The 72,089-nt window shown below is 40.1% G+C and overlaps 1 protein-coding gene and 2 pseudogenes across 1 annotated transcript in view; all 3 read right to left on the minus strand.

Moving 5' to 3' along the window:
* Nucleotides 1-39,191: 39,191 nt before the first annotated feature.
* On the minus strand, nucleotides 39,192-39,477 carry Coa6-ps2 (cytochrome c oxidase assembly factor 6, pseudogene 2; annotated as a pseudogene).
* On the minus strand, nucleotides 39,338-41,967 carry Gapdh-ps31 (Glyceraldehyde-3-phosphate dehydrogenase, pseudogene 31; annotated as a pseudogene).
* Nucleotides 41,968-63,834: 21,867 nt separating this feature from the next.
* Samd12 (sterile alpha motif domain containing 12) overlaps nucleotides 63,835-72,089 on the minus strand; it is a 295,171-nt gene continuing 286,916 nt past the window's right edge. Inside the window, exon 4 of the mRNA NM_001130562.1 lies at nucleotides 63,835-64,261. Within this exon, the coding sequence (NP_001124034.1) occupies nucleotides 64,239-64,261 (23 nt within the window). The 3' untranslated portion in view covers nucleotides 63,835-64,238. The remainder of the gene's footprint in view (nucleotides 64,262-72,089) is intronic.

Consider the following 72,089-nt stretch of genomic DNA (forward strand, 5'->3'; position numbering starts at 1 on the left):
CACAAACTGAGCTAGCCTGACTAGCTAGTTTTCTTCCAGGAATCCCGTGTCTCCACTTGCCAAGTGCTGAGATTGCAGTCAGGATGCCAGACCCATCCCATGTTGATGTGGGGATGTAGTTCTGAACTCCAGTCTTCATGTTTGTGCTATGTCTGCGCTACCGACTGAACCTTCTCCCCAACTCTTGCCTATTCATTCTTCTAGTAGTTTCATATTTTTTGTTTTACATTTATACTCATTGTCCATATTTAGTTAACTTTTATATATAACATGAGACATAGGCTGAAGTTAACTAATTTAAACTTGAAAAACAAACTTTCCAAACATTATGGATTTTTTTAAAAGCAAAAAAACCATTCTCACTTGATTCACTTTTGCACCCTTATGAAGATCAGTTGGTCACAGTCATGTGTGCTCATTTATGGTCTCATTTCTGAACCACTGATTCATTTCTGTTTGTCCATCTTGCACCGTTTTTTCACCTGGTCTTGTTCATTTATCCTAGTGAACTTCAGGTAAAGGGATTTTGCCACCCACAGTCAGGAGGGATTATGAAATAAAGTTTGAACACACTTTTTTTTATCGTTACAACTAGAGAATTTTACTTCTACATATGTTATAAATGTCTCAATGTGTCCTCCTTCATTGTTAAAGTTTCCATTCCTTTTCATAGACTTCAAATTCCATATGGTATTATTTCCCTTCGATTAAAATTCAAGTCTGTTGCTCCTGAATTCTTCCAGCTCTCTATAAATCTGAAAAAGTCTTTCTTCCTTCATTTTTGAAAGATATTTTTGTGTGATAAAGAATTCTAGGTTGATATATTTTTTTCTTTTTTTATGGTTTCTTAAGAAATGTTTCTCCACTGCTTTCTATTGAATTATTTCTGGGACGAGATCTGCCCTTATCTTTACCCTCACCCCTTTCTGTACATACACGCCACTTTCCTTTATCTATCTTAAATCCTGTTCTCATTATTCTCAATTTTAACATAATTTGGTAGAATATTCCTCAGTGTAGACATTTTATGTTACATGTATTTTAGGGTTAGTGAGCTTCTTGGATGTGCAAGTTTTGTACATTTCAACAAAATTGGAAGCATCAGTCATTTGTTAGTTTTTATTTTGTTTTGTTTTGTTTGTGTTTTGAGATACAATGTCACCTGTAGCCCTAGATGTCCCTGAGCTCCCTTTGTATGTCATTCTGGCCTTGAACTCCAGAGATCTGCCTGACTGTCTCCTGAGTGCTGAGATTAAAGACATGTGCCACTCTGCCTGGCTCAATATTTTAAAAACAATTTTTATTTCGTCTTTGAAAATGTTGTACATATATGCTATGTTTCTCGGTCACGTCTATCCCTAACTCCCGCTCTGGCTCCAATTGCTGCTGTAAACATATGTCCGAGTAGGAGGCTACCCACCAAAGCACAGCGAGCTTATCAGAAGCCTGCAGAGCAAAATGACTCCCTTTCCCACAGCGGTCATTAACTGACAATGTCCAGCCCCTTGTCTATAAGCAGATATTCGTAAGCCTCTCACCCGTCCATGCTGCCAAGTTGAATGGCTTGCTTTTATGTAGGTAACCACATTCCTGGGATTTCCTGGGTCCAAGTGCCATTTCAGATCTGGAAGGCAGCATTTCTCCTCATCATCCTTCTGGTCTCCCCTTCTTCTGCTCCCTCCATGTTCCCTGAGCTTTGGATGGTGGAAGAGGGCTGGAAGTGGTGCTTAGTATACAAGTCCCATTTAGTTCCGATGATATGACTGCCACATTATTGTCAACACTTTGGCCAGTTATGGGTCTCTTTATTAACTCTTGAACACTATAAAAAGACACTTCTCTGACCAAGACTGAGAGTATTACTTATTCTATGGGTATAAACATAGTTATAAGGCAATTGGACAGCATGTCCAGTTGGCAAAAACAAATAAACAAACATCCAAACAAACCATAGTGTTCATGACTTCCCCAATCATTATGTTTACATCACTAGATGAGAGTTCCCCCTCTTGGGTGGGACTTCAAATGCAATCAAAGTTGTTGGTCAGCTCCACAACCGCCAGGCCATTATTGTATCAGAGCACATGTATGTCCTCCTAGGTTAATACTCAGGGTCTCATGCTGGGGAGATCACTAATGACTTTTCTTCCACAACTACCTCTACGGTTCCTCCCATTGCATGGAAGATGGCCAGCAAGAAGGAAGTTTCTGAGTCATTCTGAGATTGATTTTTCTATGTCCTGTAACCACCATGAGTGGTGTTTTCAACAATGGAGTCTCTTTTTAAATTATTGGATATTTTTAATTTACATTTCAAATGTTATCCCCCTTTCCAGTTCCCTGTCCATAAACCACTATCCCATCCCCCCTTCCCCTTCTTCTATGAGGGTGTTCCCCCACCCATCCACCCACCCTTTCCTGCCTTCCCCCTGACATTGCCTTGCACTGAGGGGTCGAGCCTTGGCAGGACCAAGGGCTTCTCCTCCCATTGGTCATCCTATTCAGCAATGGAGTCTTACCACCTACTTATGGTAGGCAACCAAGAACAATATCCAGTAGTTATTTTTAAGCTAGTATCGTGACACACCAATTATCTGGCTTATGAAAATAAAAATTTGGCTTTCAAATCATGACATAAAGAAAAGGCAAATAGCTGAAAACTATTAACTGAAAGCAGATAGAAGCCAGTCATGTTTAGCCATCAGCAATGACTCCATACTTGGGGCTCGAGAAGGGGCAGAAACCAAGGAGAAACCAAGCAGGAAGTGAGGATACATTGATGGCTTGCCACCAAAGCCATCTGGAGAAACTGCTTACATCCCAAAGGCTATTTGGTCAACACATAGCCCAAAGTAATCCCTTCTCACAATTCCCCTGTCCTCCCATTCTTTCCCTAAGAGAGTCTACAATGCTTTGACACTAGTTATGTTTGAACACATTTGGTTTGCATGTTTTCAACATTTTAACAAATAAAACTGCCCCAAATCAACGCCAAGCAAAAGACATTCCTATTTTTATATCTTTGCTGCCATAGGCTGGCTTCACGTGGGAATCGGTTATGATTGTTTCCTAACAGGCTCAAGAACCATCCCTAGCCAAAGCTTCAGCGAAGCCTCATTTCTCATGTTGATTATTGTGGCTTCTTTTTTCCACAAGCACTCTTGTACACTTCTTGCAGAATTTCATTTTCTCCTTTCTTGTCTCGAAGTTTTCATTATAAAAGTCTCCTGTGATGTAATTTAGTATGAGTCCTGTTTTCTCTTAACAATCCTTTTGGTGTTTTTACCATCTTCACTGATGATACAAAGTAACTGCTCCTTCCCCTACCCCTAGTTTCTAGTTGATACTGCTATTGCTTTTTCTTCTTTTCTTTCCTCTTTTCTTTTCTTCTCTTTTCTTTTCTTTTCTTTTCTCTTTCTCTTCCTCTTCCTCTTCTTCTTCCTCTTCCTCTCTCCAGCTCTCCTTCTTTCTGTCCTTTCTCTATGGCATAACCAGAATCTAGATCAAACAGTTCTGGGTAACACACACAGGGCTACAGGCACTATAGGACATCAGCCTTCCCTTTGAAGTTTGCAAACATGGATATTTGGCTAAGCATTTGTCCCCCACTTACATTATTGTCTGGTCCTTTAAAAATTTTTTTTGGTCTATTTGTGCTCCATTTTGGTTAATTTCTATAGTTATATCTTTATATTTTCTTATTTTTCTTCTCAGTTATTTAACCTGCTTATATTCCTGTCAAGTATATTTTCATCTCCAATACTTTAATATCCTCTTATATTCTTTCTATTTCTTTTATTCCATACCTATATACACAGTATAGTAAAATACAATCTACCTATCTACCAGTTTATTATCATCTAAATATCATCTTCTACATAGCTAATATTCTTGTTGAATTTCTCCTTAAAATATGACATTTAGTTACAATGACTAGTTTAAAGCCCTGGGTTCAATTCATGACTTTTTCAACTGTCAGTGTCAATCTTCTCATCATCTTGTCAATGTTGTGTGGAGGGGTGAGACCACTGGCACACTAAACAAGGGACTTACAGTCAACTTCTGTTTCTTGTACCGTTTTTCCTCACACGTACCCTATGCCTTCTCTATGACTATGGCATCTAGCCATAAAAATATGAGAGTTGCATTGCATTGGGGTTCCATCTGCATTTTGTGGAGTCTTGAAGGGATTTGAAAGTATCTCAAACGATTAGGAAAATCACTCATTTCCCATATGAGCCTTTGCTTTCGGAAAGATTTCCATGGCTCCATATACATTTTAAAACAAGAACAAATAAACATTCTTAGATAGAAGATGAACTTCTATATAAAATGAGTGGACTCCAGGCCTAGAATAACTAACTGGTTTTGAATATCTGTCCTGTTATTGATTGATAGGATGCGAGCAGGGAATCTTTTTCACAGACATTTTGGTGTTCTCAAATGCCATGTAGGTTATAAAGTGATAGTGAGTATTAGCATGAATTATGGGTGCATAGTTGAATGGGAGGAAGCTCATGCCTGGCACTGTAAACGTGTCTAAGAACCCTGGCTGGTGAAGTTATAGGTCCTAGGGGAAAACCTAGTTTTATTATTTTTCCTTTTTATTGGATATTTCTTTATTCATATTTCAAATATTATTTCCTTTCTCCGTTTGCTATCCTATCCCCTCCTCTTCCCGTTCTTCTATAGGGGTGTTCCTTTCCCCATACACCCCCTTTCTTGCCCCCCTCAGCATTCCCTTACACTGGGGGTCCAACCTTGCCAGGACCAAGGGCTTCTCCTTCCCTTGGTGCCCAATAAGGCCATCCGCTGCTACATATGCAGCTGGAGCCATGGGTCAGTCCATGTATAGTCTTTGGGTTATTATTTTTCTAATTGGAGAAGTATCAAACTGCCTTCTAAATTTTATCTTTATATACATAGATTAGTGCAGCTCTTAGTCCTCATCAGAGAAGTGTTTTACAGAGGTTGCTCTTCAATACAGAGACTCACAACTGGTCAAAGTGCAGAGAACACATGACATGTTTAACCTTAAATAGGATCTCTGTATCATACAGCTCCAACAGTACAAACAAAAAGGAAGATAGGGCAAAAAGACTATAAGAGCCACAGGAGGGAGGCCTGGAATTAAAATGTCCTTTTGACACGGCACAACCAAAGCACTCATAAATTCACTGCTGGAATGGTACTTACAAGATTGGTCCCATCAACATTTTCATCCCTGGATGGGAAGGGCTTATGAGCTTGCACTCTTTCCTGGATGACTAATGATAGCTAATGGTGACTGGGAGAATGAATCTCCATAAGATTGGCCTGTAGGCAAGTCTGAAAGGCATTTCCTTGACTACTGATTGATGTGGAAGGGGTCCACATACTGTGGATAATTCCATACCTGGGTAGATGGTCATTGGGGCAGGTGTTTAAATATCTGGTGTCATTTTCTTCTGTGGTTGTGCTGGCTAATTTTATGTCAACTTGACACAAGCTAGAATCATTTGAAAGGAGGGAACCTCAATTGAGATGATGCCTCCCTAAGATTTTCTTAATTTCTTTTTCTCTAAGGCATTTTCTTAATTAGTGACTGATGGGAGAAGGCTCAGCCTATTTATTGTAGGAGGGGGTCACCCATCCTTGGGATCTTGGTTCTGGATTTTATAAGAAAGCAGGCTAAGCAAATCATGAGGAGCAAACCAGTAAGCAGCACCCCTCCATGATTTCTGCATCAGCTCCTGCTTTCAGAATCCTACTCTTTTTGTAGTTTCTGTCCTTGCTTCGTTTAGTAATGGACTACAGAATAGAAGTATAAACCAAATAAATCCCCCCTTTTCTCTGATTTGCTTTATTTTTCTTTTTTTCAGATCTGGGGACCGAAACCAAGGCCTTGCGCTCGCTAGGCAAGTGCTCTACCGCTGAGCTAAATCCCCAATCCCTCTGATTTGCTTTTTAATTATTGTGTTTTATCACAACCATAGAAATTCTAACTAAAATAGTGGTATAACTACTATTAAGATGCTCTTCCTCCATAAAATAAACTCCCACCCAGTGACCATCTCTTTGACCAGGTATGTCACCGTCCACAGTAGGTCAGACCCTTCCACATCAACTATTAATCAAGGAAATGCCTTTCAGACTTGCCTACAGGCTAATCTTATAGAGGCACTTAATCAGTTATGATTCCATTTTCCAAGATATGTCTAAGTTTGTGTCAAATTCACCAAAACTAACCAGCATACTTGGTAGGATTTTCAGAATGAGAATGGTTCTCATAGGACATTTATTTGAATAGTTAGTATCCAGTTGGTGGAACTATTTGGGAAGGACTGGGAAGTGTGGCCTTGTTGGAAAAAGTAGGTCACTGGGGATGGGTTTTGAGGTTTCAAAACCATACCATTCCCAATTAGCTCTCTCTGCCTCATACTTGTATATCAAGATGCAGGTTCTAAGTTACTGCTTCAACAACATGCCTGGTCTCCTGCTATCATGCTTCATATCCTCAAAGACGAACATCAAGGACTCTAACTGTCTAAAACTATAAGCCCCAAATGAACCCTTTATTCCATAAGTTGCCTCAGCCATGGTGTCTTATAATAGTAATGGAAAAATAATGAAAACATCTGGCCTCTTTGTACTTCCAAAGATATCTGCCTGAACCTCTTTCCAAAAGACCTCCTTAAGCTGCTAGAGCTGCTTTGCCTGTTCACACAGAGTAGATACACATGGGAACTCATTTGCCTCTAGAGCAATGGAACTGAGACAGTGATCATACCTGGGGAATGCTGAACTCTGGCCTCAAGGCTGAAGGTCTCTGATATAAGTCACCCTTGCTCAGTGTCTAAATCTCCCCTATTTCATTTTCTCTACTTTCTTACTGGGCTGTTCTTAATAAACGATTCACACCAGTTCCTTGTCTATTAGTCCTCCTGTACAGAACCTAGTGTAAGAAATGAACACAACACAGTGCCCAGAACAGTGTTGGTAGTTAATAAACTTGAGTGTTTATTATGGTCAATTTTTTTCCTTAGGGTTCTTAACATTTGGGGAGCACAGTTTTACATAAATTGCATATTTTTTGTTTTATTTTTGAGTAAATGTTTTGGAAACAATTAGTTGAATAGCATGTTTAGTATTATAGAATGGTGTATGCTCACTCTGAGTACATTATGTGATCCTCTTTGCATTTCGAGAGTATAAATCTAGATCATTTACAGCAGCCTTAGCAGAAAGAATAAAAATATAAAGAATAATTAGCAACTTGGAGTCATCATGGAAAAAACCAAATATAGATTAAGATTTTGAAGCCTCCAAACTAACACCAAATATTTGAGGTGCCAGAGGAGTCTGGGAAAATTGACTAGACACATACCTTTCTCCATAGCTCTGAACCTCAACTTGGAGAAGTCTGGTTGATACTTTCTCAAAGATTGACCCAAATGTAAAAGGTTACTACTTGGAGCCAACTGAGACATAAAGACCAATTTTGGTTTTATAGCTTAGAAGAAATATAACAGAGCAGAAAGCATTCAGAAAATATCAGGAAGATGACCAAATAATTGGCAAACAGAACCTCTGGGAGAGCTTAAATGAGTTTGTGTTGTTTACCTGGAGAAAGAAAGGTCAAAGCTCTACTTAATACTTGTCTTCAAGAATTTAAAGTTAGGACCAGAAATCCTCAGGAAACAAAATGAGACAGCTCTGCCCCCTAACTCCTTAACTAGCCTAAGTACAAGTTTTAAAATTTAGAATCGGAATAAGAAATTGAGACTTAGAAGAGCAAGAATTTCTTGATTTAGGAGTAATTAAGACTTGGAATAGTGCACGGTTGGTAGTGGATTTCTGTTCTGCTATAAAGCAGAGCATAGCTCCATTCATTATCAGAAACAGATTTTTTAATGGTAGCTGGAAATCTATGAAGGGTCACATAATGAATGTGACTGCACTTGACTTTGATCTTGCCAAGTGCATCTGCCATCCAGAGCAACCAGTGATTAAACAGACTTCTAGCCTTAGGCCAGCTGACGGGATTGATAAGGGAGTCTAACAGGTCACTACCCCCTTTACTTAACGGGTGATATTAGTTATTCCTCACTATATAACCAAACATGACAAAAGTCCATAGTGTAAAATATTCCCTCGTGTCATCTTTGGTACTTAGCCTAAAGCTTTACCTGCTGGTTTGGTATAACTTTATAAATATGCTGAAAAATCTGAATAAATAAGAAACATTTACCTTAAGGAAACCAGTCTTACATTTACCTATTTTTTCTCATAGGAAGCTGTTTTTGCCCCCACAGGAGGCTTTTCTTTATCATTGAGATGATAATCTATGCACTGGAGAGAATCAAAAATAGCACAAATGGATGTTCAGTGAAAAGGATTTTTTTGCTGTATTTGAAATTTAATGTATTTTTGTTTATGAATTTCATACATGCTTGTAATGTGTTGTGATCATACCCAGCCCATTCACTTTCTTCTTATTGACCATAACTCCTCTCTGCACTTTTTCCTCCCAAATTCATGTGATTATATATTTGATATATATATTACACACACATACACACACACGAAAAGTATATATTTAATACTGAGTCTACTTAGTGTTGTTTGCATGTGCTTGGGTTTAGGACTATTGACTAAAACATGGGAGCCTTCCAGGAACCTCGTCACTGAAGAAAACTGATTTTCCTCTCCTCAGTAGCTACCATTTGGCAATAGCTCTTTAGCTAGGGGTGGGACTTCATGAACCCCAACCCTACCCATACGGAGAATTTGGCTGCCATGATCTTGTGAAGAACTGTGTATTCAGCTTCAGCCACTGTGAGCTCATGTGTGTAGGCCCTGTCATGTATGGCAAATGCTGTGTTGCTGTAGGTGTCCGCTGCCTCTGGGTCTTACAGTCATTTAGCCTCCCAGATTTTGAGCCTATGAGAAGGGTCTGTGATGTAGATGTCTTATTTAATGCTGAGTATTTTCATAGTCTCTTATTTTCTGCGCACTGTCCAGAGTCTTTGTGTTAATTGCTATCTACTGCAAGAGCAAATGTCTCTGATGAGGGTTGAGACGTCTATTTATCTGTGGGTATAAAATAAGGACAGAAGGGTGAGATTATTGCCGTCTTGATTTAACATAGTTGTAGTATTAAGTTCTCCCCTGGGGTCTATGACCTAGTTAGCTATAGTTTTTGGCCTAGTTACTGCTATCAGGAATGGATTTTTATTTCAGAACGTGCCGTAAATCCAATCTGAAGTGGTTGGTCACTTCTGTAACATTCTTGTCATTTTTGCTTCAGCGGGCATATCTTCACAGGAAAAATGTTAATGTGTCTCACAAATGGGTAAATTTGTCGATTACTTTTCTGCTCTGTAGTGTGCATAGAGCTTTCCAGCACTAGGAAGATTAGCCTGTGATGATAAAGCTGCTAGGTCAGTATCAGCTTGATTTCTCTATGTCCCATGACTGAAGGATGGGTGACTTCAGCAATAGGGTATCACCATCAAGTTCTGGAGGGTTACTCAGTGAAATGATAATATTTTGTAATGTTTGGCAGACTCCAATGACCAACAACCAGAAAAGATATACACATTCCCGACACTGTATATTTGGTGGTGTATAGTTTCTGGGAGACACGTCTTCTGCTACAGGGTAATTCATTAAAAACTTCTTTGTACCTGTGTTTGCACATACTTTAGGAAGCTTCTAGGGTACTAGGATCAGTATAGCCCCTTCCAATGGCCTTCAGTGTCAGTTATCCTTTCTCATACGAAGTTCTCTGGCCTCTCATCCCTAACCCCATTTAACCCTTGCCTTTCCATTACTCCCTCCCCTCCCCCTTATACCATCCATGTTTCACCCTCCTTCCATTAAAATACCTCCACATTCCCTGACTTCTGAGTACTCTAATTTTAACACCCACATCCAAAGATTCAAAGCTAGAATACACACATAAGAGAGGACATTTGGCCTTTATCCTTCTGAATGATGGTTTCTTGCTCTATCATTTACCTAAGAACATTAAGTTTTCCTTTTTTCTTCATAGCAAAATGATATTTTATTTTGTAAATGTACCACAGTGTCATTATGAATTGATAAACATCTATGTAGTTTTCCATTTTCTGCCTACTGCGGATAGAGCAACAGTTAACATGGGTGAGCAAGTGTTTCTGTAGTAGGATATAGAGTCCTTTGTAAAGATGCCAAAAAGTGGTATAGCTGGGTCATAGGATAGATCCATTGCGACTTGTTTTTGAGGAAACTCCATACTGGTTTTCATACTGACTGTATGAGTTTCACTTCCACTAACAGTGAATGAGTATTTTCCTTTGCCCACATAAATGCAAGAATGTCAACCATCGTAGTAGTTCTTGCAGCTCTTTGCCATTTTGACTGGGCTAAGTTCTTATTTGCATAGTGGTGAGTAAAATATAGAAGGCTGAGGCCTACTGCACAGTCATATTCTAGGCCCTGGTTGTAATCAGTTACTGGTATCTTATTAGTCAAACTCAAAGTCAAGAGAAAGACAAATATATTCTGCTTTTATGAAAACTTCTGCTCAGACACACTGCAAAGAGTATAGCCATAGAAAGAAGTAAATTCTTGAAACCACTATTATTTCCAGGGAGCTTTGGAAAGATATACCAATTATACTGTTAACTCCCCATAATGGCTTAGCCTAGAATAATGGCCTAGAATCATCAGTGACTCCAGTGAGGAAGCTGGGTTTTTTTGTTGGCTGTAGATTTCAACTTGCCCCTTAATACTGCTTTACAAGAGGGTTGACCAGAGGCCAGACCATGAGCTGTGAGTTCCTCTAGGCAGGAGTAACATCTCTATTCTTTCCTTTCCTCCCTATCTTCCCAAAGAAAACATGCCTCAGGTGTGTGTGTGTGTGTGTGTGTGTGTGTGTGTGTGTGTGTGTATGTGGCATTTGTGTGTCTGCATTTGTATACTTATGTTTGGTGTGTACATGTACGTGTGGGTGGATGTACCTGTTGTGCTCATGTCATTGATATTAGGGTGGTTGATATCTGGTGTGTTCCTCTACAACTGTGTGGTTCGTTTTTGTTGTTGCTTGTTTTCTGTTTTGTGTTTTATTTTGTTTTTGTTGTTGTTTTGAGGTTTTTCCTTAACCCTGGGGTTTGTTATTTCAACTAGACTGGCTGGCCTGGAAGGTCCTAGCATCCTTTCTCCCTCCTAGCTGGAGTTATGGCCATACACCACTATACCCAGGTTTTTGCACAAGTCCTGAGATCAGAATTCAGCTCTTATTCTGGCACAGTAAGAACTTTTCCCACGGAGCCACTTCGCAACCCCTCACCTCCTATATTTTTAACGGGAATGAATGGTTTCATAACCTATCCAGTTGTCTAATTTAGAAGCTTGAACTTTACTCTCAGTGTGCTTCCTTCATTCTCTGATCCAATTTGTTTTAAATCTCTTTAATCTATATTCAAAATGTCCTTCTCTCCCATTTTCTCTATTGCCTTTTCCACTGAGATCTTCGTTGACTTTTATTGGGATTGTTGCTGGCATTCTACCTAGTCTCTATGCCTCTGTTGCTCATGTCTCCTGAGCATCTTCTACACTCAAGCCATTCTCTTTAGGAAAAAAAAAAAGAGTTACACCATGTCAAAATGTGCTTAAGCAAAAGTCAAAGGCTACCCATAATAGAGAGAGGCATTTCTAATCATTATCATCAAGCATCATTGTTAGCTCAGCGTTAGTCAGGCTCTGCTCTGTGCTCCCCAGGCACTTTGTTCACATTCTTATGATAATGCCAGTGTCCCGTAAACAGGTATGTGCTGATTGCTAGCAAGAACCCCAGGAGGAAGTGAGAGCTGTTTTCACAAAGCAGAAACCTTTTCAGGGTGCACTGGGCCTAGTGCTGGTCTTTCCTTTTCCATGGTCAAGGTTATAGAAACCCTCACGCTAGCACACGTTTATACAAACAAAGAATTGATGGCTATATCAGGCCACTGTCGAGAAAAGGCACCAGGAGAGAGTAAGTGTCTGTGGCCCAGAGCTGCAAACACTTGTGCACTATCAAATCGGGAGCCATGAGACTTATAGTAAAATATATGACAAAGACGTGAAACCTACACCTTGAGAAAAATGAATGAAGGAATGTCAACTTTCAACAATAGTACCTTTGCTCTAAACCACATAGGGAACGACCAATTCTGGACATTAAAGGTACAGATAAAACCAGTAGAACTAAAAGATCAAGAACTCACCTACTAAATGTTGACACTTCCTTGGGTAATACCATTATCAAGACTGATTATACTATAATTATATTTTACTTAGATATGTATATTAGTTATTAAACTTTAATACTGTATACACTTGTAATGAATACGCACATTCATTTATGTATTTGTTTCTGTTTAGTGTGTCTAACCTGTTATAATGTATGGGTTCAGCAGGCTCTTTAATGTTTTTCATTTTAAAAATTAAGTTCTGGGGGCTGGAGAGATGGCTCAGTGTTTAAGAGCACTGACTGCTCTTCCAGAGCTCCTGAGTTCAATTCCCATGGTGGCTCACAGCCATCTGTAATGGGATTTGATGTGCTCTTCCGGTGCGTCTGAAGACAGCAACACTGTATTCATACATAAAATAAATAAATTTTTTAAAAAATTAAGGTCTAGATAGATGATTCTGTTGCATTTTGCCAAACTTAGGAAGAACTCAACTAAATTAAAACAACAATTGAGTTATTAGAACACACACTTCTATATCATTGGATAATACTGTGGATGAATGAGGTATTTGCTTTGTGGGTGATCAAACAGACTGTAATATTGTATTTTAAAGTTTTGTTTTGCTTTGCTTTTATGGTACTATTTAGCTGTGAGATCTTTAAAGTTAGAAATAACATTATATCCATTGTAAAACCTACCACAATGGCTAGTATACTGTAGGTGCCCAATCAGTTCTCACTGATCTAAATTCTACCAGAATGATGCCCACTCTCGCATTTCAAGGTGGACAGAGAAAGGAATGTTAGTTGTTTCTGTCACAAGAGGCTCAGCCTATGGCTGTATGGAACTGGATGGAATGCAGCACAAGAAAGCAGACTTTGGCAGAGACTTGATTACCTAGAACCTTTCTAGTCTGTTCGTTTTTCAGGAAGATAAATGATTAAATAGTATATATCCAGGTCAATTGTGTCCATGCACACAGAGTTGAAAAAAAAGAAATGCAGCCTGGGCATTTTATTCTGGCTTTAGATTCCTTTTCTCTTCTTACTTTTTAGTTAGGCTACCTAGCTCAGTAAAATTCACTATCCCAATCATAGGAGTAAACCCAAGTATTTCTGTCCAATATCAGTAGGTTTTCTTTTTTTCTGTATTATATACCTTTCTTTCATAATAGGTAGCATTCATACATAATTTATTTTTAGCCTTATGAAATGAATAGTTTCAAAGTCACTATCTTATTTTAGTTGAAGGCAGAGGAAATTGTGAACTGGCATGAGACTTGCATAGAATTAACTGTGGAATTCATGGTGTCCATTATTGCAGCTCAAGCAAGGGTTGCTTGGCAGCTCAGTGACCATGAAAGGGACCCATTGATAGCAGCCGCTTTCATTGCAGAGTCACTTCACATGGCAATAATAATAACATATAATCACTCACGCCAACACAGAACAAAGCGTCTGAGGTCCAAGATAACATCAGATTATATCAGTGTGAAATTTGGTCTAATATCATTGCTGGGATCCAAACCTCTTTCAACCCACTTGCTTTAAGATGTTAATGCTGTTTTCTGTGGGTGGAAGGTCAGAGTTGACATTCCTTTCCTGTTTCAGAGGCTGGTTGGAGAAACACTGGTTATCAAGTCTCCATGTGGTAGAACACTGGCTGTTTGCAATGTATGCCATGTACAGTAACCTAAGGAAACATTTTTCTTTTCTATCTTCTTGTCATAAAACTGGGTCTCACATATTTCCAGCTGACCTCAAACTCACCACGTAACCAAGAATGATTCTGATCCCACCTCCCAGTCCTGGGGCATTTGCTCTGCTCTCAACTGAAGAACACTTTGTACTCAGTATTTTTAAATGAATGAAAGCGAACTCAAAACAAACACTACAATATGTGCCAATCCCTATATTCTGTATGATATCTAGATTTCGATATGCAATGCATACCTTAATTTAATAATTGCTATAGGAGTCGTATCATTTGTGAAGGTACCATGCTAGACATTCTCTGTAGTAAAAGAAGAAAAAAGTTACCGCACATGAGAAGGGAAGCTTGTATATTAACTATGGAAAACTACAGAAGGAAGAGATGCAAACATAATTTGCTGTAAGGTTGAATGGAGTGACAGAATTTCCTGATGGGAAGAAAGAGAAAAAAAAGTCACTGGTCATCTGTTCTTTGTTGTCCCTGTCTGACATGACTGAATGAATGAACGAGATGCTTTGCCAAATCAACTCTGAAGCATTGTGTGATTTTTGGTTCATTGAGACTGGGAGAGGAAGTCATCCCAGTTAGAGCAGAAAAACAAGCAAGACACAGGAGCAGGAAAATTCTGTGGTATGATAAGGGAAAAAATGAAATGCTTTGTTAAATTTGAAGAGGTTCACAGAAAAGGAATCATTAACTTGCATTAAACGAATGCTTTTCCAGCTTCCAGAGTCATATGAGAATGTATTTAATTCAGGGACAGATGTCAAAGTTAGGATGAATTGATTTGAACAGGACTTTGTGGGGGTCAGTAAATGTAGGGGAAATACAGGGCCCTGGGTCCCCAATATTAGCTTTATTAGTTATAAACAGAATGATCCAACACAAGTTACTTAATCTCTCCAAGGTTAAGATGCTTCATCTTAAGATGGAGAAACCATTTACAGACCACTGTAAATACAGAATTCTATGATCATGAAAACACTTATTCCTGGATAATGGGAACCTCAAAGGGGGTGGCAGGGAAGGTAAGGAAGGGACTGGAAACGGAATCAAAGGAATGTCAGCAACAGTGACACAAACAGCAAAGGTAAGTCAGGTTGTTCCTGGGAATATTTATATTACGTTTAACTTTGTTAATGAAATATTTCACAAGTTAAAAAAAGAACAAATGCAGCATGTTACATGTAGTATGTAAAATACAACCCCCTAAGACATTAGCATAATTAGAAAGAAGGTACTTGTATTGGCAGGAATGAAACAAATCAATTGTGACTCAGATGATGTCAGGGTATTGATCTGGAATGATTAATGAGGGCTGTGGTTTTATAGAAGAGAGAGGAGAAACAGATAAGGAAAGGATAATGAAGAATTCATTTAGAGACATGTTAAATTTGAGGTCCTAATGGGATGCTCAGGTGAAAACGGCCAATAAACAGTTGACTTTTCAAGAGCTATGAGCTTCAGATAAAGATAGTGGAGACTCTTTCAACAAGCCAGCTATTGAATTTCTGCAAATGGATCAGACTGTGAAAGGGAAATGGAAGTGGCTAGAAAGGAATTTCTGCAACTCTAGGAGGAAGGGAGCATAAAACAGAAGAGATGATAAGGAAGCAATGTTAGTGAACTGTGAAATCCATTATTGAGAGGTGTCATCAATTAAATGTATGGCATGAGAAAAAGTCCAAATATTAAATGGTCAGTGATATCAAGTGCAGTATCAAAGTTGAGGAAGATGAGGCCTGAGAAAAAGATTATTAGGAAATAAATGAAATTATTAATAATTTATAATAAATTAGGCTAAATGAAAACAATGTAACTGATAGGGCATTAGGCCTGATTTTGAGGGGCTAGATAGAGAATGGATTCTCAGAGATATATAGAGATTTATGATGAATGGAGGGATTTTTCTTTCTTTCTTTTTTTTAATGGGGAGAGGTAGATGGAGATAGATCTCATGTAGTATAGTTTTGAACTTGCAATGTAGCTAAAAATAATTGTGTAATCTTGATCCCCTCACCTTCACCTTCACCTCTCAAGTGCTAGGGCACTGCATGTGCTCTCATATGCTTGGCTTAAAAAAATGGATCTGCAATTATTATTTGGATACCTTGAATATCTTTTTATGTAGAGAAGAGAAAAGCAGAAGGAAATATAGTAGTTTCAATAGGTTTGGCCCCCATAGACTCATGTGTTTGAATGCTTGGCCCACGGGTAGTGACACTACTAGGAGGTGTGCCCTTGTTAGAATAGACATTGCCTTGTTGGAAGAAATGTGTCACTGTGGGTAGCTTTGAGGTCCCATACTCAAGTCACACCTAGTGCAGGAGAGATTCTTCTCCTAGTTGCCTGCAGAAGACTCTCTCTCCTGGTTGCCTTCAGATCAAGATGTAGAACTCTTGGGGTCATTCTCCAGCACCATGTTTCCTGCTATGATGATAATGGACTGAACTTCTGAAACTGTAAGCTAACCCCAATTAAACCTTTTCTTTTATAAGAGCTGCCTTGGTCAAGGTGTTTTTTCACAGCAATGGAAACTCAAACTAAGACAGAGAAATTATAGATAAAGGATGAAAAGTTATCACTGTGTCATTGTCACAGTCAGAGGGACACATGGGAACTCTGAAAAAGACCTTAGACACAGAGAAGTGAATGTGGTCAAAGCGCATGGCATGCCTGATAAAACGTATCCTTGAAATTCATTATGTATGGTGGATATTTACCAAATGAAACTTACCTATCAGAAATAAGAAAAGAGAAGAGAAGAAAAACATGTGCTGGTGAATCCTTTGGAATCTCTGATCAGCTCAAAATCTGAAGTCAGTTTTCGCAGGCTCAAAATGATCACTATGAAGGGGTTTCTTCACAGCACCACACCTTGGCATTGTGAGCAAATGTCTCTTCCTCATGGGAGGCGTTAGAGACCAAGTAGAAGGGGCAGGAGTGGGGAGAAAGGGGCAGGAGGGCAGAGGAGAAACTTTCATCTTGTGTCTGCTATGGTCAACTGACACATCCTCTGACATACACCCTCAGCTTGCACTTATAATTATTATTTGGGGTCAAGAGTCATAGATGAAATGGGAGACCGTCAAAGAGAAAACGGAATTTTGAAACACCTCCTTTCGCCTTCTCTTGATTTTGAGGGTCGAGCCAGCCAGTTTCCACTACAGCTGTAACTAAGTCGGAGCCACTGGGGAGGCACAGGCACCCACGCCACTGCCAAGGGTCATCACAGGCAATAAAAACACACACGTAGTTTTACACGGCTACCCTGCCTTCAGAGGAAAAGGGTCAGGCTCTGTTATCTTTTCTTAAGGACCTCAGGTCACAAGGCATGTTGTATTCTAGCATAGATCAGTTCATTGTCAGGCTCTTTCAATTGTAAGCTGGTCTTTTTCACTATTCACAGCTGACTGACACCTTGCAGAGATAAAGAATGACATTGTATAAAAGTGTGGCCATTGTGAGAGGCTGTCCAGGGTCAGGATTTACTCTAAGTCTCTTGCTGTAAGCAAGTTTTGTTGTTGTTGTTTTTTAATATTGCTTCAGCTTAATTCCAGGCCTTCCTTCCTTCCTTTCTTCCCCTGTCCCTCCCTCCTTTCCTTCCTGTTCTTTCTTTTTGTCTCTATGACTTTTTTTTATCTCCATCCATCCATCCATCCATCCATCCATCCATCCATCCATCCATCCATCCTCTGTCTGTTTATTTGTCTACACACACACACACACACACACACACACACACACACACACACACACACACTACACAGAGTCTTTGTTAAATAATCCTGGCTAGTGTCATATTAATAGCACTTCTGCCTCAGTTTCCCCAGCTATAGGATTAAAGGCTTGCTCCCCATCACACCTAACATGGTTTTGAACCGATGCCTCCCCATGTGATTCACTTGTTTTGACCCCATAATCCTGTTTTTCCCTCTGGAAGCCAGGGTTCCCAACAGACCATCACACACACTCAGCTCTAGGGCTTTGTTTCTTTAACATATAAAACAAAATGTATTTTTTGTGTTTGTACATGGAACTAGAGACCTCCCTCCATTCATACATACTGATACCTATACACATATGCATACATACACACACCACAAACATACTGTACACATACACACTCATGCACACATACATGCACACACAGATACACACACATACATGTACACACATGCACACACATGCATATATTCCTCCTTCCTTGTATACTCCCTCATTCTTCACACTTTTATTCTGAGGTGTTCTTCTTCTTTCCCCCTTATATCAGTTCTCTGCACACATCAACTAGGTGTCTAATAACCCTGAAACTATCTGTCTAGTGACAGCATGAGCTTAAGGTCTCATTCCTACAAGATTGCCTCCATTTCAGATGCTAATCCAGAGGCCCAAATTGTGCCCTGTGCTTGTGACTGACTTACTGGATATAAATTGGTGGCACCTATGAACATTTTTACAGAATAAATCATTTGTTACAATGGCATCAAAACTCATGTAGACACCTATTTATCTGTACTGATTTTTAAACTTTTCATTAGCATATATTCAATATGCATAATAGTGGGTTTTCATTATGACACTGACATTTCCATACATGTACATAATGTATTTTGATCATATTAACCTCTCTTATCCCCCTCCCTCATACTCCTACTAATACCTTTTCTCTTTCCAACTACTATCCATTTCTCCCTTCATGTCTATTTTTGGAGGAAGGGCCAAAACAATGAGTTTCATTAGGGTTGCTTACAAGAGCATACATGAGTGGTTTTTATAGTATCGTTTAAGGAAAGATGCCTCCCTCTTCTAGCAGCCATAAAATGGCTATACGTGTTTGAAGAGTGGTGGCTCCTCATGAACCTCTTTGGCCCCATATTGATAGGCTCGGTGTTATGTGAGCCTTGTAGAAGAATCACAGCCATTATGGGATCCAAGGTAGTGGCCATGTCTTATTTGGGATACAGCATTCCATGGCACTTCTCTTCTTCCTCTACATCTGGTCTTCTTTCCATTCCTCTTCTGTGCTGTTTCCAGAGTCTGAGGAGGGATGATAGAGGTGTCCCATTTATGGACAAGCAACCAATAGTCACATATTCTTAGTACTTTGACCTGTCTATGCTGTTACCACTGCCCACTGGAGAGGGTGGATTCTCTGACCAAAGCATACGGTAGTACTAATCTATAGGGATAAGCTATTTACAATGTAATTTGATGGATATCTTAGGTCAATTTAGTAAAGTAAGAGCTGTAGCTCCTCTTCTATGGCTGATGATCTCCTAAGCCATGCATTTTGAAGAAGTTTATCAAGCTGTATATGAAACCACTTGTGTGGAGAAAGCCTCAGTTCTAATTAAAAAGTGGTTGTTTACCCCTCCAATAAACTTTCCACTATCTACATTATGACTGGATGTCTGACAATATAACATCTACACCAATAAAGAGCTACATGGGGCACAGTACAGGAAAAGGCATGCAGAGCTGCCAGGCCCTGTAGTTTGCATCATCTTTCACAATATATTACAGGAGCTTCTACACGCAGGTGTAGTCACTGATCAGTGAGCCAGTCTCTAGGTCTTTTTTTCCATCCTAGGTAGTTGTATAGAGTTGAAACTTCTGAGATACCAAAGTGCTTCTAAATATGGTCTGGTGTTCATAGTGGCCAGCTTCCTCCAGAAGCCTATCACGGCTCGCTCATTAGAACAATGGCCACCTCTACCATCCCTTCCTAGAGATTGGGTGCCCTCTGCCAAGAGCTAGAGTCAAAGGCCAAATATCAGAACAAAATTCTCCTGACCATACTGTGTCTCAGGAAATTTCAGGAGACTTAGGAACCCTATGCCATGGACAGAGGCCAAAATCTATAATGTTAATTTCTCATTATAAATCACAGTATTCTCTGGTGTGTGTGTGTGTGTGTGTGTGTGTGTGTGTGTGTGTGTGTGTGTGTGTGCACTCGTGTGTGTGCTTTCTGTAAGACATGATTTGAATCACTGTGGTATAATGCACAGAAAGTAAATGCTACCTGTAACTGTAATTGTTTTCTTTTACAGCTTTAAGTGCAGTTATGTTAACATTTTTTTTATTAACTTGAGTATTTCTTATATACATTTCAACAAGTGTTATTCCCTTTCCCGGTATCCGGGAAAACATCCCCCTCCCCCCTCCCCTTCGTTATGGGTGTTCCCCTCCCAACCCTCCCCCATTACCGCCCTCCCCCCACCAGTCAAGTTCACTGGGGGTTCAGTCTTAGCAGGACCCAGGGCTTCCCCTTCCACTGGTGCTCTTACTAGGATATGCATTGCTACCTATGAGGTCAGAGTCCAGGGTCAGTCCATGTATAGTCTTTGGGTAGGGGCTTAGTCCCTGGAAGCTCTGGTTGCTTGGCATTGTTGTACATATGGAGTCTCGAGCCCCTTCAAGCTCTTCCAGTTCTTTCTCTGATTCCTTCAATGGGGGTCCTATTCTCAGTTCAGTGGTTTGCTGCTGGCATTCGCCTCTGTATTTGCTGTATTCTGGCTGTGTCTCTCAGGAGCGATCTACATCCGGCTCCTGTTGGTCTGCACTTCTTTGCTTCATCCATCTTGTCTAATTGGGTGGCTATATATGTATGGGCCACATGTGGGGCAGACTCTGAATGGGTGTTCCTTCAGTCTCTGTTTTAATCTTTGCCTCTCTCTTCACTGCCAAGGGTATTCTTGTTCCCCTTTTAAAGAAGGAGTGAAGCATTCACATTTTGATCATCTGTCTTGAGTTTCATTTGCTCTAGGCATCTAGGGTAATTCAAGCATTTGGGCTAATAGCCACTTATCAAGGAGTGCATACCATGTTTGTCTTTCTGTGATTGGGTTAGCTCACTCAGGATGATGTTTTCCAGTTCCAACCATTTGCCTACGAATTTCATAAACTCGTTGTTTTTGATAGCTGAGTAATATTCCATTGTGTAGATGTACCACATTTTCTGTATCCATTCCTCTGTTGAAGGGCATCTGGGTTCTTTCCAGCTTCTGGCTGTTATAAATAAGGCTGCGATGAACATAGTGGAGCACGTGTCTTTTTTATATGTTGGGGCATCTTTTGGGTATATGCCCAAGAGAGGTATAGCTGGATCCTCAGGCAGTTCAATGTCCAATTTTCTGAGGATTCTCCAGACTGATTTCCAGAATGGTTGTACCAGTTTGCAATCCCACCAACAATGGAGGAGTGTTCCTCTTCCTCCACATCCTCGCCAGCATCTGTTGTCCCCTGAGTTTTTGATCTTAGCCATTCTCACTGGTGTGAGGTGAAATCTCAGGGTTGTTTTGATTTGCATTTCCCTTATGACTAAAGATGTTGAACATTTCTTTAGGTGTTTCTCAGCCATTCGGCATTCCTCAGCTGTGAATTCTTTGTTTAGCTCTGAACCCCATTTTTTAATAGGGTTATTTGTTTCCCTGCGGTCTAACTTCTTGAGTTCTTTGTATATTTTGGATATAAGGCCTCTATCTGTTGTAGGATTGGTAAAGATCTTTTCCCAATCTGTTGGTTGCCGTTTTGTCCTAACAACACTGTCCTTTGCCTTACAGAAGCTTTGCAGTTTTATGAGATCCCATTTGTCGATTCTTGATCTTAGAGCATAAGCCATTGGTGTTTTGTTCAGGAAATTTTTTCCAGTGCCCATGTGTTCCAGATGCTTCCCTAGTTTTTCTTCTATTAGTTTGAGTGTGTCTGGTTTGATGTGGAGGTCCTTGATCCACTTGGACTTAAGCTTTGTACAGGGTGATAAGCATGGATCGATCTGCATTCTTCTACATGTTGCCCTCCAGTTGAACCAGCACCATTTGCTGAAAATGCTATCTTTTTTCCATTGGATGGTTTTGGCTCCTTTGTCAAAAATCAAGTGACCATAGGTGTGTGGGTTCATTTCTGGGTCTTCAATTCTATTCCATTGGTCTATCTGTCTGTCTCTGTACCAATACCATGCAGTTTTTATCACTATTGCTCTGTAATACTGCTTGAGTTCAGGGATAGTGATTCCCCCTGAAGTCCTTTTATTGTTGAGGATAGCTTTAGCTATCCTGGGTTTTTTGTTATTCCAGATGAATTTGCAAATTGTTCTGTCTAACTCTTTGAAGAATTGGATTGGTATTTTGATGGGGATTGCATTGAATCTGTAGATTGCTTTTGGTAAAATGGCCATTTTTACTATATTAATCCTACCAATCCATGAGCATGGGAGATCTTTCCATCTTCTGAGGTCTTCTTCAATTTCTTTCCTCAGTGTCTTCAAGTTCTTATTGTACAGATCTTTTACTTGCTTGGTTAAAGTCACACCGAGGTACTTTATATTATTTGGGTCTATTTTGAAGGGTGTCGTTTCCCTAATTTCTTTCTCGGCTTGTTTCTCTTTTGTATAGAGGAAGGCAACTGATTTATTTGAGTTAATTTTATACCCAGCCACTTTGCTGAAGTTGTTTATCAGCTTTAGTAGTTCTCTGGTGGAACTTTTGGGATCACTTAAATATACTATCATGTCATCTGCAAATAGTGATATTTTGACCTCTTCTTTTCCGATCTGTATCCCCTTGATCTCCTTTTGTTGTCTGATTGCTCTGGCTAGAACTTCAAGAACTATATTGAATAAGTAGGGAGAGAGTGGGCAGCCTTGTCTAGTCCCTGATTTTAGTGGGATTGCTTCGAGTTTCTCTCCATTTAGTTTAATGTTAGCAAATGGTTTGCTGTATATGGCTTTTACTATGTTTAGGTATGGGCCTTGAATTCCTATTCTTTCCAGGACTTTTATCATGAAGGGGTGTTGAATTTTGTCAAATGCTTTCTCAGCATCTAATGAAATGATCATGTGGTTTTGTTCTTTCAGTTTGTTTATATGATGGATCACGTTGATGGTTTTCCATATATTAAACCATCCCTGCATGCCTGGGATGAAGCCTACTTGATCATGGTGGATGATTGTTTTGATGTGCTCTTGAATTCGGTTTGCCAGAATTTTATTGAGTATTTTTGCGTCGATATTCATAAGGGAAATTGGTCTGAAGTTCGCTTTCTTTGTTGTGTCTTTGTGTGGTTTAGGTATAAGAGTAATTGTGGCTTTGTAGAAGGAATTCGGTAGTGCTCCATCTGTTTCAATTTTGTGGAATATTTTGGATAATATTGGTATGAGGTCTTCTATGAAGGTTTGATAGAATTCTGCACTAAACCCGTCTGGACCTGGGCTCTTTTTGGTTGGAAGACCTTTAATGACTGCTTCTATTTCCTTAGGAGTTATGGGGTTGTTTAACTGGTTTATCTGTTCCTGATTTAACTTCGATACCTGGTATCTGTCTAGGAAATTGTCCATTTCCTGAAGATTTTCAAATTTTGTTGAATATAGGTTTTTATAGTAAGATCTGATGATTTTTTGAATTTCCTCTGAATCTGTAGTTATGTCTCCCTTTTCATTTCTAATTTTGTTAATTTGGACGCACTCTCTGTGTCCTCTCGTTAGTCTGGCTAAGGGTTTATCTATCTTGTTGATTTTCTCAAAGAACCAACTTTTGGTTCTGTTGATTCTTTCTATGGTCCTTTTTGTTTCTACTTGGTTGATTTCAGCTCTGAGTTTGATTATTTCCTGCCTTCTACTCCTCCTGGGTGTATTTGCTTCTTTTTGTTCTAGAGCTTTTAGGTGTGCTGTCAAGCTGCTGACATATGCTCTTTCCTGTTTCTTTCTGCAGGCACTCAGCGCTATGAGTTTTCCTCTTAGCACAGCTTTCATTGTGTCCCATAAGTTTGGGTATGTTGTATCTTCATTTTCATTAAATTCTAAAAAGTTTTTAATTTCTTTCTTTATTTCTTCCTTGACCAGGTTATCATTGAGTAGAGCATTGTTCAATTTCCACGTATATGTGGGCATTCTTCCCTTATTGTTATTGAAGACCAGTTTTAGGCCGTGGTGGTCCGATAGCACGCATGGGATTATTTCTATCTTTCTGTACCTGTTGAGGCCCGTTTTTTGACCAATTATATGGTCAATTTTGGAGAAAGTACCATGAGGAGCTGAGAAGAAGGTATATCCTTTTGCTTTAGGATAGAATGTTCTATAAATATCCGTTAAGTCCATTTGGCTCATGACTTCTCTTAGTCTGTCGACATCACTGTTTAATTTCTGTTTCCATGATCTGTCCATTGATGAGAGTGGGGTGTTGAAATCTCCCACTATTATTGTGTGAGGTGCAATGTGTCTTTTGAGCTTTAGTAAGGTTTCTTTTACGTATGTAGGTGCCCTTGTATTTGGGGCATAGATATTTAGGATTGAGAGTTCATCTTGGTGGATTTTTCCTTTGATGAATATGAAGTGTCCTTCCTTATCTTTTTTGATGACTTTTAGTTGGAAATTGATTTTATTTGATATTAGAATGGCTACTCCAGCTTGCTTCTTCTGACCATTTGCTTGGAAAGTTGTTTTCCAGCCTTTCACTCTGAGGTAGTGTCTGTCTTTGTCTCTGAGGTGTGTTTCCTGTAGGCAGCAGAATGCAGGGTCCTCATTGTGTATCCAGTTTGTTAATCTATGTCTTTTTATTGGGGAGTTGAGGCCATTGATATTGAGAGATATTAAGGAATAGTGATTATTGCTTCCCTTTATATTCATATTTGGATGTGAGGTTATGTTTGTGTGCTTTCATTCTCTTTGTTTTGTTGCCAAGACGATTAGTTTCTTGCTTCTTCTAGGGTATAGCTTGCCTCCTTATGTTGGGCTTTACCATTTATTATCCTTTGTAGTGCTGGATTTGTAGAAAGATATTGTGTAAATTTGGTTTTGTCATGGAATATCTTGGTTTCTCCATCAATGTTAATTGAGAGTTTTGCTGGATACAGTAACCTGGGCTGGCATTTGTGTTCTCTTAGGGTCTGTATGACATCAGTCCAGGATCTTCTGGCCTTCATAGTTTCTGGCGAGAAGTCTTGTGTGATTCTGATAGGTCTCCCTTTATATGTTACTTGACCTTTTTCCCTTACTGCTTTTAATATTCTTTCTTTATTTTGTGCGTTTGGTGTTTTGACAATTATGTGATGGGAGGTGTTTCTTTTCTGGTCCAATCTATTTGGAGTTCTGTAGGCTTGTTGTATGTCTATGGGTATCTCTTTTTTTAGGTTAGGGAAGTTTTCTTCTATGATTTTGTTGAAGATATTTACTGGTCCTTTGAGCTGGGAGTCTTCACTCTCTTCTATACCTATTATCCTTAGGTTTGATCTTCTCATTGAGTCCTGGATTTCCTGTATGTTTTGGACCAGTAGCTTTTTCCGCTTTACATTATCTTTGACAGTTGAGTCAATGATTTCTATGGAATCTTCTGCTCCTGAGATTCTCTCTTCCATCTCTTGAATTCTGTTGGTGAGGCTTGTATCTACAGCTCCTTGTCTCTTCTTTTGGTTTTCTATATCCAGGGTTGTTTCCATGTCTTCTTTCTTGATTGCTTCTATTTCCATTTTTAATTCCTTCAACTGTTTGATTGTGTTTTCCTGGAATTCTTTCAGGGATTTTTGCGATTCCTCTCTGTAGGCTTTTACTTGTTTATTAATGTTTTCCTGTGCTTCCCTAAGTGTGTTCATGTCTTTCTTGAAGTCCTCCAGCATCATGATCAAAAATGATTTTGTAACTAGATCTTGCTTTTCTGGTGTGTTTGGATATTCCATGTTTGTTTTGGTGGGAGAATTGGGCTCCGATGATGGCATGTAGTCTTGGTTTCTGTTGCTTGGGTTCCTTTGCTTGCCTCTCGCCATCAGATTATCTCTAGTGTTACTTTGTTCTGCTATTTCTGACAGTGGCTAGACTGTCCTATAAGTCTGTGTGACAGGAGTGCTGTAGACCTGTTTTCCTCTCTTTCAGTCAGTTATGGGGACAGAGTGTTCTGCTTTCTGGCGTGTAGTCTTTCCTCTCTACAGGTCTTCAGCTGTTCCTGTGGGCCTGTGTCTTGAGTTCACCAGGCAGCTTTCTTGCAGCAGAAAATTTGGTCTTACCTGTGGTCCCGAGGCTCAGGTTTGCTCGTGGGGTGCTCCCCACGGGCTCTCTGCAGCGGCAGCAACCAGGAAGACCTGTGCCGCCCCTTCCGGGAGCTTCAGTGCACCAGGGTTCCAGATGGTCTTTGGCTTTTTCCTCTGGTGTCCGAGATGTGTGTGCAGGGAGCAGTCACTTCTGGTTTCCCAGGCTTGTCTGCCTCTCTGAAGGTTTAGCTCTCCCTCCCACGGGATTTGGGTGCAGAGCCACATTTACTTTTTTAAAAAGGGGTGGCAATATGTATACTTTCTGCAACATTTTGATTTTAACTGTGAAAAGAGTAACCAGGTAATCAGGAAATACCAACCTTTTTATTTTGGTAAGAATCAAATCTAGGGCTTTCATTCCTGTCAGGCAAGAATTCTCTTAGTAAGCTGCATCCTAGGCCAGAATCTCTTTCTAATATGTTACCCGGGAGACCAAAGAGCTGCCTGACTATTCCTACGTGGGCATAATTATCTTCAATTTCTGAAGAACACCATCGTTTCCCGTCCATGTTCAATCTTTTTATATAAAATGATTTTAAGCACACATGGTCTCTGTGGCACAATGGATAGCGCATTGAACTTCTGAAACCACTTACCTCACACAGATGGAAGGTGTTGTATACATCTGCAAAGTAGATTGGAGCATTCACAGAAATTTCAGGGCTGTGGAGGACTGTACCTTACCATGGGCTCATCTTAAGTGAATACTTGGGTTTTTATATTGACGAATAGGCCATTTCTTCAAGACCCATGTGCCATCCAGAAGACAATCATTTTGTTTCAGACTTCGAGATGTGGAAGTGATTTATTACCTGTGTGAACAAGTTATACATCTCCTGGCCTCAGTCTCCATGTCTGGACAATGACTCTACTGGATTCACAGACCTCTTGTGGTGACTTGGTACCACTGAAGCTAAATGAGTTCTTCATGCCCCCCAAACCCCCCAGCGTAAGACACATTTGCTATCATCCAATTTGCACTTATTGCAGATATAGTACTTTGATGTTTTATTCAAAGATTAGTATATTTTATAAAATACAGAAAAAGCTCAACAGCAACTTTATGATGTCATACTCAAACATTTACATACTTATTACTTTAAATTTCTAAGATGAATACCTACCAACCAATGACACAAATCAACACAATTACTTGGTACTTTTAGAGGTTTATATAATGCATGCTAATGTAAAAGCAAACCTAATTCTTACATTTATGATGAATTAATTTTGATGTGGGTGCCAGAATTGGGGGTAAATGGTCATTTAAAATATATTTGAAACAACTAAATGTACAAAATCGAACTGGACTCTCCACTTACCTTTTATATAAAATTTAACTCAAATTGGGTCATTGACCTAGATATAAGAGCTGAAAACTGAATGTCATAGATGGTCACCTAACAGTAAATCTTCATTTTTTTTATGCAATTAGGTTTTTCTTTGTTTTTGTTTTGTTTTGAAAAACATAGCAAAATGCACATTATAAAATGGGAGAATAGACAAATTGGACTATACATATTGGGATTACACCAAAAATAAAAAAACCTCCATGTCACAAACAAACATGTCACAAGAGACAAAAGAAACCAGACAGAATGGGAGAAAATACTTCCATCCATCTCATAAGTGACTTGCATTCAAAATATATAAATGCTTTTACAAAATTAAAGACAACTGATCACATGAAAATATGGTCAAACGATATCAAGAGACCATCTATCTTCCCAATGGATATATAAGTAACCAGTAAATACATGAAAGAAATTCATTATCATTAATCACTTGGAGGCACTGAGTAAAACAATATAGAAATAGCATCTCTCACCATGGTGACTATGACCAAAGAGTTGCAAAATAAGTGTTAGGATGCAGAAAGATGCAAGTCTCACGTACTGCTGGTCTAATGTGACATGGTTCAGACATGCTGGAAAACAATCTGAGGTTATCAAGAGCGAGAAGTGTAGCTCCTCTAAGTCTCAACAATTCTACTCCTCAGGATGTTCTGTGACACATGAACAATATCTATGCATCCCAGATAAGGAATGCACGATAGACTAAAGTATGATTACCTACAAAGTTCAACTTGGTGAACCAGTTAACTATATTGAGGTTATTTTCAGAAATATGGGTGAGGGGTTACTTGGAGGAGGAGGAGGAAGGGAAAGGGGAGGAAGTGGAGAAGAAGAAACTCAAAGTTAGCTGCATTACCAAATGTCCACTGCTGAACGGTCGACAGCTCAGAAAAGCTGGAAACCTGGAGCACACTGCCCAGCCTGCAGGTAGGGCAGCAGGTTGGGGAATGTCCTTTCCAGGTACCTCAGCTGACCTAAGACCCTTTCAGAAAGCCTGGCTGGTGTTTGTTTCTTCTCTGCAGTTTGCCTGGTCCGTTTCCTTCAAGCTGCTTGTCTTTGCTTTTCCCAGGAGTCTGAGCCTCTTCCAGGAAGCTCTGCTTGTCTGAGAGTAAGTCTCTGAGAGCAGTCTTTATCTCTTACATACTCTTGCAGAGGGAGAAGCCTTCAGGGTCTTTCTGCAAACTATGAGTGGTTCCTAATCTTAATGAGCTTTTCTGCAGAGTAGTGTTTAACCTCTCCTTAGACTGCTCTGTTGTTTCACCTCCTATCTTGAAATATCCAGCTGTTTCACCTCCAGCTTCCCACCTTAGGTCTTAAGAAACTTTCCTCCAAGATAGAAGTTTTAATCCTGAAGAAAACTAGTCCATAATACAAAGGTCCACAGAAAAAGCTGCACATTAGTGTTTATGGCACAGTAATTTAGAATGAACAAAAGTGGAAACAACCAAACTGGGGTTGTTTCTATCATCGGAGAAATGGATAAGCAAAATGTGGTATATCCATGAAATGGAATGTTATTTGGTAGCAAAAGGAATGATGTTCAATATAAATTACAACACGGATACATAAGTTCTGCAGAAAAGATCTATATCATATAACTAAATTCATATGAAATGTTCCCCAAAGATAATTCTATCAGACAGAAGTAGATCAAAGATTTTTAGTTACTCTAGGAAAGCAGGTCAAGAAGCCGGGAAGTAACTATCAGGTACAATGCTTCTTTTCTCATGAATTATTCTAAAATAAGATCTCAGTGGTGGCTGTGAACTTTGAACATACACACACACACACACACACACACACACACACACACACACACACACACACATTCACATAAAGTCTTTTATTGAGAATAGATTCATATAATACATTCTGATTGTAGGCTCACCCTGTTATACTTCTACCAGTTCCTCTCCAATCTCAGCCCATCTGGATCCCACCCTTTCTGTCTCTCCTTGAAAAGCAAACAGGGCCCTAAGAAATGACAATACAAAAAATATAATCCCAAACAAATATGAATATGATGCTACCATTTGCATACGCAGGAATTCCATAAAAACCCCAAGCCAGAAGCCATAATATATATGCAGGGGACTTGTAACGTAAAAAAAAAGGAAGAAAGACCTTGACTTAAAAATTATGAGACAAAAACTCTCTAACGATACCATTGAGTTTATTTTCTGTTGGCCAATGGAGCTGGTCACAGAGCTTATCCTTAAGAGTAGTTTGTTTCTCCTGTAAGTCTTTCTTGTAGGAATCTAACTTTTCATCTACAAATGGCTATGAGTTGCAGATAGCTTCTGTGTTAGAGATGGAAGTGTGTTTACCTCTCCTTTTAGCTCTAGGACTTTATCTGGTGCAGACCCATACAGGCTTTGTGTATGACATCATAATCTCTTTAAGTTTATATGTGCTCTGATGTGTCTAGGAGGCCTTGATTTCTTCATGTCTTTCATTCCCTCTGGCTCTCACAATGTAGGGATTCTTTTTCTGGAGACATTCTGTTTAAGGTCTTGCACTCAGTTTGTGGATAGCCACCAAATAGCCAATAGTGTCTCTGATGATGACTGAGCAGGGCACAGACCTTTGAGTCTAACAGAATGTCATTGGGAGTCATTTTATTGCTATATTCCTACGTAGAACAATTGTATTGGTTTGGTACAAGAGCCTAGTATCAAGTTCTTGCTTACCCAACCAGCTTTGGGTATGGATTCTGTTTCATGGAATGGGCCTTAAATCAAATCAGATGTAGGTTGCTTACTCTCATAATCATTGTGTGAGTACTACATTATATCTTGCAGGCTAATCATGCTTGCAGACTGAAATATTTGTGGCTGGGTTGGCTTTTACCTTTCTTCCTTTGCTAGCAAATGTAGTCCCTACTGACTTTATGAACGCTAGTCTACAGGGATAAGGTCTTCATGCTTGACTTCTTCATGTTCAATGAGTTGTGTAGATGTTGTCTTTAGTAATAGGGTCTTGCACTCAGTTTGTGGATAGCCATCAGTAGCCTTGTCAATGGCCTTAATTGTATATGGGATTCTTTGCAACCCATTCCTGGTACTGGAAACTTCATTTTCTGACAAGAGACGACCATCTGGGGCTCTTTCTTTTCTTTGACTATTTCATTTAGATTGCTTTCATATATGTATATACCATAGGAAACTTCTACTCTATTAGGTTTCCATATGACCTCTTAAATGGGCCACTGATTTACCTGTCCTCCCTGTATTCCTTCTCTTGAGCCCTTCTTCCCTACTTTTTCTGGTTGATGGTCTGATTTCAGTCTCCCCCATCCATCTATAACCATGTATTCTATCGCTGCTTCCTACGGAGATCCATTCCTTCCCCCAAGTCCCTCATGCTTTACCTCTGCAGTTATACAGACTGTAGCTTGGTTATCATTGTTTAACAGCTAATTTTCATATAAAAGCAAATACGTGCTGCATTTCTTTTCATGAATGAGTTTCCTCAACCAGGATGATTTTTTTTCATAGTTTCATTCATTTAGCCATAAATTTTATGATTTCACTTTTAAACTGCTTAATAATAAACTGTTTTGTAAATTATGCTAATGACCTTTTATTCAGAAAATGCTAATGAATTCAAGACAATTCCCCACTCGCTCTTCCATCTAGTGCAATGTATCTGGTTTTATGTTAAGGCCTTTGATCCCTTTGGAGTTGAGCTTTGTGTAGGGTGAGAAGTATGGATCTACTTGGATTGTTCTATACGCAACTGTTCAGTTTGACTAGCACTATTTGTTGAAAGTGTCTATTTTTCTAGTGTGTATTTCTGGCTTTTTTAAAAATCAAAAGTCCGGTGTCTATAGGTGTGCGGACTTACTTCTGGGTCTTCAATTTGATTACATTGACCAATGTGTCTGATTTTGTCTCAATATCATGCTGTTTTTAACCCTATAACTGTAAAACAATTTGAGATAGAAGATGATGACATTATCAGGGTTTTTTGTAAAATTATTATTATCAGGGTTTTTTAGTAATCCTAGGATTTTTGCTTCCATATGAAGCTAAAAATTGCCCTTTATGATCTGTGAAGAATTGTGTTGGAAGTTCGATGAGGATTACATAAAATCTGTAAATTACCTGTGGTAAGATTGCCACATTTACTATATTAACCCTATGAATCCATATGCATGAGAGAACCTGCTATCTTCTGATATCTTCTTCAATTTCTTACTTCAATGTCTCAAAGTTTTTTTTTTAAACACAAGTCTTTCACATGCTTGGTTAGGGTTACCCCAAGATATTTTATATTATTTGAGTCTCTTATGAAGGGTTTTCCTATTCTTTTCTCAGTCTGTCATTTCTTTATAGGAAGGCTACTGATTTTTGTGAGTTAATTTGTAATGAACTACTTTGTTGAAAGTGTTTGTCAGCTATTAGAGTATCATGGTGGAAATTGCATGTTTACTATTATATCATCTGCAAATAAAGATACTCTGACTTTTTTGTTTCCAATTTGTATTTTCTTTCAGTTGACTCTTACTGTAGGTAAGACTTCAAATATTATATTGATTAGGTATGGAGAGAGTGGTCAACCTTATTTTGCTCCTAATTTTAGTGAAAATGTTTTCAGTTTCTTTCCATTTAAATTGATATTCATTGTAAATTTCAGTAAATTGCCTTCATATGATGAGGTATGTCTCTTGTATCACTAATCTCTCTGGACTTTTTATCATGAAGGCCTGGCCTGTTGAATTTCTTTCAAAGGCCTTTTCTCCATATAATGAGAGATGATCACGTGAATTTTGTCTTTGAGTCTGTTTATATGGTTATCCACTTATTGATTCATGTGTGTTGAACCGTCCTACACCTCAGTTGATCATGGTAGGTGACCTCTTTGATGTGTTCTTTTATTTGTTTTGCAAGTATCTTATTGAGTAATTTTGCTACTGTGTTTATAAAAGAAATTGGTCTGTAATTCTTTCTTGTTGAGTCATTTTTGATTTGGTTATCAAAGTAACTGTGCCCTCATAAAATGAATTGGGCAATGTTCTTTCTGTTTCTATTTTGGGAAATGATTAATGGAATATTGGGGTTAACTTTTCTTTGAATATTTGGTAGGCTACTGCACTAAAACCATCTGGCCCAAAGTTTTATGCTTTGGTTAGGAGAATTTTAATGACTGTTTCTATTCTAAGGGTTATATGTCTATTTAAATTGCTTATCTGATCTTTATTTAACTTCGTTTGTGTTATCTACTGTATATATCTTTTTAAATTTTAACTTTTTATTGATACTTCATGAATTTCACACCATGCACCCCAGTCTTTCTTACCTCTCTGTCCCTTTATACTTGCCTTCTGCCCTTGCAACCTTCCCCAAAAAGAAAAGAAAAAAAATGGTTGTAGACACTGTAGTGTGTCACAATATGTCTTATGGTATACCCTTTGTCCATACTTCTTTATTTGCAAATGTTCATTGAAAGGAGTCATTGGTCTGGTTTGAGGTCTCTAGCTTCTGGTACGCTATCAGTACTAGGTTCTCTCTGGGACTCTTCTTCATTATCCTGTTGTTGCCCTGTGTCATGGAGTCCCTGCAGCTTTGGATGTACAGGATCAGCTACTTCATGCTCTTCAGTAGCTCATAGATGGGGCAGATGTTGGGGTGGGCCAACTCAAAGCCCTGGACCTGAGCTTGGATGGAAGCTGTGTTGGTTACACTGTTAGCTTTCCAGCACCCGCACTACCAGGCCAAGTTCTCCAGCACTGTCCTGGTTAGCTCACCCAATGCTAAAGCTAAGAAGAGGCAGAGCCAGCTCCCGCATTCTCATCCCCTCAGGCTGACTCACTCACATCCATGCCAATGGGTCAGCTCTATTCTGCTTCCTAAGCAAGGTGCAGGACCTACTGTCCCGAGTGTTGTAGCCAGTGAGGGGCATGGTCAGCTCTCCTGTACTCATGCCTTTGGGGCCGGTTCACCTGCAACCCCTGGAACTAGGGTCAGCTTGAGGTTTTCTAGGCATAGTACTGGGCCTATTCTCTTGAGTACTGTAGGTGGTAAGGGGTGGACAAGTTTGGCATAACCCTCAGACAATCAACATGTCTCCAGGTGGGGCAGCCCAGACCCGGGATGGCCACCTGGTCTTTGGTGGTAACAGACCCTGACTGCTGCACATTCATGGATACAAACATGGCACAGTCCAGGACCTCACCATGGCTGGCTATTTACATCAAGCAGTTCCTTACTACTCTTGAGTCTCGGGTTCTGGCTCTCTTCATTGTGCATACAAACTTCTGCCATTCTTTGTCTTATCTCTACCATTTACTTGCTCATCTTAGTGACTCCTAGGTGTGTGGGGTCATCTCTGGAGTTTCTGTGCACTGCTCATGCTGGGTGACACCAGGCAGGGGTTATCTCAGGCCTGCTTCCTGACCAGGTCATGCCCAGGACTTCACTTTTCATATTTAATTTTGTTGATTTGGATCTTCTCTCTGCCTTTTAGATAATTTGGCTAATGGTTTGTCAATCTTATGGATTTTCTGAAAGAACCAACTCTTTATTTCATTGACTCTATGCATTATTTTGTTGTTGTTTTGTTGGTTTTCTATTTTATTGATTTCACCCCTGAGTTTGATTATTTTTTGCTAATAACCACTAGGATGTTATTTTGTCTTTTCATTCTAAAACTTTCAGGTGTGTTGTTTAGTTTCTAGTAAGAAATAGTTCCAATTTTTTTTAGGTAGGCACTTAGTGCTATGAACTTGCTTCTCAGAATTGCCTTCCATGAATCCTGTAAGTTTGGGTATGTTATGGTTTCTATTTAATCTGGTTTCATTTAATTTTAGAAAGTTTTTACTTTGTTTCTAATTTCTAACTTGATGCATTTTTTTTGTCTGTTTGAAGTGAGTTGTTCAATTTCCATGAGTTTGTGAGCTTCTGTTGTTTCTGTTGTTGTTTATTCCAGGCTTTAATCCACATTAATCAGATTGTGTGTGTGTCGGGGGTATGTCAGTTTTCTTGTATGTTTTGAGACTTTTTTGTGTGTACAAGTATGTGATCAGTTTTGGAGAAAGTTCCATGAGATTCTGAGAAGAATGGATATTTCTTTGTGTTTAGAAGAAATGCTCTTTAATGTTTCTTTTTTCGGAGCTGGGGACCGAACCCAGGGCCTTGCACTTGCTAGGCAAGCGCTCTACCACTGAGCTAAATCCCCAACCCTAAGAAATGCTCTTTAAATATCTGTTAGGCCCACTTGGTTTATGATATCAGTTAGCTTCGGCATTTTTCATTTTGTTTTTGTCTAGATGATGTATTGGTGGGAGTGGGGTATTGAAGTCTCCCACTATCAGTATGTGTGGGTCAATAAGTGACTTAAACTGTAATAGTGTTTCTTTTATGAACTTGGGTGACTCTGTGTTTGGTGCATAGATGTTAAGAATTACAATGTCCTCTTGGTGGATTTTTCCTTTGATGAGTGTGTAATGTCCTTCTCTACCTCTTCTGATTAGTTTTGTTTTGAAGTCCATTTAGTCAATATTAAAATGTCTACACCAACTCTCTTCTTAGGTTTTTTTTCTAGGGATATCGTTTCCATTCTCCTACAATGAGGTTATGTACGCCCTTTATGTTAATGTGTATCTTGGATGCAACAGAAGAATGGAATCTGTTTTCACTGACATTGTGAGTTATTAATGAGTAGTGTTTGTTGAGTCCTATTATATTGTGGTTTTTGTTTTGGGAGTTTTTTTCTCCATTTGATCTGGTGGCCTGAAATTATTTATTCTTTGTGTTTTCTTGGTTGTGATTAGCCTCTTCAGATTAAAATTTTCCTTCTAGTGCCTTCTGTGGGGCTGAATTTACATAATGATGCTGCTTAAATTACTTTTATCATTGTAATGGCTATTCCTGGTTGTCAATTTGACTATATCTGGAATGAACTATAATCCAAAATTAGAGAGGTCACCTGTGATCCAGATCTTGAGGTTGGAAGAGATAAGTTCCTGACCTGAATCTTGGCATAGACATTTTGAGTCGTAGTGTCCATGAAAAGCTTAGGCCCAGGAAAGACAGACAGAATACTCCTTTAATCCCAGGAAACTGAGGCAAAGAAATCTCTGAGTTCAAGGTCAGCCTGGGACAAAGCAAATCCCAGGCTTGGTGGTACACATTTTTAATCTGGGCCACATCTTTTGCTGGAGGTCTACATAAGGACACTGGAAGAAGGAAGACACACTTTCCTTTGCCTGCTTACATTTACTTGCCAGCACATCTGTTGGAACCTACTTCTATAGAAGACCAACTGAAACAATTAGCCTTGTGGGACTGAGCAACTACTAGATTCTTAGACTTCCCCTCCACAGCTGACCATTTTTAGGTTAGTTGTACTACAGACTGTTACTCATCACAATAAATTCCCTCAATATAAAGAGACATTGCATAATACAATCATGAATTATCTTTATCCAACTATTGTGATTGAAAATTTTGCTGTCCATAGTATTCTGTGCTTGTATTAGTGCTTGTAGAACATCTCTCCAGGCCCTTCTGGCTTCATTAAGGTGTCTAGTATTATTTTAATTGGTATGTCCTAATATATTATTTGGTCTCTTTTTCTTTCTGCTTTTAATATACTTTCTTTGTTACTAATAGTTATTGCTTTGATTATGTAATGTGGTGAAAATTGTTTTTCTGGTTCAGTCTACTTAGTGTTCTGTATGCTTCCTGTACCTTGAAAGGCACCTCCTTCTTTAGGTTGGGGAAATTTTCTTCTACGACTTTGTTGAAAATGTTTTCTTTGCCTTTGATCTAGATTTCTTCTCCTTCCTCTATTACTATTTTTCATAGGTTAATCTTTTCACACTGTCCCAGATTTCCTGGATGTGTTGTGCCTGGATCTTTTTAGATTTGACATTTTCTTTGACAGAGGAATCCATTACTTCTATCATGTCTTCAATGCCTTAGTTTCTCTTTTTCTTTTCTTATATTCTGTTGGTGAGGCTTACTTCTGAGTTTACTGTAAAAATTCTTAATTTTTTCATTTTCCATTTTCCCTCAGTTAGGTTCCTTGTTGATTCTAATTCTACTTTCATGTCTTGAACTCTTTTTCATTTCATTTCATTCTATTGTTTGTGTTTTCATAGATTTCTTTAAGGGATTTAGTCATTTTTCTATTTAAAGAGCTCTAAGGTATTAATAATGGCTAGTTTGAAGTTCTTGCCTCATGCTTTGGTCATGTTGCACTTCTCAGGGCCTGCCTGCTGTCATAGGGTTGCTGGGTTTCTGTGGAAAAAAACTGCTTTGGCTCTTATGATTGTGATTTTACATCGGGGGGTGTGTCTAGGCATCTAGATTTGGGATTATTGTAATTCTAAGTGCTGAAATCTGAGATTTTCTTCGTTGGGTGAGTGTTCTGTTTCTTGGTTTCTGTTGTCCTCTCTGGTTCGTAGGAGAGTGTGATAGCTGTGGCTTGCCTAACAGGGAATGCTTTTGAGATCCTGCCAGGTTAGGTCCATTCTGGTTCGAATGTGTTCTGTGGTATTTGGCAACTAACACTTAGGGATGGAGATGAGTTAGAAGTGAGTGGGGTGCTGACTGGGTGCACAGGAAGGAGGTAAACAGGGTATGCCACCAGGATCTACTTAGGCCCCTAGGAATGAGGGCAGAGATGGAAAAGAAGCCATAGCCCGTAGTCTGCTACAGAGCTTATGATGAGACTAAGTGGTTGAATTTGGTAGAGAGAAAAGAAGGTGACTATCTAAAGATCACCTTCTCTGGCCTATCTGCTTTCTTGGCTGTCATAACTCTCAGATGGCATCCTGACAGGCACAAGGACAGGGTAGTGAGGGAGGCTGTAGGAGATCTGCATGATCTTCTGGGGATGAATGTAGAGAGAAAGGGAAGGCCTCAGCAGGCAGATTGCTATAGGGACAGGAATGATACTTGGGGTCTGATTTGGAGGGGAGGAGAGAAAGTGTCTAAAGATTACTTACCTGCCTGTACATTTATTAGAAGTATTCAAATTATATATCTGAAATGGGCACACCAAATGATGTAGTCAATATATCTCAATAAATTACTTAACATGGCCAGAGTCTGTAAGAAAAGCAGACCCCCAAAAACAGGCATGTGTCTTTAGGATAAGGTCCTAAAGTGTAAAATATGTAATTTGATCGCTCCCTTGGTTTAGCTGAACACTGTGTTTTGTAGCAGTTAGTGTCAGCACCTCTGTTTGAGTAAATCGTAAATCATTGGAAATTTGGACTGGAACGTAATTATCTGCTCAACTTTCATTTCTATAGCTGTGATGAGATACAGTGACATCCAGCAGCTCAGGTGATATGGGGCTTATTTGTGCTCACAATTCCATGGTATGGTCCGTCACTGAAGAGGAGTCCCTTTGGCAGACCCTCGAGGTGGCTGATCCCATTGTGTCCTTAGTCAAGAGCAGAGAAAGGTACTTAGGGCTTAGCTAATTCTCTGGACTGGAAAATAGTGCCACCCACTGTCAAGTTTGTTCTTCTGACTTCAATTAACGAAATCTAATACCCGGCAGACATGCCCAACAACTACCCTAATGTGGACCACCTTGAGACTCCCTTCCTAAGTGATTCGAAGTTGTGTCAAGTTGACAATTAGTACTAACCATTATTACTTGAAGTTGAACCTCACCCTAAAGCAGTTCTGTTTTAATTGAAAGTATTATAGGATTTCTTTCAAACGGTCACTTTATTGAGACACAGCTAGTATACAAAAGACCTGTATATTGAACATGTATCATTAGTTAGATTCGAACAGTCATTCATCTATTAAATCAGTAACACAGTCAAGATAATAAGCATTTTATCACCTCTAAAAATTTCCTCCTTTTTCTGATGCCCTTCTAGAAGTAGGGCAACAACACCTCACTTGTGTTCTATTCTATTGAGCATTTTGGTGATCACCGTAGTTTTATTACCTGTTAGCACTGTGTGGTAAAACTGCCCCAGAGCTTCTTAATCTTAAGTAGCTGAAAGTTTATGCTCACTGAATCATGTCTCTTAATTTTCCTTCTCTTCAGACCTCGACAACAACTTTTCCACCTTCTACACCTGGGAGCTTGGCTTTTGTTTTAGATGCTGCACATAAGTGGGACTGTGTGGCATTACCCTTATTTCACATAGTGTAATGTGTCAGATCTTAGAAATTGGGCTTTCTGTGAGTTGCATCAGATGGGAATATTTTTCAAACAACCCTCCCTTCTCTACTGGGCAAGTGCTGTTATTGACTTAGAGTCAAAAGTGAAACCTCCTGAGTGAACAACAGGATTCCTTGTTATGCCCAAAATGTCTTTTCAGTTTTTTGCCTTCCATCCAAATATTGATCGAAGCAAGGTTCTATTTCTACGTAGCTTACAATGTGTTAGGGATTGTCAGACGATGATGTTAGAGTTTCAAGGCCACCTACTAAGATATTGTTGACTGTCTTTATGGGGGTGGAAGTGCAAAGGTCAAGCTGGTAGATTAAAGAAGCAAAGAACTTCCTTTAAGGGGTGCAGAGGCTCAGCTACAAGCCGAGTCTCTGGACTTCTGTCTCAGCAGTTCACTAAGCATCGTCATTGTGCATTAGGAAGCTCTGCAGTTTAGACATGGGATCTTCGCTTTCTTTTCCCTTTTCTTCTTTTTCTTCTTTTTCAGTTTTTATTTTTTAATGGGCCTACTATATTTGCCTACTATTCAGCTTTTATTCCAAAGGGGGAAAGGAAGATGAACAATGTATTTTTTTAGAATAAACTTCTTATATAATAATTTTATGCTTTTTCTTAAAATGGATCCCTCACTAAATTAAAGCAGTCCTTCATAGTTTGAGTGATGAGATCTTATGCTTTTTCCACCATTTTAGTAACTGTTCTTTACAGAGAACATGAGCCGATGTGCACTGTGATAAAAGCTGCTTTTGCCTGGGAATCATTTCTGGAAGTCCAAAGGAATAATTACCATTTGTGTGAAAGTCCAGAAAGAAGGCTCAGAATTTTCAGTTGACGGTGAAGACTGGGATCCTTCTGCTTCAAATATTTCCTTAAATTTTAAGTAGCCTCTTCTTTCGTCAAAATATTTTATCTACTGCTGGGGGCAACTGGCCTCGAATGAGCTCCTCAGCTTCTGGCACCGGGCTGTGTCCTCCTGTTGTCGTCCAGTACAGGTATCGCGCATCCCATCACACCTGCCTTTCCTTCATGGACCGGGTTGCCATTCCTGCAGGGGTCACTTGGGGAGACACGTGACGTGACGTGCGACCCGGGGATCAACCCACGTGGGAGCGCGGTGCAGACTGTGCTTGTGGCACTGTTGCCCTGAAGGTCCATCAATAGCACAGGGAAACTCACTGCGAAAGTGCCCGCCACAGATTGACCATCCTGGCCACCGTCTGCAAATAGGCGAATCCTTGCTTTCTTTTATGGTATGGGCTGTTTCCTTTTCACCTATCAAAGCCATTTGTTAATTCTGAAGACCCCTCCCCTCCATCTGGAATAAGCCTAAGCCTTTTTTTCCGCCCCCCAACCCTCAACGTAATATTTTATTAGTTATTTCAGGATTCTAAAAACACACTTGATCACATTCAATTCCCATTATTCCTAGGTCTACCATCCTACTGTCAACAGCCCCCACCAAAAAAGAAAAAAATCTATCAAGTCCAATTTGTGCTGCCCATATACTTATTAGAGCATGTTCAAACTTCAGAAGCTGGCCTCTTGAAGAAAACTGAATGCTTTCTCTACCCTGCCAGAAGCCATCAATTGTGAAGGGCTACACTTTAGTATCTTTAGCACAATTTTAAAGGACTCTTTTCAAGACCCTCATGTCTGGACTGTTTCTTTTTCTTAGGTGGAGGGAGATGGCACAGAAGCCTTCAAAGTCCCTTATTCTCAGTTATGAGTCTGCAGTCATCAATATCACTACAAAAGAAGCTTTTCTCCTCATAGCAGCCTGCAGCTGCTCAGATCACAGACACCTCTGCTTTGGAGAGGCACCCGACTGATCATGGACATATATTTGGTTGCTAGGGGTAGCACGGCTTATGGACATCAACATGACCTCCAGTGGCATGATCCGGAAAGTATTTCCCGGAGACTCAATCCAGAAAATGAACCATTCTTCATCTCTAGTATCTGGTAGTTGTTAAGAGTCGAGGTGAGAGTGAAGTTGGACATAGTATCGGGGGCTCCAAGTTGCTAATACCACCTTGCCCTGCGGACCAGCAAGCCCTGATGGTATTCCAGTATGCCCATCATGTTTGCAGCTCATGACCATTGCTCTGAGGTACCATTTTCTCCTCCATCCAGCAAGATGAACAGCTGCTGCGGCTGCAGATTCTACACCTGTGCCAGGTTTGGAGCTCTAGTGGTGGTACTGATTAGCAGGTGGCTCCAGGGGAAGGCAGGTTCAGTGGTGGCTGGAATCAATGACCTGCTCCTTCGCTGTGGCTCCCATACCTGTTGCCACCAAATCTCTAGTTCTGATTATCTCCACTGAGTGACCTGCTCCTGTCTGCCATCATTTTAAAAAATGGGCTGGTTTCACATGTGTTTTTGATTAACATACATTTTACATGTTACCTCCATTCTTTTTTGGGGGTGGAGGGGTGCATCAAACTAGATTGATGGTATTCTAGAGAGTAGGGAGGGTTCCCTTGGCCCCTCCTATTATTATGGGGGTCTGGGTTGGAAATTGTGAGGGAGATGCTCAATGTTGGGGGCTGACTTGAGACAGGGACTCCTCAGCAAATGAGGGCCTTTCTCTTGCTCTCAGTGTCCTTGCTGGGCTGGGGTGGGTAGTCCAGGGTTTCTTACTCCTGGAAGTCGTGTAGGACATGAGGAACACCACCCTGTTGCTGTAGCCGTATTCATTGTCATACCAAGAAATGAGCTTTACAAAGTTGTCACTGAGAGCAATGCCAGCCCCAGCATCAGGGGTGGAAGAGTGGGAATTGCTGTAGAAGTCGCAGGAGACAACCTGGTCCTCAGTGTAGCCCAGGATGCCCTTTAGTGGGGCCCTTGGATGCCTGCTTCACCACCTTCTTAATGTCATCATACTTGGCAGGTTTCTCCAGGTGGCATGTCAGATCCACAACAGATGCATTGGGGGTAGAAACACGGAAGGCCATGCCAGTGAGCTTCCCGTTCAGGTTTGTGATGACCTTGCCCACAGCCTTGGCAGCACCAGTGGATGCAGGGATGATGTTCTGGGCAACCTCAAGGCCATCATGCCACAGCTTTCCAGAGGGGCTATCCCCTCTGAATGGCAGTGATGGTATGGACTGTGGTCATGAGTCCTTCTACAATGCCAAAGTTGTCCTAGATGACCTTGGCCAGGAGGGCTAAGCACTTGGTGGTACAGGATGCATTGAGGACAATCTTGAGTCATGAGTCTTGAGTTGTCATGTATCTCGTGGTTCACACCCATTACAAACATGGGGGCATTGGCCAAAGGGGCAGAGATGATGACCCATTTGGCCTCAGCCTTCAAGTGGGCCCTGACCTGCTCCATGGTGGTAAGGATGCCAGAAGGCTCCATGACATATTCAACACCAGCATTACCCCATTTGATATTAGTGGGATCTTGCTCCTGGAAGATGGTTATGGGCTTCCCGTAGATGGCAAGAGTCCCATTCTCAGTCTTGACTGTGCCATTGAATTTGCCACTGAAGAACTGCTTCCTACTTCATTTTTTAAAATTTAAATTATTTTATTCACTCACATTCCAGTCATTGCTCCCACCCAGTCCCCCCCCCCAACAGGTCCTCATTTGATTGCCCCTTCCCCTTGCCTCCGAGAGAGAGCTTTCTCCCCACCAGACCTCCCCTTCCTTGGGGCCTCAAGGCTTTTGAGGATTAAGCACATCTTCTCCCACTGGGGCCAGACTAGGTAGACCTCTGTTATATATGTTCTAGGGGCCTCAGACCAACCGGTGTTTGCTCCTGGTTGGTGGCTAAGTCCCAGGGAGCTTCCTACTTCAATTTATTTTATTTTTTCCTTTTTTTTAATTAGATATTTTATGTATTTGCATTTCAAATGGTATTTCCTTTCCCGGTTCCCCCCCCTCCCATCCCCCTCCCTCTGCTTCTATGAGGATGCTCCCCCTCCTACCCACCCACTCCCACCTCAACATTCTGGCATTCCCCTACACTGGGATATCGAGCCTTCACAGGACCAAGGGCTTCTCCTTCTATTGATGCCAGACAATGCCAACCTCTGTTATGTACATATGCGGGTGGAGCCATGGGTCTCTCCATGTGTACTCTTTGGTTGGTGGTTTAGTCTCCTACTTCATTTGAGATAGCTTTCTTATTTAGGACCACTTGCCCAGGGAATGGTGCCTCTCACAATGGGTTGGCTCCTCTTCCATCAATTAACAACCTGGCTAATCTCCCAGAGGCCTATCCAATCTCATTGCTGAGGCTTTCCACTCTTTAGGCTGTTTTAAGTTGACAGTTAAAGGTAACTAGGACTGAATTTTACCACCTTAGTGCTTTCTCTTAAGGTCTCAGTCATCTCCTGGTGACTTTAATATCATGTCCCTACATTTTGCTGAGTCATATAGCTTGACTTTTTTGCTCAATTATGGGCAAACTGTGTTACGGGTTTGGCGTTTTTGTTGATGAGTGGTCCAAGTTTTTGTTGTACCATTGTTTCCCATTTCTGCTGAATCATGATCTTTTTTTTAACTTTCAAAAGTTCCATATACTTCAGTGTGTGCTTGTGGGCTTTAGCAGCTGCCAAGGCATGTGTATGCAGAGCACAGGACAATTTGAAGAAATTGGAAGAAGTGGGGAGGTAGAAAAAGATATAATTCTATTTTAATTAAATTTTCAAAAATTTTTGAAAAATAGTCACTATTGCTTGGGGGAAATAAAGTGTCTCTGAAGACCTGATATAAGATGCAGCTTTCGCCTCATGGATAAGCATCCTCTAGGCTTTTCTGTTTTAGGAATTTACGACTTGTGACAGTCACTTATCTCTGTGCCTTTAGCTTTGCATAAATAACATGGCCTTACCTGCACAAGTAAACAAGAACTCAAAAATCAGCATCCACAGAATGACAGATGCCAGGACATTCTCCTGTTTGGCTGCCTCATGAACTCAAGTGAAAATAATAAAATAAAATGAAATACAATACATTAAAAAGTTTTTTAGGAAAATCATTTTCTAAATGCTTCTTATAACAATTAAATATTTAACAAAGTGCTTATTTTAGATTTGTTAGTTAAAAAAACCATCCCCCGGACTGTTTTAGATCACTGTTAGATAAATTCTCTGTGTTTCAAATGTACTTTCTATGTTTTCATTTGAATACAAATGTTTCATTAAAAAAAGATATTATGGGTTTACAAAATCTTGCTTAAATAAGAAAGATTTAATGTTTTAAAAGATAATTAATTTTAGTTTCTATTGAGTCTGTTGGGCTTAGCATTGCTGTTTGCTGCTGGCAGATTTGGCACTCGGCCATAGACACAGCCAGGTCAGCTTCGGAAAATGGAAGTCAGTTGCTGAGTCCTTGAACAAGGCCCATCTTCAATGCTATAACAAATATGCTTATGGGCTGATTGGGCAATGACATAGATGAACGGGGGGAGAGGCTGACTGGTATTCATAAAATGGTTATCCTGTCTGCATGGGCATGGATGTCTTCTCCACAGAGGACAATGGAATGTATATTGTTTTCATGTCTTTTAGCAGTTGGGAGTGATCTAGCTACATATCTCTTCCATAGATGTCTTTCTCATCAATTTTGCAATGATGTTTCTTTCAAATTCTGTGATTACAGCGCATGAATACAGCCTACAGTATATAAGGTCACATCTGGATATTTTTCTATGAGAAATGAATAAACTTGTACACTGCCTAACATTTTGCCCACTGTGAAGATTTCAACTGTGAAGTTGCCCAGAAGAATCTCTAATGTAGTCATCTACTTCCAGGTGATCTGGCATGTAATGCAGTACCATGAGTAAACCACGCCCTAAGCTCCTCTTCCTTACAGATTGTAGACCATATTCCTTAGGTCACACATGTTTGGGGACAGAAGGCACTGCTACAAAAGTAGAACCATGGACACTTGGAAAACTTCTTCCCATAATTGTTTTTTGCTTTCAAAACTTGTTTGCGCCTAGTCACATATCCACCATTTCCATTTGTTGATGGGTTGCTGTTAGGCAAGCCCAACATGATGGTTTGGTAGGGCAGAGAACACTCATAATAAGGAGCTCAAGTTGCATAGTAACTTGGACTCATTTTTTTTAAAGATTTATTTATTTATTATATATAAGTACACTGTAACTTCTTCAGACACATCAGAAGAGGGCATCCGGTCTCATTACAGATGGTTGTGAGCCACAATATGGTTGCTGGGATTTGAACTTAGGACCCCTGGGAGAGCAGTCAGTGCTCTTAACCTCTGAGTCATCTCTCCAGCCCCAAGACCCATTGTTAAAAGTTCAATTTTTATTTTATATTAGTCCCCTAGGGGCCCATGAGCTGCCTCTCAAAGGAAGACTCCAAGGATGACGGCAAGCACTCCCTCCAGAATCCCAAGTGCCTCTGTTGTGACTAACTGATTGAGGCCTGCAAAAGGTTCTGTACTGGCAGGTTTTTGTGTGTCAACTTGACATAAGTTAGAGTCATTAGAGAGAAAGAACCGTCAGTTGACAAAATGCCTCCATGAGATCTACCTATAAGTCATTTTCTCAATTAATGATCAGTTGGAGAGGGCTCAGCCCATGATGGGTTATGCCATACTAGAATGGTGTCTCGAGTTCTATAAGGAGGCTGAGGAAGCCATGGGAAATAAACCAATAAGCAGCCTCTCTCCATGGCCTCTGCATTAGTTCCTGCCTCCAGGATCCTGCCCTGTTTGGGCTCCTGACCCAACTCCTCAATAAAAATCAGCAAGTTGGAAGTGTAAACAATACATCTTTTTCTTCTCAACTTGCTTTTTGCTTTTTTCTTCATGGTGTTTTGTTGCAGCAATAAAATCCCTAACTAAGACAGGTACCACACAGCATTTCTTTCTTGACACCTTAACTATAACTGGGTCTGGTGAATCACATGGCTTAAGTTCTAATAGCAGCCTGGACCTGTTCAAGAGCCTTCTCCTGATCCAAGACCCATTTGAAACTAATCCTTTGGAGAAACATGATTCAAGTGCAATTGGCTTAATAAGCCAAACATTTGTAGTAACACCTATTTAGAAATTTGATGTAGTGCATACACACAGATACCCATGATCGTGCCACAGTCTGCCTTTCTTCTCTATTCCTCACTTTCTCCTAGCTGTCTTGCATTAAGCAGGGTTAGGAGACTCACCCGTTCTAAGCAGCATGGCTGTTGATGTTTCATGCCCATTCCTCCTGATCATGGGTTCCACATTTTCCAGATATCAGTACTTCCTATATTGATGCTATAAAGAGGGAAATCTACTAACCAGAGCTGGGGTTAACATACACGCAAGCATCCATGCTTGCTGCGTTAACCCACTACAGTGTCAAATTTCATTTTTTTGTTTGTTTTTGTTTTTTGTTTTTGTTTTGTAACAATAGCATCATCTAACCCATTATGACGACTGCTACATTTATAATCACGTCTTGGTTATCCTGAGCCTCTTGATATTCTGAGCCCCCATTTTCTCATCTGCAAAGTAGAAATAATAGTGCTTAGTGCAAAGCACACCTGATTGTTTTATCTCCTTTTCTTGCTTGCCCACATTATGTCAAGAAATTCTTGTGTTGTCAATCTATGGGCGTGCTTTTCCAGCAGAAACCAGCCAATTAGAGGGCTGACTAGTGTAGAGTTATTATTTCTTCAGTTCAGGCCCAGAATTGGTTCAGAGCAGAAGAAAGAAAAATGATATACCCTCTTTACCACTTAGGAAAGAAGATAGTATTTATGGGTATCGATATGCGGAACCAAAAGCTTCATTTAGCTTTGTACTTTTCCTATTACCATCCAATGAGCTCTCTCCTCTCTTTTTCTCTGCCTAAGATCCTGCAAACAAGAGTCCTGACCCAATGCCTGTACCTTGCGGTTATTCCAAGGATTAAATAAAGCAACGCATTCAAGTGCTTGCCACATTACACAGGCTCCAAACACGACGGCTATTATGGCTGATGTGGGTTGCTAGAGGCCTGTATTCATGAGCACAATATCTTGCTCACTCGTGGGTCTCAATCCTTTAGGTAACCTTAAGATTTGATGAGCTCATAAACTGAGACCATATTATTTTGGGCCCCACAGAACTTTCTCCACGTGGCTGCATGTAGCTGCTTTGCCCTTCAATGCCTGGGAGGGACCTCATTTGAAACAGCTATTTGGAACCTTTTATTGTATATGCTTCAGGGATGTTGTCTACAGCTTTATTCAGGACCCCACCTACAAAGACACATTAAGACATTCTTCTCAGGCTTGTGAGGGAAGGAAAGGTTGACTTTCCCTACAGTGATCATTTTCCATTGTTTTATATGGGCACCGGAGATGACTGAACTCACAGGGGTTGGAGTCAGAGCTCAAAGCACACTTTCTGCTATTTTATTTTAAAACTTCATGTGACTTTTAAAGATCGTACTTTTCATCATACACCCATGTTTATTTAGATGGACTTTCTAAATCCTGCATCAAGCCGGGTGTTGAGTATTTCCAATGCTGATGTGAAATCTGTGGCTCCCTTTTGATAATAATAAGGTATAGAGGCTACAATTGAATTTTAGTCACTGTCTAATTGCTCTTTCCTTTCTTAGATCCTCACTTTATATTTGGCTTTCTATTTTATGGCATATTTTCTTATGAATGTCTCAAATACTTTGTATAAATAAATAGATTATAAATAAATAAAAAGCATTCCTATAAACATAAAAAAACAATTGACAAGCTTGAAATCATATTCCTTGAGGCACAGGATATGTGCTTAGTTTCCTACTAATAGCTCTCTTATCCCCAGTGTTAGTGAAATTAATTCAACAGAAAAGAAGTGCTTAAAATTTTAACAACACCAAAACACATAAAGTCATAGCTTATGCTCTCTGTTAAAACTCAACCCAAAGTTCTAACTTTAAGAGAAAAACACCAAAATCACTGTCAGAAGACAGACCTGAATCAGCATTTGAGAAAACAGGTATGTCTCTGTCTCTGTCTCTGTCTCTCTCTCTAACAGAAGATAACAAGAAAACATACTTTGTCAACAGAAGTTCTCATTGTAGCTTCAACTTTACACAGAAAACATGCAATAGCAGTAGTTTTACTAGGACCCTTTGTGAATGAACTGGTCTTTTGGCTATCTTTAGAGTTACAGAACAGTTTACAATTGCATAAAAAAGATAAAAATTCCACAAAATGTAACTCCCTTGGCTGTTTTAACCAAGCAAGTACAACCATGGCTCTCCCCAAATCCTGGATCTTGTCTTGTTGATTTCTTGTTTTAGTCACAGGCTCTACAACTTGTACCTATCTTCCTATGACAAGAATCTTGCTTTCTGCAAGAAATGTTGTCTACACTTCTACTTTATCGAGTAAATTCTACATTGTTGCTTAAGGCAAGAATTCTCAAAACAGAAAGCACCCTGAAGGTCTTTTTACCCCCCGAAGGACATACACTAAGTTTTGAATGTTGGGTACTTATTGTTGTTTGACTGAGAAATGTCTCTCGCAGGCTCATGTGATAGAGCACTTTGTGATGCTGTTCAGGAAAGTTAAGTGACTTTTAGCTCTTGGAGCCTTGATGGGAGGAAGTACATCACTGAGGGTGGGCTTTGAGGGTTTATAACCTCACCCTACTTCTAGTCTGCTCTCTAATGTCTGCATATGATTGAAGATGTGATCACTCAGTTTCCTGTGCCCACAGCTGCCATACTTGCCCTGCTGTTAAGGACTCTCTCTCCTTTGAACCTGTAAACCAAAATAAACACTTTCTTCCATAAGTTGCTATTGGTCCCAGTAATTTGTCATAGCAACAATAGCAACTAATGCAAATATATTTTCAAAGAGACTCCCTGTGGTTTCTAACAGTGTTTTATAAACATTTTGCACTGGAGTGCAGATGAGCAAGAAGAAACATTTTAAATGTACTATAGCATGGTATGGTAACACCAAGGCTGGTGATAACTAAGTATATGTCTAAAATTAGCTACTAGAAAGGATCTGTGTCATTCTTAACACAAAGAAATAACTGTTTGAGCTGATATACCATTGTTCTAACTGATCATTTTGCATTAAATAAATGTGTTAAAATAGCATTTATATATGCTTCATGAGTATATGAAATTTAATGCGTCACTTAAAAACAAGAATGTATCTAGTCATGTTCTTGCATACCTATAGTCTCAGCACTTGGGAAGCAGAGACAGGAAGATTTGCTACAAGCTTAGAACCAGTTTGGTTTACACAGCGAGCTCTAAGCCTGCTGGAGTGGTTGGTAGAAGCAACACTCGACCTCAAAACACCAAAAATAAATAAAAACTAAAATAAATAAAACAAAATAAAAATAAATAAAACTAAAACAAAAATAAATATATTTTGTGATTTAAAGAAATTAAGAGCCACTATACAAGGGATTAATTACCCAGCATGATTGTGTATATGACATGATCATCTAAATGGGGGCATATTGTCTCATGGTTGATAGTGAGTGTTTCTAAGTCAGAAGTGCCTGGGGGAACTGTACGATCTGATCTAAGAAGCAAGACTCTTCCCACTATCTCTTTCCTTGTAAAAGGGATTATAACACATGTAGATATTAAACAAGATGCTTGAATCATAGTAAAAAGTCAGTGAGCACAGTTATTCTCTTTAATAAAGAAAACCCAGTCTTAGTTAAGAGACTCTTCATATTCGCTCATCAGGATCGCTTCTCATTTTAATAATTTTTATTTCTCAAAATGTAATAAACTGCCTTTGGGACTTTTAAAATTCATTCTATTTTCATGATAGAGTAGCATTACTCATCATTTTGGAATGTAATAGAAATATATTAAGAGAAAACCAAGTTGGGGATTTATCCATGTTCAAAAACATGAACTTTATGGAAAGTCTGTTAGGTGTTTCAATGAAACATTCTCTGATTCTTGACTCTGCGTTCTACCAGCATTCTTATCACTTGAGAACACACATGTGTATGCACACAAACACCCTTTTAGAAATATCATCTCCAAGGCATTAGAAATACTTCTTTGTTTCATAGTCTGAATTCACCTTCTCACTCCCCTGATTTAATTTTTGAATCCATCATCATCAAAGGAAGATAACCCACTGATGAAGTTGATGTCATTTGTTGTTTCAAACTATTTGAAATACATCTTTTCCCTTAGTTTTATTGTATCTAAGAGTAATTTTAAGGGACTTTTTTGGCTTCATCAGTGAAAATCAACACCTGTTCATGGTGTTGAAGTTGCCAACTGTGGGGCTTGGTGCTTGAGTGATCACTCAAATTGTGGTCCAAGTTCTTATCTTCATTGGAAAAACACCGTGAGCCAAAAAAAAATACATAAGATGAAAAGAATATTTTTGCCTTCAGAAGAAAAGTTACAGTATGCTATAAAGTTCTAGATTGTCTACATGCAAGGTTGTACATTATTTATTTTTTATTATTGTATTTTATATGTACATATTTAGGCTTCATGTTTCTCTGTGTTTTTCATATGTGCCTTGGGTCTGTAGAGTCCAGAAGAGGACATGGGACCCCCTGGAATAGAAGTTAAAAATAGTTATGAACCATTATGTGGTTGGAGGGAATTGAACCCAGGTACTCTGGAAGAGCATCCAGTACTCTTAACTACCGAGCCATCGTCACTCCAGCTCCTATGGATTACATATTTTTTAAGGTAAAGTCAGAGACAAGATTGTATATAGATAAAATTGGGATGGATGTGTGCTGTAAAGGGATATTGGATTCTTGATTCCAAGCCCCTAAAATCCAAGAACAGAAGATTAAAATCTAAAGGGATGCAAGCCTCGGCCAAAGTTCTCTGACAGTTTGACCACTTTTATCTGTCCCTGAGACAGGGTAGACCAGGAGGTGACAGCTCAAGGAACTGAGCATGAGGCGGTGCTCTGTGACTACTCATTCACGCAAATTGGCAAATTGTTTCTCTTCCACTCCCCCACAGGTATTCTGCTCCCAGGCCTGTCTTTTGCACCTCTTTCCTGAGGAACTCACCATCACTTTACTGTGATAACACTTCTGTTTAGTCATCGAATGGCTTAGGACAGCATTTCCCAAAATGCCTTTTCTACAGGTTAATTGTTAATGTCTGGTGGAAAATAGCTGATGCCTGAATGCATTTTGAAAATGCCGCATTGAACAAACGTATTCGATAATTTCCTGCAAGACTTCTCAGAGCCTTTATTATGCTAATGGGCAGTGTCTAGGACAACATAAAGAACCTAGACTATGTTTTCAGACTGACTTGACCATGGACAGCCTTGTACAAACTTCTCTCCAATTCTGGTATCTTATAACAAACGAGGCTAAAATGATTATCTGACCAGAGGCATTTGCTGTTTAGTGAAAGATACTTAAGGAAGTATATCTTTGCTCTTTCAACTTTTTCTTCATCTTCTTAGGCTATAAGATTGTGGATTTTGTTTGTTTACTTTTGTTTGCAAAAGCAAGGGTTCTGTTTTTCATGATTTCATGTTTGCATACAAAGTACTCTGATGATCTTCAGCCTGTCATCATCTTTTTTCAACCCCCTCCCACTCCTGTTAATACTCCGCTTTCCACTTGGTCTGCTAGAACCCTCCTACTTTCTTGGCAATTTATTGGTTTGTTTGTTTCTTGGTGTTTTGCATCTGTGGGCCTTGTGCAGGTGGACACAGTTGTTGTTTGGGTGTCTGTACAGGTCTTGTGGAGATGGATACAGTTGATGGTTTTGGTGTCTGTACAGTTTTTGTGGAGGTGGACCCAGTTGTTGGTTTGGGTGTCTGTACAGTTCGTGTGCAGGTGGACACAGCTGCCATATGTCCGTGATGCCAATGGCCATGTCATATCCAGAAGGCAGCATCTTATAAGTTTTATAGTATTTTTCCCTGTTATCTGGCTTTCATAGTAGAAGCCCCCCACCTTCTGGGATGTCCCCAGGGCTTCAGAGTAGGTGACATAGATGTCTCACTTAGGGTTGAACGCCGAGCAGCCCTTCTCTCTTAGTGATTTGATCAGTTATGAATCTCTATGTTGACTATCGCCCACTACCAAAGGAGCTGACTAAGGCTGAGAGAGCTACACAGTATATGGCTAAAAGCATAACTACTGAGAAGGCAGTCTAATTACATGTCTATTTAACAACTGTCAGTAGCAGACTTCTGTGTGTGACTTGTAAGCTCCCTAGGCATAGATTTTTGACCAATTTTACTGTACCACTTATGTATTTCCTCTAGTGGAGTAGGCTTCAGGGAATGTGGGATCTTTAGACTAGTGTCAGCTACATTTGAATCAGAAAACACCTTCCCCATTTCCATGTTTAGTTCTGGCTGATAGTGTAATGTTCGACTACGTTCATTAAATGAATATACATTAACAGCTTGCAAATCTCGTTAGGCTTACTTTCGATGGGTGGAATCTGAGCTACTAGTGGCAACCACACCAATCTATCCACTTTGTGGCTATTGATTCTAAAGTCCTGGGAAAAGAATCTTTAAGAAAAACTGATAAAAATATTAAGAGAAATGTATTGTGATAGGCTTTCCCTTCCATGAATCACTGAATAAAATTCAATGTTTACAAACTTTGTATAATTTGTGGAGGGGAAATCTGGACAACAAAAAAGACCAGAGAAGCGAAAAATGGAGAAGTTATGTAGAAAAGAACTGAGATTTTGAAGGACTCTCCTAAAAGGAAACGTGGAAATAAGAGAAGCAGCTGTCTGTGAGTGAATGACAAATGAGGTATTTTCTGTGTAACCCATAACCAAAGCCACACCCACCCAGACACCCTGATGTTTTGAAGGCGAACTTAAACTTACGATGCTTTCTTCTGTTCCAAACATCAGTTATGTTCATGCGCCCTAGATTTCGCCCCTGTGTGCTTTCAAAGTCTGAAGGGCCAAGGATAATCTGGCAATGTTTTCCTATGAACTCCCCCCCCCCCAATGGATATCCCTACAGAGACCGGGTTTATGGGGATGTAACACTATTTGAGTTACCAAGAAAAGTGAAAAAGACGAGAGAAAAACAGATTCTTGGCAAGGTTGTATGCTAGTCTCCTGAGAATGAGACTATCTTTCCTTGGGAAACAACAGCATACAGTTTTCATTATCTATTCCTACCTTGTAGTGTCACAATCTATTAAAAAAAAAAAGGAGAGAGAGAAGCACGTGGTAGCCTTTATTCAAGCTTCTATAAGCTTATTTTTTCAATATTTATGCACTATTCACAAAAGGTAATGGAAAGTTATTTGACAATGTGCAAACATCTCTATACATTGAAAAAAACAGATATTTGAGAAACAGAAATTGTAACAATTCTGATGCCTTCAGAATCATAAAAAACCTCCTTAACCAGGGACAGTTTTTGGTAAGATGAATAAACAGGAACCTAGATTGCACTTTTGATTTCTTTAGAAAAAGGTAGCTAGAAAGCAGCATCAAGGAGCCAGAAATGTGGGAATTCCCTGAAGAAAGGGAAGACTGGAAATAGAAAGACACAGCTGTCTTTGGGTAGACTTTTACTAGGTCTCACAAAAGGATCTTATAGGATTCTGAATAATCGTACGTCAATAAATTGTTTTGATGATCCCAACTGCACGTCTCACAGACATTCCTATTCTTGATCCACATATAGCTGCCATGTTTATCCAGAGAAGCAGGATGCGCCAAGCTTAGAGATGACCAGAAGGCTTCCAATTGCATCTGTAAAGAGGCATCAATAGGAATTTGTCCATTTTAGGTCTTGGGAGAATGTGGTACCTAGCCCTTTCTTCTTCCTTTGATAACACACTTGATTTGTTCTTTATTATAATGAGAAGATTTTCTTAAGATTAGAAGGCTTTCAAGATCCAATTAAAGATAAAGAAAGTGATCTGGGAAGAATGTAACCTAAAGTTTAAAGGTTTAGCTCTGCTGACATTTTTTTCTGGTTTGTATTAGTAAATATTTGTACACATTAGGGTTTAACTATGACAAACCTATGCATACGTAAAAGGTATTTTGATCATAAATTCCATTATTCTCATTTGACTCCCTACCACACCCAGTAATCTGTATCCCCATTTCAGGTAGTCCTCCATCCACTTTCTAGTTTTTGTGAGTGTATGTTGCCTAATGGGTTTCATTAGGGTCTATTTTAGGAGCATGAGTGAAGGGATTTTGACAGGAGCAGGAGCACCGTACCATTGGCTGCACCACTGAAGAAAATGTCTTTCTCTGTCAACAACTGTAAACTCATTATAAATCTTCATAAAGGGTTGGGACCTCATGAACCCTTCTTTGATCCTTGGCAGCTTGTTGACAGACCCTATCTAATCTAGGTCTTGTATAAAGGATCCCAGGGGTTGAGAGTTCAAGAGTGCAATGGGCACGCGCCATGCCTGGAATGTAGCATTCCACAATACTGCACACTACCCTCTACCTCTTACATTCTTCTCACCCCTCTGCATTGTTCTCTGAACTTTGGAGTGAATGCTACACATACTCCATTTACAGCTGAGCACTCAACAATTCTTCCCAGTGCTATGGCTAGTTATGCCATTGCAGTTACTGCTGCTCACTGCAAAAAAGAAGTCATTCTGACTAAATTTGACAGTAGCATTAGTATATAGGGACAGACGTTGTTCTTTAGAAAGCAACTTGATGGATGTATCATGTCTGTTTAGCAAAACAACAGATGAAGCTTCCTCATCAGGACCCATGACATCTCCAGTCATAGAATTTTAGCCAGGGTTGCAGGTTTACAGTGCCAGATATAGAGTGGTTCTAAAATCCAAACCAGGAAGTGGTTGACTATTCCCATAATGCATTTGCCACCACTGCACTAATGAGAACACTTTACTTGACTGATCTCCCACAGAATTTCCCCAGCATCAAAGAAAAGCGTAGCAGCCAGGGTCCATAGCAAACATCCAGCATTTCTTAAGCTGCTATGGTATACCAAGAGATGGGGCTAAAAGTATAAATTAATGTTCCACCTTAAAAAGACAGAACGATAGATAAAATGGGAGAGAGAGAAACAGAGAGGTGGGGGAGGAAGGGAGGAGGGAGGAGGAAGAGAGGTATTGGAAGGGACATCAGAGAAATGTATCCAGACGAACAAAGAGCAATTTAAGGGAAGGAAAGGAAGAAACACGAGGAGTCAAGAAGAGAAGGAATAAGGTCAGGAGTGGTCTCAGAAACGACATGATGAGAACATTTGTTTTGGGATTATGGTTTTGATATCTTCTAAAGAGACTACCGAGCAACAAGACTGACACATTACCTGTTTTCAAATACAGGAGTACAGAGAAACAGAGAAAAATGTGTGTATGGACTTAGAAAGTATTCAGAGTTCTGAGGATTTCTACCTCCACTCTTGAGTTTTTGTGGTCCTTTGCTTTGGGAAATAAAAGCAAAAGCAAACAATGTTTGCACAGCAAACATGCAAATTCAAGGTGGCTTCTTGTGATGCAAGATTTGTGAGAGCTTTTTTTTTCCCCTGGAGAAGATGCTTTTCTTCACCTCTTGGTGAAGCAATCCATAGTCAGTCAAAACCTGGTTCCTTTATGTGTTCATTAAAATGTGCTATTGAAGCAAGCAGGTTAAAGTACTAATCTAGAGCAGGAAAAACCATCTCTTGCCTATATTTGGTGCTTCTTACTATTTTGGAAATTATTTATGTTCAAATGAAAATGTTTGTATCTTCAATATATATGAACGAAGAAGGAAGGAATCTAGTTGCTTGCTGAGTAACAGCGAGGCTTATGTGGAATGTATCTGACAGCACTAATTTTTGACTCCAGGCATTTGAGGGAGCTGTTACTAAAGGTCAGTATCTATTGATAAAAGACAGATTTCTTATACTTGGTCACCACCTGAAAGAAATGTAGACAGGAGGTGTTTGGAAATGCCATCATCCATGCTACCGTGAATATTTAAGATTCCTGGTCACAAAAGCAAATTGGTGAGCCCTTTTGCTTCTTTGGTCCCCTTCTCAGATATGTTATCATGTCTAAGGACAAAGGTTATTGTGACTTTAGCCCAGCTGTGCTCAATACTCAAGTGTTCAACAGAGAGAGCAATCAGATTGGTGGGATTCGGTATTGGGGGAATTCTGTGTGCTGGGAGCTGGAGGGAGGCTGCCAGTTCATCCCATATGCATTATTTCTCTAGGAAACACAGCATAATCGAGGACAATTTTCCACCATGAATTGCATCATTAGCTAACACAGGGAAAGTGAAACGCTGTTAACTTTTCTTTTTCTTCTGCCAAGCTGATGAGCTGAAGAAAATAGAAATGAAAAGTTTAATGCAATTTTTTTTGTGCCAAGAATATATGTTGAAAATCAGAATCAAAACACTTTTACACAGTAATAGAAATCCCACATTTTAATACATTGCCATGCATATAAGGAAGGAAATAATGCCGAATACAAAACAGTCAAATATACAAAATGATAAAGCTGATTTTCAAGCCTGACAGAGATCATGCTCAAGGATCTAAGTGGGCAGAAATCTGTACAGTTTTGTTCTAATCAATTTAAAAAGAATCATGCCCCTTCCCAGTCTTCTCAAAGAAAACCCCAAATAGAAAGAAATATTCTAAGAAAATATAAAGGAGACCCAAAGGGATTGGCAAGTTGGTAGCTGCTCAAGATACATAAGTCAGTGGCTCAAAATTGTGGTGCACAATAAGTCTGCTTAGAGAAGAAAGGTTTCTAAACATCGGATACCGTGGAGCCCGGGAACAATGGGGACATCCGACGGAAAAGGCACTCTTGCTTTTGCCACATAACGTTGTTGTGTCTTTTCTAAGTCTGGGCCTGGGACCCTTTCTGGAGTAAAAGAAATAAATAAATGAAGAAATAAAGACAGGAACAAGTGAACAAAAGAAAAGAAAAAGGAAAACAAAAGAAGAAAGAAAAGAAAAGCAGAACACTTGTGGGTAGTGGACAAGGGAATTCCTATTTAATGAACAAACGTTGGGAGACCAACCCAGTTAAGACTGTTGCTTTAACTATGTACTTAAGGAAGCTATAATGTCTACAATCTCCATAGACTACTATATTATAAAATGTGCTTTTTAGTCATGTTCATTAAAGAATGAACTTTTTTTTTAAGAACTCAAATTTCTTTGCTCAGAATTTGTTATTTTAGGTGTGTGCATGTGTATTTCTTATCATTTTTGTAGTACTGGAGACTGAACCTTGGTCATTACATGTGTTAGGCAAGCATTCCACCATGGAACGGCAACCTCAGTCTCCTCAGCCTCTCTGTCTAATTCATACCATATGATTTTTTTCTTCTTTCTTTCCTAGAACAAATACTAACATGCAATAGCTCTTGGTTAAAAAAAAAACCTACCATGCCTATGTAATTATTGATGCCCTCAGCATGCTAACTGCACATGTTCTGTGGCCTTGGTCAATCTGAAGGTTGGTAGTCTTTGCCTGTATCTGTCTCTGAGTAGGCCATTGTTCTCTGAACCTTGGAGAGGGGGAAGGGAGATAAGTGGATGCTGTCAATAAACGCTCTTCAAACTACTTGCCACATCTCAGAAAAAACTGTGTGTGCGAGCACATGAGCATCCAACTATTCATGTGTATGTGTGTTCATGAACATGCACACAGACATACACGTATCGTACATGTATAAAATACCATGTTTCAGGTTCTCGTCATTCTTTCTTTTTCTCTTTTAATGCCAGAGTGGAGGGTTGATACTAAGAGTTTTGAAGGTAAAGCCAAAAACGAGGAACAGTATCATTAACAAGACCCATAACCCGGTTTGTCATGACTTATACGCAGATATGTGATATGAAACAACTTTCCCTACTAGCCCCTTCTAGTCGTCAAACAACCCTGTTTCTGCTGAAGGACAGAAAGCATCCCAGACCTCCTGGGCAATTGCTATTAGTCTACCATTCTTGAATTCAGAACAGTTTCTTCCTCTTTCTCAGCGAAGTGCCAATCTCTACAAAGTCCCAAGAATAACTTAAGTATATAAACCACAACAGATCGATACTTTCTTTTCTCAGATGCTTTTTACTGCTAATCTGTAATTTTGTTACAATATTGATCTTTTCTAAAATTTCTTGTAAAGCTATTTAACTTAGCGCCTAATAATATTAAATAGCCGGATTAACTAGAACTACAGTATCGTGATGCAGTGGTGCAAGAGTGTCAGTAGAATTACTCTCCAAACATTTAAGCTGCCTTGGATTTTCAGCAGACTGGTTTCTTCTGCTCTAGTCACCACTGCGGTGCACAATGTAAATGAAAGGGGCTCAGCCGTATTCAGTTGTCTGCCATGTGAATTTCTTTTCCTAGCTCAACACCAGCCTCCTCTGGCATGGCCTTCTTAGGACAATGCTCTCTGGCTACTAGAGGAAAGAACCCCACCACTGCCTAGTGCCAGGGCAAGCAAGCAGAAGTCCTCCCCCCACCCCCACCCCCCATGGGGAAACACCCTTATAGAAGCTAAGGCTTCGGTTGCTAGTTATCTGAGGTAGGAGTGGGAGATAGATGAAAGAGATGGTTTGGGGATGTGACTCATGGGTAGAACACTTGGCTAGCAGGCCAGAGTCCAGGATTTAATCCCCAGCACTGTTTCAAAAATAATCAACCAAGCAAACAAAGTAAGAAAAAACTCTAGAAATTTGAACACAAATAGCCACCAGCAACTAACATGACCATCAAGGTTTCCATCAGTAACCAGGGGTTTTTTTAACTGACTTTTTTTTTCTTTTGAGACAGGATATCTTGTAATACAGATTAGCCTCAAAACTGCTATGCAGTCCTGGATGACCTTGAACTCTTGATTCTCCCTTGCCTCTCCCTCTCAAGTGCTGGCATTCGAGGCATGCACTACTCTACCTGGTTTATGTGGTGCTGGGGAGCCAACTTAGAGGTTTGTGCATGCTATGAAAACACTAGCAAATTAATTACATTCCTAGCTCCAACAGAGACCTTTTGTCAAAAAGGTAGACCTGGCACATGCCTCAGCTCTGCAGCTGATATATGAGGAAACACGGGTTTATCTTGAAGTAAAATGGTTGGGATTCAGACATGAAATTGCCCAAAGCTTCCTAAGTCTCTGTTCTGTTTCCAATGTAGTTGGATTGGTATATATGTATATTTAATTCAACAATCTTCAAGACAAGGACTATGACAACACTCAAATTCTAGACCCTATTTTTGTATTTGTGCTTGAACATGGAGTCTATCTAGTGTGCTTAAAATGTCCCTTCATGATCTCTGTATGTTTTAGAAGCTGGGGTCACTTTGGAGGAGAGGGCAGCAGAACATTCTCAGTGTGTGAGTGGGATGGAATCAACCTCTGAGGTGTTGAGTTTTTGAATGGGAGGCAAAATCAGTTTCTCCTTCTTAAGTGAAATAATGATCTATTATAATAAGAATTTTTGTTTCAGCACAAAGTATTTTACTATATTTTCATAGAACTTGAGAAGGATGGTAGTGATTCAATCCAACTCCACTAAACAGATTTGTGTTTTCTTTCAAACAAAGCAAAACTGGAGTTCTACATTTGATAATTATGCCTATGCTAATATTAAAAAGCTGTGATTTAATTATTTACTTTCTTTGATCCAAATGATTGAATCCTAAAAGATGGTGAACAAGATGGCATTAATACCTCCAAGTTGGGTGACACCTCTCTCTCTCTCTCTCTCTCTCTCTCTCTCTCTCTCTCTCTCTCTCTCTCTCAGCTTTTTGAGACAGGGTTTCTCATGGTCTGGTTGTCTTGGACCTTGTTCTATACATTAGGCTGACCTCAGAGATCCACCTGCCTCTGCCTCCTGAGTGCTGGGATTAAAACATGTGTATGGGGTTGGGGATTTAGCTCAGTGGTAGAGCGCTTGCCTAGCAAGTGCAAGGCCCTGGGTTCGGTCCCCAGCTCCGAAAAAAAAGAAAAAAGAAAAATATGTGTCACCACTGCCCACTCAATAGATTTCTGAGCATTTGACAAGAGCTGAAATGCAAACACTAGACAGTTTAGACAGAAAGGTCCACGTCGAAGAGCCTTTCTAAGGTTACTAGAAAGTTCTGAAGTTTGGAAAACAACAATAAAATAATCCATTGACCCAAATCTCCAAAATGTTAGCTCCAAAGTTTGAAAACATTTATATGATCAAAAGGAATATCAATAGATCACAACATTTGGTGTCACTGTACAGTTGAACTATGATTTGGTATGAGTTCTGTTATCAGTGACTTTTAAATGGTTGTCAGTGCAGATTTTTAGTGTCCTTTAATGCTTGAAATAATGAGGAGCGGGTTTTGATGGGAGGATTCTTGGGTGCTTAAGGTTTCCCAAGTCACCATAACTGGTCACTGAATAGCTATCTTTATAAAACCCTGTACAACCTTGTCGAAGTCAGTTCTTGGTCATTTGATGTGAAGCAGGGACCAGCTCTGGTCTGTGCCTGATGTTCTTTTTTTCCTTTTTCCTTTTGTCACCTAGATTTCATGCTACGCACTTTAGAGTTTGGAAATAGTGTGTCCCTTCCCACTTCCTCACCCAGGACTTTGCCTCTGAAACTACAGAGATGGACAGAGGTGTCTGCATTGGTACTCACCCTTTAGCCACCGTCACAGAGGAGTCCCACCTGGTCATTGTTTCCCTCAGTGGAAGCTTTCAGGAGCTTACTCTGTATTCCAGCTAACAGTCATCACTGGAGGAAATAACAGAATCAGCCTTCTTTTATCTTGAAGCTACTAGGAATTCTGTCTAGCGATAAACCCGAGTTCACAGGACCATTCTCTGGCTCCAGGATTAGACCCAGATCTAAGGAGGCTGAGGCTGAGGCTTGCTTGTCTTTGAAATAAAGTCCTCAGCTATGCTCTAGTAGATATATCTTCTGGCCTGTCCTCCTCTGATTCCACTGACATTGTTTTAATGATCAGCATGGACCAGTGACTTTCTGAAGATGAAAATGGGGGCCCACTACTGCTTGGCTTGCATCAAGGTCAACCTTAAGACTGAATTAATAGTCAGGGCAGGGGCGGCGGTGAGGACTATGTGCTTCTAGTTGAGTTCTTTATAGAATGCTACAGCATTATGTGAGGAGGAGATGAGAAGAAAAAAAAATCACACACATAAAATAAAGCAAAAAGTCGGGTGGAGGGGGCCGTGGGAGAGTTGATGAATAGAATCAGCCTTTAAAGAATAAAGGAATTTTTGTCACTTTCAAAGATTAGAATTTTAAGTCTATGGCAGCTTTAAGTCTAGTTGTCAAGTAGCAAAATTATTCTAAAGAACATGGAAGAAAACATCGCAAAGGATAAAACTGCTAATGTGTGGGGACGAGATTTTGATTAAAAAAAGTGTTAGGGGTGTCTTGAAAACTTTGCTTCCTTGAGACTTTCATTGTTGGTTGCTATCTGAAACTAATTATGTGACATTTGCAGACAAAGAAAGCCTTTAGGGTGTGTGGATCTGGTAGAGGTTCTTATCTTACTTTACATTCACAGGCATCCTTGATCTCCCCTCTCCCCTCTTGAATGTTAAAAAATGGCACGTTTTTTCCCCAGTACTGAGGACTGATGCCTGTTTGGGCAGCTGCAGAGTGACTCTGGAGAGAACCTGGCATGTTTACCAGTGTTGTGGAGATAGAAATCAAAGTGGTGGGTATACATGTCATGGAGCTATGGCGGGGATTTGAAGGTAAGACACGTCCCTTAAAGAAGGTTGATAGGGTCCCTGTTGCTCCTAAGGCAAGTCCCAAGCTACTGGCGTGATGTGCTCTGCATATTTAAATTCGGTTCTGGATCTGAAACTAGCTAATCTCCTCAGCACCCTGGAGAGCCTGGTAATTGTTCATTTCAGTTCATACCCAAGAGAGCCTTTCCTGTATAAGTCTAAGTATCAGCCTTTTCATAAAAGGGGTAGCACAGTTTTAAGTAAAAGGAAAAATTAAGCCTCAATGATTTACGGTCTTTAGATATCAAAGAATTTACCCCTTAGCTCCCTATATCTCTGTCTTAGGAAACAAAAATCATCATAGACACATCTGGATTTCTGGAAGATAAAATTTCAATCCCCATCCCAACATACACAGCACAGCAAGAAGGAATGACGGGGTAATTTCACAAAGCATCTCCATACAAGGAAGCCGAAGGCTGTGAATAAAAGAACTTCTCCATTTTCCTGGTTTTGCTAGTGCTTGCAAAGGTTTTGTACCACCGTGCTTTCTAACCTATAATAATTTCAAACAGAGGTTGACAGTTTGGAAAGCAGTATGACCTAATATTCAAATATGTAGGTTGTGCCAAGCATTAAGGCATATTTAGAGACACCATTGTCGACTGGGCTCTTTAAGGACCTTCATTTTGCCTTTTCCCATTTTCATCTTTACCCATTATCTTTCAATGGTATTACAGTACTCCTCTGACTTAGAAAAAAAAGGAGGCAACTCTTTTTAATTGTTCAGATTATTTTTGCAAAAGCCAAAATAGCAATAGCCCGTGATCATTTAGTGGACATCTGCACTATAATGTGCATCCAGTTTTCCAAGGGTGCTAGCAGGAGTCTCAGAATATCACTGACTATACCAGTTAATTCCCATGTACAGTATCTCAGCACCCAGCAGGGTTTACAGGATTCATTAGAACCAATTCCGGGTCTTTAGGAGTAGTTATGGAATTGGCATTTCAGAGAATCCAGCATAGTGATAAACAGTAGTGTCTATAGAAGGATTGGAAGTATAGAGACGGGGGTGGGCATCAAGGAAAACAACGAAGAGCTTCTGAGAGAAGCTCTGATCGACTTAGCTGGCCACTTAGCAAGATTCCATATGTGCCATTTAGCTGCCCACTCATTCAGGCAAGAGCTCTACCTGCTGTCTGCCATGAACATTTTCCTAAGTTTCTGTGGCAAGGGGAAGGGGATGAGTGTGGGTGTCTCAATTCAGTTTACACTGTGGGAAAAAAGGGGACTGCTTGAGAAAAAGAAAGTGATTTAATAGAAGCAGGAAGAATGTGCTTTATATACTACAGTAGAGCCAGTATAGTTCTTGGCACATGGTGTTGTCCCTCAACAGATGCCTGCTGAATGAAAAGAAGGAAAGGGGGGCACATAAGCCCTACGGTGGGAACTAAGGTGAATGGATGGGTCATAGGGATGGAATGTCAGCAGCCTGGGTTTGGATGATCAGTTCCAGCTTCTCAGAAAATTATGGCCGGTGGTGGCTTAGATGGTTCTGGTGGTGATCTGTTGGTAAAAAGTCCAGATCTCATGGGAACAATCATTTCTCTGACATCCCTATTAGGAACCCCTTCTCTAGCCCACATTCTGACAGGAGCCATGCTGTAGAGAGATACCCTGTGTACATCACCACTCAGCTCTTTCTACTTCTTGAGACCACAAGTGGGGACAAACAATGAATGCTTGAAGACAACATGACATGTCTTGGTTGCTTATGGGAAGGTTCCGGATTGTTACATCTATTCCTGTTGGTCATGGGTTAGGTTCATAATAAGTGCTCATAATATACTTTGCTGAGTTTTTGATTCAGCCAAGTTTCTATTTCCAGGGGAAAATGTTAATGTATCACAAGGGGGCAATCCATAGGAAAGAACACTTCCCTAGTGTTCAGGTAAGCCATCATCAAACAGACAGGTTTCCCAGGACTGTTCTTTGTTTTCAGAATCAAAAAAAGTTACATAGACATTCCAGGAGGTATTAAAAGGAAGAATAATTTCTATGCCGAGGAAGAAACCTTGTGTGGGCTAAATGTGTTACTTCTCTAGGCACACAGTGGAGGTCATTTGCGGCTTCTCTCCAGAACTGTGACTTAAATGTGACCTTGGGAAGATTTCCTAAGTGTGTAGGTGGAACCACTAAGGAAGATTGCATTCTGCTGCCCTTGGCAGCCATCCACAATGGTCTTTGATGTAAAGAGGGTCATCTTCTTTTTTACTTGGAAGATCTCCTTTATGGGACAAGGCTATGCATACATCAGCCAAAGAGAAGCATCCTGGAAGACTGTCCTTATGTCATATGTTAAGTTGTGCCTGGTATAAAGAACCAAGAGTCACCATGCTTGAGTCTACTTCCTTTTGTGCTCTAAGGAATCCAGGTATCTAGTTAAGTGTCACCAGGTGAAGTGTAACAGTATTGTGGCCATATTTACACTGATCTACCACAAACAACTGTGAGTATACTAGGAGGAGAGTTGGTTTTGGACAGTCTGAGCCAGAAATAAGACAAGATTTATAAAGAAAAGAGGAAACACTTGTTTTCTTACATGTATCAAATGTGCTATTTTACCTCAGTGTAGTGTTCTTATATAAAGTGCTTCAGTGTTGGACAGGACACCTTTGGACATTGCCACTAACATAATCTAGACATGTTTACATTCCTACCAGGGCACACTATTTCGAACCCTTCCACTGAGATTGCAGAACTCTTGTATTTGTTTTTCTAGAACATCATGCCATCTGCACACTTAATGAAAATAATCCAGTGGTTGCCATGCTAAAACAGAACTTGTAGTGAGGGGCACAGATGGAGCCCAAGGGGAACTTGAGTTATGCACAGTGATGAAAACCAGAAGCCAATTTCTGGCTAATGGTCTGCCAATGACCACTTGGAATGAGTTGGCACTGTATGTTATGCACCTCATTTGAAAATCCACAGCAAACTAAGGTTTTTTTTTTTCTGCTCGCAAAGTCCATAATCTTGACTGAATAGGCGTTTTCTCAGTCAGTCTGGTTAATCTGTCAGTGCTCCAAGGATCTCTTCTGGCAGGGCCATGAGTCAGTATTTCTCTGGGGAACAGGTCACACTCTTATCCACTGGCAGGACAGCGGCTTGCTGGGCTAACATGGTTATGGAGAACAATCCGTCGAGGCTGCAAGAAGGAAGGAATTAAAAAAGGGGGGACATGGTTACTTGCTTCCTTTATAATCTGACACATCGACTTGTAGCAATTACATTAAACAAACTCTAATACCCTTAGGTCAAAGAGAAACGGCTAGCCAAGATGGGGGTTACTCAACTCAGGACAGATTAGTGGTACTCATGAAAGATCCTTGTACTAGCTGGCAGAACACACTAGACACCCATTCAAGAACCAGACAATATTGCCTTGAATGGAGGGCAAAGCGGGCTCTCTGGATTTGGCATTCAGCTCCATGACAGGGGAGCGAAAACTGAGTCTCTATCTCATGTTCTAGAGCAGGGGCACTATGAGGCTGGAAATGGTGCAAGACACTGTGTGTGTGTGTGTGTGTGTGTGTGTGTGTGTGTGTGTGTGAGAGAGAGAGAGAGAGAGAGAGAGAGAGGGAGAGAGAGAGAGGGAGGGAGAGAGAGAGAGAGGGAGGGAGAGAGAGAGAGAGGGAGGGAGAGAGAGAGAGGGAGGGAGGGAGAGAGAGAGAGGGAGGGAGAGAGAGAAAGAGAGAGAGAGGGAGGGAGGGAGGGAGAGAGAGAGAGGGAGGGAGAGAGAGAAAGAGAGAGAGAGGGAGGGAGGGAGGGAGAGAGAGAGAGGGAGGGAGGGAGGGAGAGAGAGAGAGGGAGGGAGAGAGAGAGAAAGAGAGAGAGAGGGAGGGAGGGAGGGAGGGAGGGAGGGAGAGAGAGAGAGGGAGGGAGGGAGGTAGAGAGAGAGAGAGGGAGGGAGAGAGAGAAAGAGAGAGAGAGGGAGGGAGGGAGAGAGAGAGAGAGAGGGAGGGAGGGAGGGAGGGAGAGAGAGAGAGAGAGAGAGAGAGAGAGATCATGAGGGATATTTGAATAAAACCAAGAGGGAATATGAGGCGCTGGCACGTTTAAAATCTCCCGAATTTGCACGTTGAAAACTGAATGAGGTTTGGAGTTACAGAGAAAAATTTATTCAAATCTGACTAGAGATTGAACTATTTGAATGTTAGTCCTGCTTTGGACATTGAGAAATCTGGACTAGATATATTATCCTCATTTTAGCTTTCTAATTTTCTCATTAGTTTTATTGGGCTGCTGCTTACTGTGTGTTCTTAACACACAGGTCCTCAATACATCATTATTATGAGTCCAGATGAAGGCTTTTCTAAAAATTCAACATTAGTTTTATTTAATGTGTAAAATTATAGGACAACAGCGGGAGTTATTGATAAAAAAGAAGCATCCCTTGGCTTCTGAGTCCAGGTGGCTTTACAAACTATGAGAAGATAGACAATTTGTAAGCAAGTATTTGATTAAAACTTGTTATTTGTGAGAAAAATGCAAAACAAAAGGTCCTCTTGTAAGTATATTAAATATCACATAGTAACACAAACTTCTGATAAGGTTGTAATGTGAGCAGAATGTTAATATGTTGCTCGTGGCATTGCGAGCTAGAAAAATAACATCCATTTATTTAAAAACCATTAAAAATTTATATCCCCTGATCTAGTGATCTCATTCCTAGGAGGGTACCCCAAGGTAAAATATAAAAGACACAAGAAACTACAAGCAAAAACCTGTAACTTAGAGATTACTTATACTACAGAAAAAAATGAAAACACGTCTACTGTTGAAACTTGAGCGAAGTAAATTATAGTATGCTAATAAGATGGATGATTACATAGCATTAAAATAAGACTAATTATGATGAATATGTAGCAATAGGATAAAGTTATACATACTATAATACACAACATAATGTATGTATGTGTATATAACAAATGTATATGTATATAAAATACATGCATGTATTTATAATAAATGAACTATAAATGAAAATGGGAAAGTGCTACTAATGTTATTATTGAAATATTTTGAAAAACAGTAAGAAAAAATAAGCTCACTAAGTGCACACCCCCAAACAGTGATTCACTAATATGTTCTGGAAGTTCACCTTTATTTCCTAGACAAATAATACTTTCTACTTTCACACTCCATTGTCCGAGAGAGAGGGAGAGGGAAAAGAGACTAACTTGGGGGAAAATATCCAGGTCTATCTAAAAGGAAGCCATACAGTCCTGAAGCACAGTATAGATTTCAAGCAAAGTGACACAGCACAGCACAGTATTCTTGAGACTGTTGTTGTAGTCAGATCCAGAAGGTGTATGTCCTTGGAAAAAAGCCAACAGAATAAAATTTGAAAAGGAATAATGACAGTTAAAAATGAGGCCTGGCTGAGTTATTATACTTATTTCTTTGTGGGGAAATTGCAGTTACATGTATCATCTAAATAGCTGTGTTGTCTACATGGGTGTCAAGTGCCCAAGAGGTCATAGAGCGCAGATATGTCTAATTTGTATTCCTAGATTTAATCTTAGCGTATTATTCTTCAATGCTCTTTCAACTTCAGTGTCCAATACTGTTCTTAGGGAAAGAAGAAACCTGCCTATTTCACCGATGAGGACATCAAGACCCTTAGTGTTACTAACCTAGCAAGGGTCCAAGTTCTATTCAGAGACACGTGTGTCCTATTCTAGTGATGTAAAAGTGTAATGGGTTGAAAATATAAAATACAATTGCCCAGAGCAGTCACTGTCCCCCTCATAATCCCAGTGAGAGTCTGCATTTACCCACAAGTACAATCAGCATAATGAAAAATGGTGGTAGATGGGGTTAGAAACTTTGTGTAGAAATTAGGTTGCATCAGCAAGAATGGGGAGGTGTTCTTATAGAATATGAACATACAAGGCACTAGAGGCCACAGAAATATTAGAGCTTTCAGGACTGACAGGATGTTCTGATATGACTACCATGGGCATGATTCATGAGGAAAGAAATGGACAAAGGAGGAAGTACATTGTGGCATCATGTTGTCTTTTATGTCTTTCTACCACGTAAGTCAACCTTCATCGCTCGCTGATGCTTCTTGCAGGCAGCATTCTGTTTCTTAATGGTGTCACCATGTGCACTAGGTACATATCTGTAATCCTAGTGCTGCAGAGGCAGTCTGGTCTGTTGAGCTAATCCTAGGACACAAGGGCTGTTACACAGAACAACCTTGTCTTTGAAAACAAAGCAAAATGCAACAGAACAAAAACAAGCAAAATAACTTGAAGGGAGCTGGGTCAGTGGCTCAGTGGATAAAGTACTTGTCATTTAAGCATGAGGACCTGAGTTCAGACCCACAATGCCTACATAGCTGAGTTCTTTTTCAGGTATAGTGGTGCGTGTCTGTAATCCCAACACTCAGAAGGCAGAGGCAGGTGGGTCCCTATGAGTTTGAGGCCAGCCTGCTCCATAAAGTGAATTCCAGATCAGTCAGTGCTACACAGTGAGACTTTTTTTCAAAAACAAAAACAAATGAATGACTAACAGCTGGGTGTGTGGTGTACGTCTGTCATCTCAGTGCTGGGAGGTCGGAGGCAGGAGGATCCCTGGAGCTCACTGGACAGCCAGTCTAGCTAATCTATGAGATCCAGCTTCAGTGAGACCCTGACTCACAAATACAATGAAAACAAAACAAAACAAAACAACAGTGGAAAACATGCAACCCCAAACTCTGGCCTTCACACTCATGTGTCATAAACATGAGGTACATACTCCCATGTGTTCTCTACATGAATGGGGCTTAGGATTGTAGGTCAGTTGCTACAGTAACTTGCCTACTATTAATGAAGCCCTGAAGCCATGGGTTCAATCCCCAGCAATGCATAATCTCAGGGACAGGGGAGACAGGAAGATCAAAGGTCAAGGACATTCTTGATTATAGAGTAAATTTGAGGGCTGGTCCAGGCTACCTGAGACCTAGTCTCAAAAACAAAACAAACAAACAAACAAACAAAAACTGAAAAGAAAAAAGCTACATTTGGTCAAATCGAAAATGGCACTTTGTGTTTGGTACCTTGGGCTATGTTCTGTGGGAAGTAGGCATCTTCATATGGTACCTGCCTTGGGCTCCAGCCCCTTGTGCTCCGGCTCTCCCAGAGTCCTTATAAGCTCCCCATTTTCACCACAGAGATCCTGGCCAATGCTGTAACTTCTTTCTTTCAGATGCTTCCTTTTTATACCTCTGACACCATGAACACTAACTCCTCTGTCTGTCAGAACCTCCTCCTCCCGGAATCACATCTCTATAAACTTTTCCCTCTTTTCAGATACGGCCAAGAACTCCATCCTGTGTCATAGTATGGCTTCTTAAACTTCTATCGCCAAATCCCCTATCCCTTTATTTAATATAATTTTTACCCCTCCCTCCCTTTTAAACTCCGGGACTTGCATACGCCTAGCAAGCATTCTACTGATAAGCAATGCCTCAACCTCCTCCGTAGCCTTTTAAGGATGCTGCCATGGCTTCTTTGTATCTTATTTAAACACTATGTAGTATCAGATATATAGTAGGTGCCTAATATGTAGTTGTGAAATTTAGATGGAAATGATGGTGATGAAGACTCATTTGGGGGGCTGCTTAACCTAGCAATTAAGTTTGCACACTTGGACTCGATCACATTCAGTTCAGAGTATGGGATAAAATAGTGAAGCTCTAAAACCCAGCAATCAGAAGCATGGACCAGAACATGGGTTCTGGCTGATCTCTGCTCGCCTCCAAGGCTCATCACGTACCAGTGGTGTGATGTCAAAATGAGGAATTTTTTCAAAACTCAGTGGCTTCATCTTTATAGTAGGTAACATACTCTCCACCTCACTGGGCTGCCTCAGTGACAAAATGAGCTCACAGGAAAGGCATGTCTCACCGTGCTTAGCAAATGAGAGAGAACCAACGAGTGTCTACAGCTTTATTATTATCACAAGTTCCCAAAGTTCCATCGAAAATCAGAGACACAAAAATCTCCACGTCTAAGGGCTAGGAAAAGAAACAGAATGCCCATATGTCAGGCCTTTGCCCTCTATTGCTGCCTTCCAGGCCCCTGTACTCTGGTTCCACTCTCCTCTAGATTAGAGCAGATATTCAGACAGTTGCCTGATAAAGGGAGGTTCTGACACTTCAAAGGCAGGCAGTGACTTGCCTGGCAGGCAACAGGCAACTTGGCAGAAGGCTCAGGAACAGATTTTAGATTTAAGTGTTCAGGGTTACCTCCGTTCACCCCAACAACAGGGGATGACGGATTGGCATGTTCAGAGGAAACATACTATGTCTGGGAACTTCATCTCATGATGGTAAAGGAATAAATAAGACTTCTCCCTGGAAAAGTCTTCTGTTCAGAAAGAAAGGGACGTGTGTTTGTGAAAGAATGTGTTTTTCATGTAAGTTAAGCTTAAGGGCTTTGGGGTGGGCCTGAATTGCTTCTGGATATGTTTTTGTAATTTGTATCAGGTGTGAGTTAGTGCTACAGTTGCCCAAAATAACAGCCAATAAGCTGGTCTACGCTTTACTGAGCAGGCACTGTGGGCCAACTAAGACTTTATAGACAACCATTTGCTGGAACACCAGTGCCATTACAGAGGTCTCCATAATCACCTGATGAGAGAGGGGGGCAGGTACATGAGTTTGTCGCTGCTCTGCAGCTAGAATGCATAGGGCTGAGACCAGAAACCAGATCTGCTCTAATCACTGACTGTAAGAGGAAGTATATGTTAGGTAAAAAAAAATCTCTAACTCAAATAGGAATAGAGGAGAGAAACAAATAATTGTGTTGTGTAAAAGAGTTTTCATTAAACTCAAATCCTAGCTATGGGGTGCTGAAAAGAGGCTTTACCTACAGAAAGGTAGTTCATTTCTCTTTTAACAGTTGATAGTCTTTCACAGCATGGCTGAATGGTTCTCAAACGTGTAGAGTTTTGCTCCATGGGGGACAACTGGCACTGTGTGGAAGACATTTCTAGTTGCTACTCATGGAGGTTACTACTAGCATCTAGTGAGGGGAGGTCAAGACACTGCTAAACACCTAAGAATGCGTAGGAGAGCTCCCCAACAAAGACTTCTCCAGCTTGAAATGTCAAATGTGCTGAGGTTGCTTTAGCAGACACAGATCTTTGCTTATTTTCTATTCTTGGTCATGAGCCAAATATATCACTCTTAAAATAGGTCAAGATAAAAGCTAACCTAAGTGGGCCTCTTGTCTGCACAGGAAAGAAGGCGAATTTCAAATTTCACTCCCCTCTTCTAGTCATCATTTTCTCATCTTATTTGATTTTTATATTCAATGCAATCAAAACCTTTAAAACGAAATCACTCCTAACTTCTAGAACCCTCACAGGCATGCCATTAGAAAAATCAAGATAGGATGATTTAGACAGGTACACTCAATTAATTAATTAGTACGCTTGGAAGAAGGTACAAGATAAGAGGAGGGCAAAGGATGACTTATATGGCCATAAACCTAAGCTTTGCTATCAGAGTATGTGGTTTGGGGGGAAGTGGATCCATTTCTACCACTCCTTGTCCACAAGAGACTAAAGGGTACCCCCTCCCTGAGATTATGATTAAGAAATTGGTTTTATGATTTTACCCTCTAGCTATGTGAGGGAGGATGGAGGTGAGATTCTCTAACAAGATTGTATGTGTGTGTGTGTGTGTGTGTGTGTGTGTGTGTGTGTGTGTGTGTCCTGTAACTTCTCATATGTCCTAGAAAAGTGGAGGCCATCATGCTGTGAAGGTTAGCTTTTTGTGTCAACTCAAACTGAACTACAGGGTGTCCACATACATAGTCAGCCATTGTTCTAGTGTCTCTATAAAGATATTTATATGAGAGATGACTATTTGAGTTAGCGAGTTAGGAAATGCTGATGGGCCTCCATAATGTGGCAGGCCTCAGATTTGAATAGGAAAAGAACTGAGTAGCAGATAATTCATGTTTCTGTTGTCTGCTGCTAGGACATTTCATTCCTTGTCCTTTGATACAGACTCAGAGTGCAACTATACTTTCTCCCTCAAGCTTGTAGATCTTGAGACTTTGCAGTTTCTGTAATTAAGTCTGTGGTGTCTAATATATGTGTTTGTATGCATATATATACATGTGTGCATATATATATACAGACACACACACACACACACTCACATCATTCAATGGTATTTTGTTTCCATGGAGATCTTTGAGTAATACAGCTTACAAAGGACATGACAATAATAGTAAAGAGTATCAGTAGCCAGGTACTCACCATGTGCCTAGCATCACACTCAGAACTAGCTCTAGTTTGCAGCAACCAAGTTAAGTGAGGACACTAACATCACTCTGCAGATGAATAAAAGCCAGGCGTAGAGAAATAAGTGACCCAGGCTGTGGCCTTTAGGCCAGGCTATCCCTTGATTTGCCTAAGCTCAGGGGCTTGCTGGTTCCAGCCCCTGGTAGGAAATAAACACTTACACAGGATGGAAGGATTTTTGTCACCCTCTCTCATTCCCTTATGCCATTTTTTCCTCTTTTCCTATTAGAATTTGATTGGCTCTTGATATGGTTAAGAGGAAGAGGGGTTCTCCTGCCCGACTCTGCAGTTCTCATGGACTCTGGGGAGTTCTGAAGGATTCAGGTGTAGGGGACACTCTTCCTTATTTGAAAATCTGGAGAAGGGAAGAATGTGTTGAAGGTACGCTGAGGTTTCTCCTTTTTCCTCAGTTCTGGGCAGGAAAGCAACGGTGTGAGCAAGGCAGGGTGTGTTCACAGACTCCCCTACTACATGTAGAACTGTTGCCCAGTACTGTGTGACTGAGAGACCATTGTACCTTTACCTAATGCTAGTTACCTTGCCTTGATTTTTCTGTGTACATTTCAGATTATCACAGTGTATCCCATGGATACACAAAATTACTCTGTGTCTCTAAAAGTGTGTTATTAATTAAAAAAAATTTCAAACTCTCTTTTGCTTTCTCT

Source organism: Rattus norvegicus, chromosome 7, assembly GCF_036323735.1.
Source record: "Rattus norvegicus strain BN/NHsdMcwi chromosome 7, GRCr8, whole genome shotgun sequence".
Classification (NCBI taxonomy): Eukaryota; Metazoa; Chordata; class Mammalia; order Rodentia; family Muridae; genus Rattus; species Rattus norvegicus.